Genomic DNA, 72,089 nt, shown 5'->3' on the forward strand with positions numbered 1-72,089 from the left:
TGAAGAAGGTGAATTCATTCTGTATCATCAAGGTGCTCAGCTGGCTGAGTGTCTCTCTCTTCTATGTGCAATTTGAGCAAAATGTAATGTTTGGGATAGAGATCTCGTCTAAAATGTTTCACTCCAGGCACGGCAACCGTAGCTCAGTGGCTAGGGCACCAGCCACGTATACGGGAGCTGGTGAGTTCGACTCCAGCCCAGGCCTGCCAAACAACAATAACAACTACAACCAAAAAATAGCCGGGTGTTGGGGTGGGCACCTATAGTGCCAACTACTTGGGAGACTGTGGCAAAAGAATCGCTCCAGCCCAAGATTTTGAGGTTGCTGTGATCTGTGATGCCATGGCACTCCTCCCAGGTGATAGCTTGAGACTCTGTCTCAAAAAAAAAAAAAAAAAGTTTCACTCTATCCGACCTTTTTTTTTGCAGTTTTTGGCCAGGGCTGGGTTTGAACCCACCACCTCTGGTATATGGGGCCGGCGCCCTACTCCTTTGAGCCACAGTGGGTGCCGCCTATCCTACCTTCTTAAATATGGTTCACCAAATGTAACGTAGCAGTATCTTGATAGCTCCAGTCAATTATTACGAACTCCCATTACTACCTCTTGTGTTGATTCTCCCACGGTACAGCAGTTCTCCATGCTACCTGCCAGGACAGTGCTCGCATTTGCCTTAAGGCTGTGTGTCGTCTCCCCTCCTCCAGACTGCCACAGGCTCTTCCTGTCCATACCAAGGTGTTTCACACCACGTGCACTTCTCTTCCTCTCACTTATCCTTTTAATCACCTGTGAGTGAGAAACAAGATGTCCAAGATTTGGGGAGCTCTGTGAGGAAAACGAAAGTTCAGTAAGCTCTAAATAAGAGTTGCTCCCATAAACAAGCACAGGAATTTTGCCACGTGAACCTCTTATTCTTGCTGCATAGTTATATTTTCTTTTCTCTGATTCTCAACTATTATTTGAATAAGTGAAGTAGCAAGATAGCCCGGTGCATGATAAGCAGTGATAAGTTTCTTTGCAAGAGTAGAGACAGAGACGCCCTGCCCTGAAGCACGGAGGAGTGGGCAGCGTCGGCGATCCCTCTGCTCAATCCCTGCCCAGTGGGCAGCAAGTCTCTTCAAAACAAACTATTGCCTGAACCGGGACAATTTTGGTGATGAAAGAACACACGTCATAATTACATCAAGATGGCATGCATGCACTCAGACTGTCCTAGGCAAATCAAGGCCTATGGTCTCCTCATTTCTAAGAAAAACTTTAGCAACATCAGCTGGTATGTATGGTGACAAATATAATAGCCTACCTACTACAAGGTTTGATGATCATCGTGGCAACAGCTACAGACTCGTGTTGGACAACTTCTCCGATAGCATTTATCTTTACAGTCTGTGGTCTCTCAGACAATGGCACAGGAGGAATGACATCCCAGAGAGGCTAAATGCAACATTTTATCATTCCTTTGATTCTTTAAAGGTTTACCCTTCTGCCTTCAAATGTTACTAAGGTTTTTTTTCTTTTTTCTTTTGATTGGCAAATAAAATGTGTTTCTGGATTTATTTTTCTTAAAGTATCTTCTAAAGAATAGTATATAAGGTGGTGGTTTGCTTGGGGTGAAGTATTGCAATCATTAAATCAGACCATGTATGTAAAGCACTTAGTCTAGTATCTGGAATACAGCTAAATACTCAAGGTTAGCTAAAGAAAACACATGTGCACTTAGCAGAGTATGCACACTCCCAGAAAAATAGATAATTCCACTTCAAAACTAAAGTACTATCTGGCAGTGTGTGTCAATATTTAAGATATCCTGTGGCCTAGATATCCAGCTTCTAAGAATTTGTCTTAAGGATAAGCATTTTTATCGCAATGCTGTTTATAATATTGAAAAATTGGAAAACTCAAATCCATCAACGTGGGATTAACTAAACGAATAGAAAAGCGTCTCCATAAGAGTATATAATACGCAGCTACTAAAAATAATGAAGCAGAATTTTATTTATGGATATAAATAACTCAATGATTTCAAGTGAAAATGCAATTTACACATTATCTATGGTGTGTGTGTTTTTCTTTTTTTTTTTTTTTTGCAAAATGAAAGAATGAAAGAAGAAAGAATAGGCATCAAAATATCTTAAAGATATATGTCCTAGTATTTTCAGTTCTTTTCTTTGAATTATGAGTAAATGAGTAATCTTTACTTTCTCCTTTTCTGAATGTTCTAAATTAAATATACACATGCACATATATATATATAACTTTCATAATCTGAATTAAGCAATACAGCTATTTAAAAATAACTTCCAGCTCAGATTCCAGCTCCTCTAAGAGGCCCTCCTTGGCTGCTAAGGTAGCGTTCAATGATACTGCTCTTCCATGCTCTCACAATTCCCTGTGCATGAATTTCCCTCATGTTTCTCTCTCTACATTATAGTTTTTCTTGTATACATCAATCTCATCAACAAAAAAAAATGTGTGAGTTTGACGGTAGGTCATCTGCCTTATTCATATTTTATTTTACCTTACATGACACCTGGCTTATAGTTTATGCTCAATAAAGCTTTGCTGAATGAATAGATGAGGAAAAGAATGGGCTTCAATGCTCTTGGGTTTTTCATTAAAAAGTTCCTCTCATGGGGCGGTGTCTATGGCTCAAAGGAGTAGGGCGCCGGCCTCATATGCCAGAGGTGGAGGGTTCAAACCCAGCCCTGGCCAGAAACTGCAAAAAAAAAAAAAAAAAAAGTTCCTCTCATGTAAACTAGTTGGGTCTTTAAATTCTAATGAGAAAGCAAGAATACAGAGGTAATTGTCAACTAGCCCTTCATCATCTGCTATATCACATGAGACCCACAGACTGGGAACTCCTGAACAGGTAACTCCAGTACATAGCAAGTGCTCAGTATTTGCTTGTCAAAAGAAAGAATAAAGAATTGAATGGACAACAATGAACAGAAGAGATTATAGTAAGTCCAGCTCCATCCTAAGCATTTAGTAATGACTGGTACCAAGGCCTGAGAATTGCCCTGAAATTAGAAAACAGAGATGTAAACAACAACGCCAGCAACAAAAAAGCAAAGAAACATAAAGAACACGCCCGTAGAGATCACATAGTCCACTTTCCCCATTTCATTGGTGAAAAGACTGTGGTTTAAATAGAAACATAATCTCCCAAAGACACAGAGCAAGTTAGCAGCAAAATCTAGGCTGGAAACCAGATCTCCCCCTGCCCAGCCCGAGGATGCTTCTTCCTGCAAAGCCGCCTCTTGCCTGAACCACAGCCTGAGGTTTCTGTTATTTAGCCCGCTCTCGTTTTCTGGTTGGATAAATAGAGGGTGATATTGGGGTATTCCCTATTCATCTCCGTTTGCCTTTTTTTCCTTCTTCCATCCTCTCTGTATGCTGTTTGAACCGGACCCCTTTGTCAAGAAGCTGCCCCTCGTCAGCGATCTGCACACGTCTAGAGACCTCACTGCCCTGGGTGTTGAATCTCACCTACCAGGGTTTTGTTCTGTTGAATAAAAGCAAATCCTGCATCAAGCAACAAATACTTTCCAATTCCTGAATAATTGAAAGGCTGGGGCCCGAGCCACAGCAGGCTAGGAATTGATTAGAAATGGAGTAGTAGGGAGGCTAGGAATTGATTAGAAGTGGAGAAGGGGGGAGCCAGCAGCTGACATCGCCCTTGTGGGTTTGGGGCTCTCCGCAGGGAAACCTCCTCCCTAAGGGCCTTCTCACGGGGCTCAAGCCTATTTCTGGGACAGCAGGGAGAACTTTGCAAGGATTTGCCTTTCCATAGGTCCGTAGAAAGCCTGTGTTTCTGCCACCAAATTAATTCCTATGGTGAAAACAACAAAAGTGCAGACCACACAATGTCCCCATACCCATAACCAACCAAGGGAATTGAAACAAATTCTTCATACTCTTTTTAGATGGACTATTGGTGACACTCAGAGTGAGGAAACTCAGGCCATCCCTCCATGGTGATGCCCTCCTTTTCCAGGTCAGATGAAGAATACAAAACACAGGACACGCGGACAACACTTCACAGCCTGCTGTGTACCCACCAATTTCCTTATTTCATATGACCACCCTGTGAGGCAGAAAGGACACAGTCTCCTGATTGGTGGCTGACCAAAGAGAGGAACAGGAACTGAACCCCGGCCATGCTTGTGGGACCCTCTGGGATCAGCGGCCTCCAGTCTTAAATATTTCCTACCCACGTTCAATATTGCAGGCTGCAGCGGCAGCCATCTCTGCAAATTTCAAATAGGATCCTCTCATTTCCCTGTTTAAACCTATTCTTTTTCAATTGTTTCCCATCACCCTTGAACAAGAGAACAAAATCCACACTTCAGGCTCTCTGTCTCTCTGTCATCAGCCTGGTCTGTGCTCCTTGCTCCCCCGCAACTGTCACACCCCCAGCCACAGCGACGTCCGCCTTCATTCTGCCCTTAGAAGTGCCAAGCTCTGTGGCTGTGGTCCAACGGGCCTGGCACATGCCAGTGAGCTGCCTAGTGAGTACCTCCTCATCACTCACCACTCTGGGAGATGGACCTTCCTCTAGGAAGTTCTTTCTCTGATTCCCAAGGAGACGGTACCCCTCTCTTCATCATGGTCTACCCTCCTTTCATCTGCCTCACAGATACTGGGACAATGACTATCCTGCCCAGCAGACTGTGAGGTCCATTTTAGCAGGGTCATGACTGTCAAGTTCACATCTGTGAACCAGCACTCCTTACGGTGGTGGCTCAGAGCAGGGCTTAATAAAATGAATGGCTGAATAAAAAGCAAAAAGAGAAACAGAATCAAAATCTGCCTACTAAAAGTTTTTACTAAGTGGCCTTCTGTTCTTGTTTTTGCTTTCTTTGTTTTTTCAAAAATATTTATTGAAAGAAAAACAGGAACTGCTCCAGACATGTAAAATACAATAGTGACAAAATCCTTGCACTTACGTTGTGGCTTAGATTCTAGTTAAAGGAAGCAGAAAATAATCAAATATTTGTTAAATGGTGTTTGGCAAGGCATTGTAAGGGTAACCGAGGGGGGAACTAGTTCAACATAGGTGCTGACCACAGGTGGCCAGAACTGAGTCGTATGCTGCCCAAGAGGTCCCTGCAGTCTATATTTCACTGAATTTCCGTTATTTTTTATCCAAGTCCCCTAATGGTGTACATTTAATTAGCTTTCTATTTTAATGCTATTTTATCTCATTCTGGGATGATATATGGGTCAGGCATCATTTTGTTCCCATCAAATTATTTCCTTTGCATAAATTCCTAAATGGAAAATTATTTAATCAAAATGTACAACATTTTTAAGATCTCACAATGTACTTCCATTTTGTTATCCCAAATAATTTTAGAAAATTTTTAAGGCCCATTCTAACACATATGGGTGTGCTACTTTCATTGTATCATCAGCAGGACTGAAAACGGGATCATGTGTTTGTGGTTGTTATTTTAGGAGATGTGGAAAAGGTACTTCAAGGTTATTTTCATTCATACTTCCTTGATTCTTTCATCTTTTATTTTTAAAATCAGATTGCCTTTAAAATCTGATTGCCTGAACACAAAACACTGCCTTTTTTTTTTTTTTTAATACTACAGAAAACATAACTGTATTTACTAAATTTGAGGTTTTTGTATTTTCAACCACAGAGCAGAGACTGCATCAAAGACCAAGGTAGGGAAGTAGATTTACAAAACTATCAGGTTTTTCCATTAGGACAACTGACTCAGAACAAAGACTACATTTAAAATATGAATAGAGGCTGATGGAATTTCTCAGGCAACCCTGTACCTTATCAAACACTGGAGTACCAAATACTTCAGGAAAATAAGTCATATTCACACACAATACTAAGGACTAAAGTTGGTATGATTCCCCAGGGCTCATAAAACATCAGCACTTTTTGACCAATTGAAGAATGGTTGTAAGTTAAAAGTTCTCCCTTTGACCATCCTGAAGACTTGATTATTCAGATTATTTCTATGTGGCTATATAAATTAGTAAGTAAAGACATTTTCAGTGAATTATTTCATTTTGAAAATGATACTAAATAGCTGTGTAGACCACTCATAGCTCTGTTTTTATTATGATTATCTTTAATATACAGCTTTAAAGTTGCATATAGACTCTATCCAAATCAGAGATGTCTTCTACTTTTCACTTTTAGAAAAAGTGCCTGGAAATTTCAACTGCTGATTTAAGTTGAAATGAATTAAATATGAAACACTCTGGATAATTTATGTTTTTCTTATTGTTGGGCATATTTTCCCTATGATATAAAATAGATATTGTGTCTTTTAGTTTCAACTAGATTTCATGTATTTACATTCTTTTTTTTTTAATGAGGCATAATTTCCATATACCAACAATCATTTCTGATGTGCAGTTCCATGAGTTAGACAAATGAGGCTACAAATAATGTAATAGCTACCAGAATCAACACGAACAATAATTCTATCACCTTCAAAAATGTCCCCACAGCTCTCTGCAATCAACTTCTCCCTCTATCTTCAGCCCTTGGCAACTACGGGTCTGTTTTACCTTTTCCAGAACATCATAGAAATGAAATCAGCCCATATGTAGCATCTGGGGTCTGGCTTCTTTCATTTACCAGAATGCACTTGAGTTTCACTCAGGATGTTGCATGTATCAGTCCTCCATTCTTTATGTGAATAAGTAGCATTCTTTTGTTTATCAATTTGTTTATCCATTTACTTAAAGTAAATTTGAGTCATTTTCCTTGCAGACCAACTGTGAATAAATATGTTATGAACATTCATGTACAGGTTTTTGTGTGATTATAAGTTTTCATTCTGAGGGAGTAAACATGTGAAACTACCAAACTGCTTACCAAAAGGGGTATCCATGTTGCAATACACAAGCATTCCAGTTGCTCCACATGTTCACTAGCATTTTCATTGTCTGATTTTTTTTATTAAATCATAACTGTATTGTCTGATATTTTTATTTTTGCATACCAATACGGTATAAATATCATTGTGATTTTAACTTGTACTTTTTGATAACTAATGAGGCTGAGAAATTTTTCATGGGCTTACTGCCCATGAAAAAAATGCCTGTTCAAATATTTATCAATTAGATTGGTTTTTTCTTACCATTGATTGAATTTTCAGAGGAATGAATATGTTCTAGATACATATCTATTATATTTCACCACTGTTTTCTCAGTCCATGGGCCTGTCTTTTCATTTTCTAATAGTGCTTTTTGAAAAGTAGAATCTTTTAATTGCAAAGAATTCCAATTTATATTCCTTTCTTAACAGTTTTTTTTTTCTCATCTCTTTTGACTTCTAATGCCACCACACGTAGCCCCTGTTCAGCAGAAATGGTTTGCTCTGTTTCATTAAGTACATCTAGTGGCCATTCCACCTCTGTAATATGAAGGGAGCAAATATGAGGATATGGAGGGAGTATTAGACAGAAAATTGGGATGTCTAGATTCTTGTCTTGCCATTGACCTTGAGCTAATTATTTAAATTCCCTAGACTTCTATTTCTTCAACTAGACCTTAGAAATAAAACCTGCTTTATGTATCTCAGAAAAGGTGTGCATAACATGAGACAAAAGATACAAAAACACTTGCAAAGTGGTAGAAGAATTATATGCACAGAACATCACAACACCACAGAAAAGCAAAAAAAAGTCCCCACAAAGTGAGCATGTGGTGCACTAGCGGGTGGACATCACTGCATATCTTTTGGAAACTTCAAATTTTCTTTTCATTCTCTTATATCCATATTTCTTTTTTTTTTTTAATTCCACATATTTAACACTAGATAGTCTCAAGATTTCATTTTAGAAACTTACGATTTTTAACTTTTCAAAAAGAAATTCTCTAACTAGCACCATCATTGAGTGAGATTTCTTCGCTTTGGACATTTAGCAGAAACAACTTTTCTCACAAAATAGTGGTGTTATTCAACAATAAGCACAATTTTTCTTTCTCTCTCTCTTAAGAGGAAAAGTTGAAGTATTACAGAAAATTAAACATTCTCTAGGATATTTATATATGTCCCTTAAAAAGGATATATCTGTGAAGAGGAATATTTGCGGTTAAGAAGTATATATTTAAAGTTCTAAATATTGAAACTATCTAGGAAAGGAATAATTAAAAAAAAAAACATTTCGTCTACATAAGCATTGAGAATTGGTAATTCTTCATTTTCACACATTTTTAAATATACTTTCAAGTGAAGTTTTTTTTTAATGTTAAAAAGTCTTCTGTGTAAGTTGCATAGCTAATTTTGGCAAAACCGACATTGGCCTATTTGAGTAAATAGGTAAATCTTACACCAACCTCATGCAATAACCAGTTAGTACAAACCTAGAATGATTGTTTTAACATGAAGATCAAATCTAATCATCCCTCTAGTCAACGGCTTTGTCCTCTTACTTGGAGTGAAAGCCACAGTCCTCACAAGGGCTCGTTCACATACCTGCCTGCTCCCCATGTCTCCCCTGCCTCCGTCACTCTCCTCTCTTGCCTGTCCCACTTGAGTAGACAGGCATCTTCCTCCTCCTTGTTCATTTCAGGTTTTGTGCTCTTCCTGCCTGGAATTCTCTTCCTGCAGATATCACATTCCTGGTCCAGGACTGGCTACATAATTTTTCATGCCCATTGTCAAGTGAAGATGCTTTTCATTAAAAAATTACTAAGGCTCTTAAGATGGTGACAACTGAGCATTAAACCGAGTGTGGGGCCCAGTGCAGCTGCATGGTGGAATGCCCAGAAAACCAGCTCTGCCCACTCCTTGCTTCTTCCACATCTCTGTTCCAATGTCACCATCACCTAATCCACAATACATTAACTTATTCACATATTTCTCTATTATCTACCTTCCCCAGTGGAAACATGAAGGCTTTAACTACATGCACTACCCAGGGTGCAGTGCATGCCCAGCACACAGTAGCCACTTGAATGAATGAACAGATGAATAAATGATATGTAGTGAAAATTTAAGGCCATATGAATACAAACAAAATTTTAAAAATAATAGCATCAAGAGGAGGGTGGGAGGGATAGTAGGGGGACCACAACTATGGAGCACATTGCAAGCACAAGTTGGTCCTATTATGTATAGAACACAAATGTCCTAATGTTATAATTGGGTAAATGAGATGAAAGCTATGCTGATTAGTATGATGTAAGCACTCCAATTTCTACAAATAATAAACACACTGAAATGGGCATAAATGTATTTATGATCTATGTACAAAAGACTTAATAAAAAATAAATAAATAGGGAGGTGGAGCAAGATGGTGGCCGAGTAACAGCTTCTCTGAAACTGGGCACAGTGAGTCAGGGGAGATAAGATTCCAGGCATCTCTGGCTGGTGGGGTCTGCCTATAATCATCCCTTTGACGATACAGGGAGTCAGCAAGGGACTTCTGGACCACAAGAGGAGGACAAAAACAGTGGAAAACTGGCAAGTGGTTGCGTGTGTTCAATCAAACTAATCCTGTCAGCAGCCATAAGTACAGGCAGCAGTGAGACTGCAAACCAGAAAGGTCTTACCTATGAACTGTTTCAGTGTTTTTAGACTTGGCACTCAGTTGAACTGCCTTGGGGAGAGCTTGAGCAGGAGGGCAGAGAACTTTGGGCACTGTCTAGGGCCCCAGACTGAGCAGCTGAGCCAGATGGAGCTAATAGTGTTTGGCTGTGGGCCACAGGGAGCCATTGTGAAAGAGCTGCCCCAGCAAGCTCCGCCCTCAAGGTCGCAGAGCAAGGATTGGGCAGGAGCTAGTAACCTAGTGACTGAGCAGCCTAAAAGGCATGGACTGAGCTGCCTTACAGCCTTAACCCTCAGGGGCAGAGTGAGACCAGTTTTGGCACACCGGAGCCTCGGGCTGTTGCCCTGGGTAGAGTGCTGTGGTGTCACAGCTCATAGCAACCTCAAACTCCTGGGCTTGGCACCACCTGGACCTCCATAAGAGCTGAGCCATGACCCCTGACCCATGACCCACAACCCACACCTGCCAGACCTCCAAATGCCCTGACCAGGAAATGCGGGAGCCGCGCAACCCTGCGTCCTCCCTCCCGTACCCTCTTGCCTCCACACCAGCTTGGTCATCTGGCCAGGGACTCTGGTAGCTGCGTGCCCTCCAGAGCCCTCCCTGCTGCTGCACAGAGCCCTTCTCCTGGCCAGAGACTGCTGGAGCCTTGGGCTCTCTGTGCCAAAGTCAGTGGGCACAAGGCACTCCCAGAACCATGTGCACCACCTCCTGCCCTGTTGCTGGATCCGGGTGTGTCACTCTCCGGAGCTACTTCCACAACCAGAACTCCCTGGCTGGGGCAGACCAGGAGGAACTACACAGGGTCACTCGCTACAAAGATCCAGCAACAATAGAGTGATCCCGCTGGGGTCTAATCTTTGAGAGACACCTCCCCAACTCTGAGGACAGCCAGAGGCAAAGGAGAAAAACAATCATGAGCTGAAATCAACAGAAAAACTCTGGCAATATGAATAATCAGAGTAGATCAACTCTCCCAAGGATAAATGGGGCAGACACAGCACAAGATCCCATGCACAAACAAATAGCTGAGATGTCAGAAATCGAATTCAGAATCTGGATAGCAAATATGATCAAATTACAATTCAAAGCAGTAACCCAAAAGATAGCTCAAGAATTCAACAAATTCAAAGACCAAATGATCAAAGATTTTGACACATTGAGACAAGAAGTTGCAACCCACAAAGATCTGAGAAACACAGTAGAATCCCTCAGTAACAGAATGGAGTAAGCAGAAGAAAGGATTTCTGACATTGAAGACAAAGCTTTCGAATGTTCCCAAACTCTCAAAGAGGAAGAAAAATGGAGGGCAAAAACAGATCACTCTCTGAGAGCTCTGGGATAATCCTAAGAAAACCAATATTCATCTTATAGGGATCCCCAAAAGTAATGAAGTTGCTTCACAAGGCAAAGAGTCTCTTCTCCATGAGATTATGATGGAGAACTTTCCAGACATGCCTAGAGATTCTGAAATTCAGATACCAGTTTCAGAACTCCAGCATGACAAAACCCAAATAAGACATCCCCCAGACACATAATAATCAATTTCACTAAAGTTAATATGAAGGAGAAAATTCTGAAAGCAGCCAGATGAAAGAAAACCATCACCTACAAGGGCAAAATATTACAATAACTGCAGGTCTCTCTGCTGAAAACTTTCAAGCTAGAAGAGGATGGTCATTGACTTTTAATCTCCAAAACAAAATAACTTTCAACCCAGGATCCTGTACCCAGCTAAACTGAGTTTCATTTATGATGGAGAAATTAAATACTTCAATGACATTCACATGTTAAAGAAATTTGCCATAACTAAACCAGCTCTCCAGGATATTCTCAGACCTATCCTCCATAAAGACCAGCATAATTCTCCACCACAAAAGTAAACCCACCCAGAAAATTTTGATCAAATTCCAACTTCCACAGTCGCAAAAGGATTAAAAATGTCCACCGGACTCTCGAAATGCTTATCAATATTCTCAATTAATGTGACTGGTTTAAATTGTCTTCTAAAGAGGCACAGTTTGGCTGACTGGATACAAAAACTCAAGCCAGATATCTGCTGCATACAAGAATCGCATCTTACTTTAAAAGACAAATATAGACTCAAGGTGAAGGGATAGTCATCTATACTCTAGGAAAATAGAAAGCAGAAAAAAGCAGGCATTGCAATCCTATTTGCAGACGCAATAGGCTTTAAACCAACTGAAATAAGGAAAGATAAGGATGGACACTTCATATTTGTTTTTTTTTTTTGTTTGTTTGTCTGTTTGTTTTATTTTATTATTTTTTTTTTATTGTTGGGGATTCATTGAGGGTACAATAAGCTAGGTTACACTGATTGCAATTGGTAGGTAAAGTCCCTCTTGCAATCATGTCTTGCCCCCATAAAGTGTGACACACACCAAGGCCGCACCCACCTCCCTCCATCCCTCTTTCTGCTTCCCTCCCCATAAACTTAATTGTCATTAATTGTCCTCATATCAAAATTGAGTACATAGGATTCATGCTTCTCCATTCTTGTGATGCTTTACTAAGAATAATGTCTTCCACGTCCAACCAGGTTAATACGAAGGATGTAAAGTCTCCATTTTTTTTAATGGCTGAATAGTATTCCATGGTATACATATACCACAGCTTGTTAATCCATGCCTGGGTTGGTGGGCATTTAGGCTGTTTCCACATTTTGGCAATTATAAATTGAGCTGCAATAAACAGTCTAATACAAGTGTCCTTATGATAAAAGGATTTTTTTCCTTCTGGGTAGATGCCCAGTAATAGGATTGCAGGATCAAATGGGAGGTCTAGGTTGAGTGCTTTGAGGTTTCTCCATACTTCCTTCCAGAAAGGTTGTACTAGTTCGCAGGCCACCAACAGTGTAAAAGTGTTCCCTTCTCTCCACATCCACGCAGGCATCTGCAGTTTTGACATTTTGTGATGTGGGCCATTCTCGCTGGGGTTAGATGATATCTCAGGGTGGTTTTGATTCGCATTTCTCTAATATATAGAGATGATGAACATTTTTTCATGTGTTTGTTAGCCATTCGTCTGTCATCTTTAGAGAAAGTTCTATTCATGTCTCTTGCCCATTGATATATGGGATTGTTGACTTTTTTCATGTGGATTAATTTGAGTTCTCTATAGATCCTAGTTATCAAGCTTTTGTCTGACTGAAAATATGCAAATATCCTTTCCCGTTGTGTAGGTTGTCTCTTTGCTTTGGCTATTGTCTCCTTAGCTGTACAGAAGCTTTTCATTTTAATTAAGTCCCATTTATTTATTTTTGTTGTTGTTGCAATTGCCATGGCAGTCTTCTTCATGAAGTCTTTCCCCAGGCCAATATCTGCCAGTGTTTTCCCTATGCTTTCTTTGAAGATTTTTATTGTTTCATGCCTTAAATTTAAGTCCTTTATACATTTTGAATCAATTTTTGTGAGTGGGGAAAGGTGTGGGTCCAGTTTCAGTCTTTTACATGTAGACATCCAGTTCTCCCAACACCATTTATTGAATAGGGAGTCTTTCCCCCAAGGTATGTTCTTGTTTGGTTTATCGATGTTTAGGTGGTTGTAAGATGTTAGTTTAATTTCTTAGTTTTCAGTATAATTCCAAGTGTCCATGTCTCTGTTTTTGTGCTAGTACCATGATGTCTTGAGCACTATGGCTTTGTAGTACAGACTAAAATCTGGTATGCTGATGCCCCCAGCTTTATTTTTATTACTAAGAACTGCCTTAGCTATATGGGTTTTTTTCTGGTTCCATACAAAATGCAGAATCATTTTTTCCAAATCTTGAAAGTACGATGTTGGTATTTTGATATGAATGGCATTGAATAGGTAGATTGCTTTGGGAAGTATAGACATTTTAACAATGTTGATTCTTCCCATCCATGAGCATAGTATGTTCTTCCATTTGTTAATATCCTCTGCTATTTCCTTTCTGAGGATTTCATAGTTTTCTTTATAGAGGTCCTTCACCTCCTTCATTAGGTATATTCCTAGGTATTTAATTTTCTTTGAAACTATGGTGAATGGGAGTTGTGTCCTTAATTAGCTTCTCATCTTGACTGTTATTGGTGTATACAAAGGCTACTGACTTGTGGACATTGATTTTATATCCTGAAACATTACTGTATTTTTTGATGACTTCTAGGAGTCTTGTGGTTGAGTCTTTGGGGTTCTCTAAGTATAAGATCATGTCGTCAGCAAAGAGGGAGAGTTTGACCTCCTCTGTTCCCATTTGGATTCCCTTTATTTCCTTGTCTTGCCTAATTGTATTGGCTAGAACTTCCAGCATTGTTGAATAGTAAAGGTGACAGAGGACAACCTTGTCTGGTTCCAGTTGTAAGAGGAAAAGCTTTCAGTTTTACTCCATTCAGTAAAATATTGGCTGTGGGTTTGTCATAGATAGCTTCAATCAGTTTTACAAATGTGCCACCTATGCCTATACTCTTCAGTGTTCTAATTAGAAAAGGATGCTGTATTTTATCAAATGCTTTTTCTGCATCCATTGAGAGGATCATGTGATCTTTATTTTTGCCTCTGTTAATATGGTGGATAACGTTTATGGACTTGCGTATGTTAAACCAGCCTTGCATTCCTGGGATGAAGCCTACTTGATCATGATGAATGACTTGTTTGATGATAAGCTGTAATCTATTGGCTAGGATTTTGTTGAGAATTTTTCCATCTATATTCATGAGTGAGATTGGTCTGAAATTCTCCTTTTTGTTTGGGTCTTTTCCTGGTTTTGGTATCAGGTTGATGTTTGCTTCATAGAATGTGTTGGGGAAGACTCCTTCTTCCTCAGTTTTTTGGAATAATTTCTGCAGTACAGGAATAAGCTCTTCCTTGAAGGTTTGATAGAATTCTGGAGTGAAGCCATCTGGACCAGGGCAATTTTGGGTTGGAAGATTTTTTATTGTTTCTTTGATCTCAGTGCTTGAAATTGGTCTGTTCGGGAGCTCTATTTATCCTGGCTGAGTCTAGGGACAGGGTGTGATTCCAAATATTGATCCATTTCCTTCACATTGTCAAATTTCTGGGCATAGAGTTTCTGGTAGTATTCAGAGATGATCTCTTGTATCTCTGTGGGATCAGTTGTTATTTCCCCTTTATCATTTCTGATTGAGGTTATTAGAGATTTTACTTTTCTATTCCTCGTTAGTCTGGCCAATGGTTTATCTATTTTATTTATTTTTTCAAAAAACCAACTCCTTGTTTCATTAATTTTCTGAATGATTCTTTTGTTTTCAATTTCATTGATCTCTGATTTGATTTTGGATATTTCTTTTCCTCTACTGAGTTTAGGTTTACATTGTTCTTCTTTTTCCACTTCCATAAAATCTCTTGTGAGATTGTTGATGCGCTCTCTTTCTGTTTTTCGAATGTAGGCATCTAAAGCGATGAATTTTCCTCTCAAAACTGCTTTTGCAGTATCCCACAGGTTTTGGTAGCTTGTGTCTTCATTGTTGTTATGCTCAAGGAAGTTAATGATTTCCTGTTTTATTTATTCCTGTACCCATCTGTTATTCAACAGAAGATTGTTTAATTTCCATGTCTTTGGGTGGGGTCGAGTGTTTTTGTTAGAGTTGAGTTCCACCTTTAGTGCCTTATGGTCTGAGAAGATACAAGGTAAAATTTCAATTCTTTTGATTCTGATGATATTTGTTTTGTGTCCCAGGATATGATCAATTTTCGAGAATGTTCCATGGGGTGATGAGAAGAATGTATATTCTTTATCTTTGGGGTGGAGTGTTCTATATGCGTCTATGAAGCACAGTTGTTCTAGGGTCTCATTTAAATCTCTTATATCTTTGTTTAATTTCTGTTTGGAGGATCTGTCCAGCTCTGTAAGAGGAGTGTTCAAGTCCCCTGTTATTATGGTATTATCAGATATCATATTGCTCAGACTAAGTAAGGTCTGTTTCAAGAATCTGGGAGCATTTAAATTGGGTGCATAAATATTTAGAATTGAAATGTCTTCTTGTTGTATTTTTCCCTTGACCAATATAAAGTGACCATCTTTGTCTTTTTTGACTTTAGTTGCTCTAAATCCACATGTATCTGAAAATAAGATTGCAACTCCTCTTTTCTTCTGAATTCCATTTGCCTGAAAAATTGTCTTCCAACCCTTGACTTGGAGCTTTAATTTGTCTTTTGAAGCCAGGTGTGTTTCTTGCAGACAGCAAATGGATGGCTTGTGTTTTTTAATCCAGTCAGCCAATCTATGTGTTTTCAGTTTGGAATTCAAGCCATTAACATTTATTGAGATAATTGATAAGTGTGGTAGTATTCTGTTCGTCTTATTTTGTGAGAGTCCATTGCTTAGTTTTATCTTTTGCATCAGTGTGGAGGTTAGGTTCTGTCTTTTCATTTCTGAGTTCTTACCTTGCTGCTGATCCATTGTGGTGGTCAGTGTGCAGAACAGGTTTAAGTATTTCCTGTAGAGCTGGTCTTGTTGTGGCGAATTTCCTCAATGTTTGTATATCCATAAATGATTTGATTTCTCCATCAATTTTTAAGCTTAGCTTAGCAGGGTTCAGAATTCTGAGCTGGAAATTGTTCTGTTTAAGTAGATTAAAGTTAGATGACCATTGTCTTCTTGCTTGGAAAGTTTCATTAGAGAAGTCTGCAGTCACTCTGATGGATTTGCCCCTGTAGGTCAACTGGCGCTTACTCCTGGCAGCTTGCAGAATCTTTTCTTTTGTCTTGACTTTGGACAGATTCATCACAATGTGGCTTGGAGAAGCTCGGTTAGAGTTGAGGCGACCTGGGGTCCAATATCCCTCTGAAAGCAGTGTGTCAGATTCTTTGGTGATGTTTGGGAAATTTTCTTTTATAATATTCTCTAGTATGGCTTCCATTCCTCTGGGGCATTCTTCTTCCCCTTCTTGAATTCCTATAACTCGTATGTTGGAACGCTTCATAAAGTCCCATAATTCTGACAGTGAACGTTCTGCTTTCTCTCTCTTCTTTTCTGCCTCTTTTACTATCTGAGTTATCTCAAGAACTTTGTCTTCTACATCTGAAATTCTTTATTCTGCATTGTCTAACCTGTTGCTGATACATTCCATTGCATCTTTAAGTTCCCTAATTGACTGTTTCAGTTCCTTCAGCTCTGCTATATCCTTTTTATATTCTTCATATCATTCATCTCTTATTTGATTCTGTTTTTGGATTTCCTTTTGGTTATTTTCCACTTTATTAGCAGTTTCCTTCATTGTTTCCATCATTTCTTTCATTGTTTTCAACATGTGTATTCTAAATTCCCTTTCTGTCATTCCTAACATTTCTTTATAGGTGGAATCCTCTGCAGTAGCTACCTCATGGTCCCTTGGCGGGGTTGTCCTGGACTGGTTCTTCATGTTGCCTGGAGTTTTCTGCTGATTCTTCCTCATGACTGATTTCTTTTATCTGTTTCCTTGCCCTAATTTTCCTTTCACTTCCTCTTGCTCTGTAAGTTCTCGTGCCTGTGGAAGTTGCGGGCGGGTTTAGGTGGATTGAACACACGCAACCACTTACCGTTTTTGCACTGTTTTAGTCCTCCTCTTGGGGTCCAGAAGTCTCTCGCTGACTCTCTGTATCCTCACAGGGGTGATGATAGGCAGATCCCACCAGCCAGAGATGCCTGGAGTCCTATCTCCCCAGACTCACGGTGCCCTGATGCAAGGAAGCTGTTACTTGGCCACCATCTTGCTCCACCCCTGTGATACTTTTAGTAGACTGAGAACAAGATGAATCCCAGTAAGAGTATAAACCAGAAGGAGCATGTGGCAGGGACCTTGTTCAGTGATCACAATGAGGGCGGCTAGGTATCCCAGAGATGGGCTGGCAGGGACACAGCAACACTCAGTCTCTGGTAATGAGGCCGTTCTCTTCTGGCACAGGGGAAATTTTCCTTATGGGATATTTTATGGCCTGCTCTTAAGCAGAAAAGGAGAAGTGAGAAATCCCCTCCTGCGTCTACGCCTTTCCAAGTGGCTTCCCACTTCATATTTGTTAAAGGTAATACTCAATATGATGAGATTTCAATTATAAATATTTACATACCATACCAGAATGCACCTCAATTTATAAGAGAAACTCTAACAGACATGAGCAACTTGATTTCCTCCAGTTCCATAGTAGTTGGAGATTTTAACACCCCTTTAGCAGTGCTGGATAGATCCTCCAAAAAGAAGCTAAGCAAAGAAATTTTAGTTTTAAACTTAGCCATTCAACATATGGACTGAACAGACATCTACAGAACATTTCATCCCAACAAAACTGAAAACACATTCTTCTCATCAGCCCACAGAACACACTCCAAAATCGATAACATCCTAGGCCACAAATCTAACCTCAGCAAATTTAAAAAAATAAAAATTATCCCTTGCATCTTCTCAGACCATCATGGAATAAAATTTGAACTCAATAACAACATGATCCATCATACCCACACAAAAACATAGAAGCTAAATAACCTTATGCTGAAGGATAGATGGGTTATAAATGAGATTGAGAAGGAAATAATCAAATTTTCGGAACAAAACAACAATCAAGACACGAATTACCAGAACCTCTGGGATACTGCAAAGGCAGACCTAAGAGGGAAATTTATAGCACTGCAAGCCTTCCTCAAGAAAATGGAAAGAGAGGAAGTTAATAACTTGATGGGACATCTCAAGCAACTGGAGAAGGAAGAACACTCCAACCCCAAACCCAGCAGGAGAAAAGAAATAACCAAAATCAGAGCAGAATTAAATGAAATTGAAAACAAAAGAATTATACAACAGATCAATAAATCCAAAAGTTGGTTTTTTGAAAAGATCAATAGAATAGATAAACCTTTGGCTAACCTAACCAGGAAAAAAAGAGTAAAAATTCTAATTTCATCAATCAGAAATGGTAACAATGAAATAACAACAGACCCCTCAGAAATTCAAAAAATCCTTAACAAATACTACAAGAAACTCTACTCTCAGAAATTTGAAAATCCGAAAGAAATTGACCAATACCTCAAAGTACGCCACCTACCAAGACTTAGCCAGAATAAAGTGGAAATGTTGAACAGGCCTAAATCAAGTTCTGAAATAGCATCAACTATACAAAATATCCCTAAAAAGAAAAGCCCAGGACCAGATGGCTTTACATCAGAATTCTACCAAAGAAGAACTAGTACGTATATTACTAAACCTCTTCCAAATATAGAAAAAGAAGGAATATTACCCAACACATTCTATGAAGCAAACACCACCTTGATCCCCAAACCAGGGAAAGACCCAACACGAAAAGAAAATTATAGATTTTTATAGAATTATAAAAAGAAATTATAGAAAATTATAGATTCAATATCACTAATGAATGTTGATGATATAATACTCAATAACATCCTAACAAACAGAATCCAACAACACATCAAAAAAATTATACACCACGACCAACTGGGATTTATCCCAGGGTTCAAGGCTGGTTCAATATACGTAAATTTATAAATGTAATTCACCACATAAACAAACTAAAAAATAAGAATATTATTCTTTCAATTGATGCAGAAAAAGCTTTTGATAATATCCAGCCTCCCTTCATTATCAGAACACTTATGAAAATTGGTATAGAAGATACATTTCTTAAACTAATAGAAGCCATCTACAGCAAACCCATAGCCAATATCATATTGAATGGAGTTAAATTAAAATGATTTCCACTTAGATAAGGAATCAGGCAAGGTTGCCCATTGTCTCCATTGCTCTTTAACATTGTAATGGAAGTTTTAGCCATTTCAATCAGGGAAGAAAAGGCAATCAAGGGTATCCACATAGGGTCAGAAGAGATCAAACTTTCACTCTTCACAGATGATATGATCGTATATCTGGAAAACACTAGGGATTCTACTACAAAACTTTTAGAAGTGATCAAGGAATACAGCAATGTCTCAGGCTACAAAATCAGCACCCATGAATCTGTAGCCTTTATATATACCAACAATAACCAAGTCGAAAAAACAGTCAAGGACTGTTCCTTTCACAGTAGTGCCAAAGAAGATGAAATATTTGGGAGTATACCTAACAAAGGACATGAAAAATCTCTACAAAGAGAACTATGAAACTTTAAGAAAAGAAATAGCTTAAGATGTTAAGAAATGGAAAAACATACCATGCTCATGGCTGGGAAGAATCAACATTGTTCAAATGTCTATACTACCCAAAGCAATATATAATTTTAATGCAATTCCTATTAAAGCTCCATTGTCATATTTTAAAGATCTTGAAAAAATAATACTTCGTTTTATATGGAAGCAGAAAAAAACCTCGAATAGCCAAAACATTACTCAGCAATAAAAACACAGCAGGAGGAATCACGCTACCAGACCTGAGACTGTACTATAAATCGATAGTGATCAAAACAGCATGGTATTGGCACAAAAACAGAGAAGTAGATGTCTGGAACAGAATAGAGAACCAAGAGATGAATCCAGCTACTTACCATTATTTGATCTTTGACAAGCCAATTAAAAACATTCAGTGGGGAAAAGATTCTCTATTTAAGAAATGGTGCTGGGTGAACTGGCTGGCAACCTACCTGTAGAAGATTAAAACTGGACCCACAGCTTTCACCATTAACTACAATAGACTGTCACTGGATAAAAGATTTAAACTTAAGACATGAAACTATAAAAATACTTGAAGAAAGTGCAGGGAAAACTCTTGAAGGAATCGGCCTGGGTGAATATTTTATGAGGAGGACTCCCCAGGCAATTGAAGCAGTATCAAAAATACACTACTGGGACCTGATCAAACTAAAAAGCTTCTGCACAGCCAAGAACATAGTAAGTAAAGCAAGCAGACAGCCCTCATAATGGGAGAAAATATTTGCAGGTTATACCTCTAAAAAGGTCTAATAATCAGAATCCACAGAGAACTCAAATGTATTAGCAAGAAAAGAACATGTGATCCCATCTCAGGTGGGCAAGGGACTTGAAGAGAAACTTCTCTAAAGAAGACAGATGCACAATCTACAAACACATGAAAAAAGCTCATCATCCTTAATCATCAGAGAAATGCAAATCAAAACTACTTTGAGATATCACCTAACCCCAGTAAGAATAGCCCACATAACAAAATCCCAAAACCAGAGATGTTGGCATGGATGTGGAGAAAAGGGCACACTTCTACACTGCTGGTGGGAATGCACACTAATACGTTCCTTATGGAAGGATGTTTGGAGAATACTTAGAGACCTAAAAATAGACCTGCCATTCGATCCTGTAATTCCTTTACTAGGTTTATACCCAGAAGACCAAAAATCATAATATAACAAAGACATCTGTACCAGAATGTTTACTGCAGCCCAATTCACAATCGCTAAGTTATGGAAGAAGCCCAAGTGCCCATGGACCCACGAATGGACTAGCAAATTGTGGTACATGTATACCATGGAATATTATGCAGCCTTAAAGAAAGATGGAGACTTTACCTCTTTCATGTTTACATGGATGGAGCTGCAACATATTCTTCTTAGCAAAGTATCTCAGGAATGGAAGAAAAAGTATCCAGTGTACTCAGCCCTACTATGAAGCTAAATTATAGCTTCACATGAAGGCTATAACCCAACTATAGCACAACACTATGAGGAAAGGGCCAAGGAAGGGGAAAGGAGGGGGGAGATTAGGGAAGGTAATGGGTGGGGCCACACCTACGGTGCATCTTAGAATGGGTATAGGCAAAACTTACTAAATGCAGAACAAATGTCTACATACAGTAACTAAGAAAATGCCATGAAGGCTACGTTGAACAGTTTGATGAGAATATTTCAGATTGTATATGAAACCGGCACATTGTACCCCTTGATCTCACTAATGTACACAGCTATGATTTAATAATAAAACAAATAATAAATAAATAAATAAATAAAAATAATAGTGTCAAGAAACACATCCAAATTTAAAACAAAAAATACAGAAACTGCATTTATATGTGTGTGGGGACCCACAGTTAAGAATACAAATTTAGAAATGAGGGGAATGCTTTTAGCTTCAGCTGTAACATTAGCTCTTTGCAGAGTTCTATAGACCTCTTTATAATTTTGCAGAGGTCCCTGTACTTATCTGAATCCCATGTTGCCTCAGTGAAGTGAAAGGACTCTTACTATTCTGTGAATTGACAGACAAAAATCACAAATGAGACAGCTGAAGCTATGTTCTATATGTTTGGGTCAAAAAAACGACAATGCAGGCAGTCTGGGGTGTGGGCCTAGCATGTATCCAGTCTTTCCTTCAATGTGCTGGTGTAGTTATGGCCACAGAAAATCATTGTCCCTAACCAAAATAATTATTCTGCTTGAAGAATAGCATGAATTCTGATAAGTGGCTTATTATACATCACAGTTTGTGAAACTTGAACATTTAAGCCCATAAATAGTTTTTACTATGTGCTTCTTTGGACCCATGGGCTGTTGTTACATGTTAGCTATTTAGAAAGAGAAAGAAATCTAAATACAGAGCATTCTTTGCCTCAGTTTCCTCACTGTTGGCTGGGATTCTGGGGTGTCTATTGCTGAATCCATGGTAAACACAATTCTAATTTAATACACCAATCTCCTTTTTTCGTATTACTAATGCTAAAAATCATTAAAAATGCTTTGATCATAAATTCTCTTGGCATACATGATGTAAAAAACACAAGACATTAAAATGCCTTCTGGCTCTGTATGTGTCTGTGTTGAAAAATATTTGTTTTCCAAACCTCAGCCTCTCTCTTTTTGGTCAATAATCATGCACAGCATTTGGTTTGTTTTTGTTTTTTTGGTTTTTTTTGTAGAGACAGAGTCTCACTGTACCGCCCTCCGATAGAGTGCCATGGCGTCACAGGCCTCACAGCAACCTCTAACTCTCGGGCTTACGTGATTCTCTTGCCTCAGCCTTCCTAGTAGCTGGGACTACAGGTGCCCGCCACAACGCCTGGCTATTTTTTTGTTGCAGTTTGGCCGGGGCCGGGTTTGAACCCGCCACCCTCGGCATATGGGGCCGGCGCCCTACTCACTGAGCCACAGGCGCCGCCCTGTTTTTGTTTTTTCGTGTCCATTTTTCTTAAGATAATGTCGTGGGTCTTTTTTTTTTATTCTTCTGATACATTTTTTTTCTCTACTCATTGTGTTATTTGTGCAAAGAAGCAAATGAATTTTTTCCCCAGAATTCACATAAATATTTCCCACTGAAAGAGTTTTGATGGGTTTTTATCACTATTTTGAAATTAACATCATTTTCTATTTGATGGAATGACAGCAAGATGGACCCTAATTACATGACAACAGAGAGAGGTGAAATGAACCCAAAGCGAAACCCAATACGGATGCTGGGAGCCAGGTTATAGACTTGATCAATTGAACAAGGAAAGGTGTAAGAGTTCTAAAAATCTCAGTAAAAGGTCAGAATAGAACTGAATACTGGACTCTATTAATGCCGTTTCCTGGACATCCCCCTGATCAGAAACTCTATCCCTAGATGCAAAGATTGTAAGTTGTTACTGAGCAGCTCCAACTATAATAGTTAGGAAAATATGGGTGTAGGAGGCTTGCTTGGTCATCAGAAAAGCAGGTTTGGCAGAGCTGAGTTTAGTGAATTATATATAAGTTATAATTGAATGTCTTATCCCTGAGTGAGGATGAGCTAAACAGAAAAAGTATCATGTTTAAGTAGTATCCCCACATATGTTATCAGCATACAAGAAGCACCACCACCCAGAAGAGCTCATGGGATAGACACACACAGGTTGAAGGATGACAAGAATGATTCCCTGAGCATTAAGGAAATCTCCTCCTTCCTTCTTTCCTAAAGATTTGAATAAAAGCATAAGAAATCTTCCTGCAATAGGCAGATCTGACCATCTCATGTAAAAAGATATCTTTAGTAAAAACTAGAAAATCTGTGTCTAATCTGAACCATTCTACTGAACAGCTTGAGTAAGTACCTCTCAGCGTCTCTGGACCGCCGTCTCTGTCAGCTGAGTTGGGTGACCAGTTGACATCACATGGAATAGAAGAATCACCCATCTGAGCCTTTCTTAAATTTCTGAAGAACATTGGGAAATATAAAATGTTTGCTGTTTTAAGTTACTAAATTTTAGAGTAACTTTTATACCTGAAAATGTAGTGCTAAAGTGATATTACCCTCAGGAAGATGACATTGACTTTGAAGGCAAGGATTTGGTGAAAGGTAAAAGAACCTCAAGTAGACTATTGGTAAAGTCTCAAAGGACAGTGGGGGGGGGGGGGAACATTTTGAAAGGCTGAAAAAATGACTGAGTGGGGGAAAGTTCAGTGAAACTGTTTCCTGTAGTAAAATAGAAAATGTGCGTAATGAACTGTTAAATCTGGCTAAAGACAGTTCCAGGAAGAATTTTAAAAGTCACAAGTGGTTTCTTTAACTATATGTGATAAAGTCCCAATCGAGAGAAATATGATTCAGCAAGAATATGTACAACTTTGGAGCAGAATTTAGAGGAAATGTAAAGAAACTAGGGACTTGTTGGGTTCGAAAACAAAAATATGTTCAATTCCCGGTTTATCTGGATGGTGACATGATCTCAGAATAAAAAAAAATGGACTCAGGGTTAAGATCTTAAAGATGTGAGATCTGTGCTGAAACTCAGAAAGATTTAAGGGTATGCCTAGTAGAGCTTCTAAGAATCTCACGGATATGCCTAGTAGACCCTCTTTGGTAAGGCAGAGGGCCTGTAAGACTCCTAAGGGTAAAACACTGCAAAAATCTTTCATCTATACAAAAAGGATTTAAGAATCTTGAAGACTTCGTCCCACAGCACCCTCTGTTACAAGAAGCCAGAGAGAAGCTTATAAGAAAGATAGACTGTGAGTGACTTTTATCTAATGGAATTAATGCCCCCTAAAAATAAAGATTCCTAGGAAGCTCATGAAGCTTTCTAAGAGAATTGTATGACAGCAGCACAGTAGCTAGGTGTAGAGAATGTGAAATGGAAAGAGACTTTTGTACTCACAACTTACATCAGGCAGGAAGCAGACTAAGGAAACTACTTAGCTGCCAACATTGGTGATTTCTTATGCAAAAGAAAAGATGATTCACAGGGTAGACCCAAGAGCCCAAAGAGCAAAAATAGATGCTAAGAAGAATCCTTCCCAGAGAGGAAGACTGGGCATAAGCAAATGTCAACATGTGCTCAACTGCATTTCAGAATTGGCTGCATTTCAAAACTGGTCTGGACCTGTGACTGCTGTTTGCCTTCCATTTTCCATTGTCTCTTATGATGTATTCTGGCTGTGTAAGGGGCAGATAACTTGTCCTTTTATTTCACGTATGTATCTTCAGATCAAGAGGATCCATACCCAAAGGATCATACCTGGGAACATCATTAGCTTAGATACTTAGATCAACGAGATCCTTGACTGTAGCTTAAACCTGATGCTAGAACAGGATGAGAATTTTCAGGTTCTTCACAGGTGGTAAATGTATTTCTAGGTGAGGGAAATATAGTTTTTGACCAAAATCTTACTGTGGTGGGTGGAAGATGATCACGATTCTTTTGACATGCCTTCCCTTGAAAGATGGAGACTAATATATTCCTCCCTTCTAATCTGAGATGGCCTTGTGGACTTCTCTGACCCATAAAATATAACAGAATCCCAACAAAAATACTGGAATTTTTGAGACTAAATAATGCAAAGCCTTGAACCTTTGACCTGGGCCTCCTGAAACACTCTGGGAGATGTGAACTACCCTTCAGGAGAGGACACATGGGACTCTCCAGTTGACAGTTTCAGCTGAGCCCATCCCTTCAGCTGCCACACAGCATGATGCTATCTTGGACCTGCTAGACCAGCCCATCCTCCACTCAAATATTAAAGGACCTCAGTCAATGTTGTGCAGACTAAAAGAATTGCCCTGCTAGGCCCTGCGTGAATTCCTACCCCAGAAAATTGTGAGAATATTAAAGTAATTTTTTTATTTAAGCTGCTAAGTTTTGAAGAAAATTGTTATTCAGAAGTAAAGACAGTCTCTTTCTCTTTCTGGGTCTCATTTTCTCATGAACACAATGTGAAACTGGAATCCACACCTCTGAGTGTCCTTTTAATTTTAACATTAGCAAAACCGTTTATGAAATTCCCACAATCTTTCTCATAAAATCATCTGCAGATAATGAGTCTTGCAAATTAAGTCCCTTCTGACTACAACATCTAAACCAAAATTAAAACACTGGGGAATTATAACCAATACATACTAACCGCTATTGTGGCTGAAGATAGGCTAGCAAGGATCATGTTTTTACAGAGAGAGTGAGCAATTTCTCCTCAATGACTCTCCACAGGGGTTGGCTAATGCACTCAAATTACCTTAAATCTAAAACACCTAAGTCTTTCAAACAAAAATTTCCTTTGAACAAGACATGTGAAAATTGACCTAGAAGATTAATTCCTATCTCCAAACAAATTGGTGACTATGTATACACATGGGTCAACAAACACACTTGTCTCTTCCTTCCATGTAGAAGTGCTCAACTCAGAGTCTATGGATAAAATTCAGGGGGTCCATGTACTTTCATAGGAAGAAGTTACTTATTTATTTTCCCTAACATTTTCTCTACTTCAGCATTAACTTCAATTAAAAATGCAGGCAGCAAACCAAAAACGTATTAGTTGTACCTGTGATTTTTGTCACCAGTGGAAATCAACAATATTTTCAGATCACATAACACTTATTACAGATATGCCCAATTATTACTTATATTCATCACAACTTTGAATTTAAGGCTATTAATCCCGCTGATAGAGTTGTTACATAATGCACTAATAAAAAACATGTATAAATAGACACAGATATGTATACACACATACGTATTATGATACGGATCTTACTACATTACAAATCTACTTTGGATATTTTGATAACTATAGTTTTAATATACCTGGGTTGCTTTTTAATCCTACATTTTTTAATTTATATATTTTAAAGCATTATTCTAAGAAGGGATTTATAGGCTTCTCTAGACTACCAAGGGGACCCATGGCACTGAAAAGATTAAGAATCTGATTTTTAGCACACTGTAGCTCTTAGCTCACTTGATCATCCAACCATCCAGTGCACGTTGGGCAGGTGTGATGAGTCCAACGTGGTCTCAGAGGTCGGCGAGCAGATGTGCTCTTTCTGTCTTCTGCTTTGCTTACTGTTCCCATCTCCGGTAGTTGCTCTGAGTATCAGCCCATGTCGTAAACCCCCACCTCACTTCTGGCCCCTCATTCTTCACAGATGATTCTGCCTCACATTTCATCACAGAGAAAACATAACTTCTCATGTTGTTCCTGCCTAATGCCTCTATTGCTACGCGTATTCTACTATCTCCCAAAAGAATACACATTTTAAGAAAAGGAAAAACTGTACTGAAATTGTGATATTCAAGTCGCATTTGACTTCTGCAATTACAAGATTCAATATGATGACAAATGTTATTGGTATATATTTCCAAACCCATCTCTTCTCCAAGTTTCAAAGTCTAATAAATTTCCAGCTGCCTACCAATCTTGAATATGCTTCACAGCCAGGAGGATCCCACCCACGGCCCGTAGGCCACATGTGGATTATGTGAAGACTTTTTTGCTTATCTATGGTAACAGATAGCATGAAAATTATGCACAGACCTTTTTTTGTTGCTCATTAGCTTTCTTTAATGATAGTGTATTTAATGTGTATCCCAAGATAACTCTTCTTCCAATGTGGCACAAAGAAGCCAAAAGGTTGGACACTCTTTAAATTAAAAAGGATCATTCCTCAAAACTTCCTGCCATTGCACATTCTGGCTTACACTGACCCCTAGGCACACCTGCTGATAGCAATTCTGCACGCTAGAATCTTTGGTGCCATGTCAGCACTTAACTCCCTTTCTTTTACCCCCAAATGTTTCTGAAATCCACCTCTCTTCCTTGACTCAGATCCTGTTCAACTCTTGCCATGACCATTTTGGTGGTCTTTTAAAGAATCTACCAATTTTTAGTATCCATTTTATTTTCTCCAATCCTACTAGAATTATCTTTCTAGAACTCACATTAAACCATCTCACATTCCACCTTACAAATTGTGCTGCCTAAACTGATCTTATATTGATCAGAGTATCTGATCCAGTGTGTCCATGGTGGGGACTTGAAAATTTGCATTTCTAATCAGTTCCAGGGCGACACTGATTCTTCTGATCAGGAAACCACACTTGAGGATCCCTGGCCTAGAACATTAGTCTTTCAATCTTTTCAATTTCCAGTTCTTCCCGTAAAAATTGTTTCAGTACAAACCCCCACATACATATACCTATTTGTTTCCAAATTATATACCTAATTCAGTGCATTAACATGTGGATATGTCATAAAACACACTATAAATAATCATTCAAGAATATTCTTTCTGCATTCAAATGGTTCATGTTGTACACCCACCTCAGAGGATTCTGGGAGGGACAGAGATTAAAAATAAGCACTCGGCTGAGATATTAAGTCCCTTATTCTTTGTCTTTCTAGACAATCCTCCTCAGCCTGTTTGCTTTTTAATCCTGGCTCCAGGCTATAGAAAGTTGTAACCTTATGGAAGTTCCTTAACCTCTCTAAGCCTCTGGGTCTTCCTCTGTCAAATGAAGATAAAATTAGTAACTACCTCATGGAATTGTTTGTAGGATTAAATAAATTAATATGCATAAAAGGCTTAACAAAGTCCTAGCATGTAATAAGTGCTTGATTAATATTGGCTATTACAATTGCTGCTGGTTAGACACCTTATGCTCTAACCATGCCACTCAGTTCACACTTTCCTTAGTCAATGCCCATAATTCAATATCTCTGCTTGTGTTGTAGCCTCTGCGGAGTATCCTTTCTTTGTCTCCTCTTACTAATATCCTTCTTCTCTTTCACAACCACATTGAAAATGTTACACCCTTTGGGACAACTTACCTGAACCTCCTGGCATAATTAATTACTCTTTCCTCTGTGTTCTCATAGTCCTTTCATAAGTCTCTAAATGCTGCCCTCCCCCGTGTATTATGTACGGTGGCTCACATGCCTTTTCCTCCATTTTTGTGAGCTCCTTGGTGTGGGATATGGAGTTCATTGTTCCATAACATATCCATCTCACATCACCCAAGAAAATTTTCAGCACACAGAGACTGATTTTTAAAAAAGGGTAGGACATGAATGGACTGGAGACACAGGGAAAAGACAGGGCTGAAAATAAAAAGGGAGATAAGGAGGAAAAAGAAGGGGAAGAATGCACCCAACCAGAATGCACCTCAATTTATAAGAGAAACTCTAACAGACATGAGTAACTTGATTTCCTCCAGCTCCATAATCGTTGAAGATTTCAACACTCCTTTGGCAGTGTTGGATCGATCCTCCAGCAAGAAGCTGAGCAAAGAAATCTTAGATTTAAACCTAACCATCCAATATTTAGATTTAGCAGACATCTACAGAACATTTCATCCCAACAAAACTAAATACACATATTTCTCATCAGCCCACGGAACTTACTCCAAAATTGACCCCATTTTAGTTCACAAGTCTAACCTCAGTAAATTGAAAGGAATAGAAATTATTCCTTGCATCTTCTCGGACCATCATGGAATAAAACTTGAACTGAGTAACAACAGGAATCTGCATACTTATACAAAAACATGGAAGTTAAATAACCTTATGCGGAATGATAGCTGGGTCAGAGATGAGATTAAGAAAGAAATCACCAATTTTTTGGAACAAAATGACAATGAAGACACAAACTATCAGAACCTCTGGGACACCGTAAAGGCAGTTCTAAGAGGGAAATTTATAGCACTTCAAGCCTTCCTCCAGAGAACGGAAAGAGAGGAAGTTAACAACATAATGGGACATCTCATGCAACTGGAAAAGGAAGAACATTCCAACCCCAAACCCAGTAGGAGAAAAGAAATAACCAAAATTAGAGCACAATTAAATGAAATTGAAAACAAGAATAATACAACAGATCAATAAATCAAAAAGCTGGTTTTTTGAAAAGGTCAATAAAATAGATAAACCTCTGGCCAACCTAATCAGAAAAAAAAGAGTAAAATCTCTAATATCATCAATCAGAAACAACAAAGACAAAATAACAACAGACTCGTCAGAAATCCAAAAAATCCTTAATGAATATTACAAGAAACTTTATTCTCAGAAATACGAAAATCTGAAGGAAATTGACCAATACTTGGAAGCAGGTCACCTTCCAAGACTTAGCCAGAATTAAGTGGAAATGTTGAACAGGCCCATATCAAGTTCGGAAATAGCATCAACCATACAAAACCTCCCTAAAAAGAAAAGCCCGGGACCAGATGGTTTCACGTCAGAATTCTACCAAACCTTTAAAGAGGAATTAGTACCTATATTACTCAACCTGTTCCAAATGGTAGAAAAAGAAGGAAGACTACCCAACACGTTCTATGAAGCAAACTTCACCCTAATCCCCAAACCAGGAAAAGACCCAACAAGAAAAGGAAATTATAGACCAATATCACTAATGAATATAGATGCAAAAATATTCAACAAGATCCTAACAAACAGAATCCAGCAACTCATCAAACAAATTATACACCATGACCAAGTTGATTTTATCCCAGGGTCTCAAGGCTGGTTCAATATCCGTAAATCTATAAATGTAATTCAGCACATAAACAAATTAAAAAACAAAGACCATATGATTCTCTCAATCGATGCAGAAAAAGCTTTTGATAGCATCCCTTCATGATCAGAACCCTCAAGAAAATTGGTCTAGAAGGGACTTTTCTTAAACTGATAGAGGCCATCTACAGCAAACCCACAGCCAATATCATATTGAATGGAGTTAAATTGGAATCATTTCCACTCAGATCAGGAACCAGACAGGGCTGCCCATTGTCTCCATTGCTTTTTAACATTGTAATGGAAGTTTTAGCCACCGCAATTAGGGAAGCAAAGGCGATCAAGGGTATCCACATAGGGTCAGAAGAGATCAAACTCTCGCTCTTCGCAGATGATATGATTGTGTATCTGGAAAACACTAGGTACTCTACTACAAAACTCCTAGAAGTGATCAAGGAATACAGCAGCGTCTCAGGTTACAAAATCAACATCCATAAATCAGTAGCCGTTATATATACCAACAATAGTCAAGTTGAAAAAGCAGTTAAGGACTCTATCCCATTCACAGTAGTGCCAAAGAAGATGAAATATTTGGGAATTTACCTAACAAAAGACGTGAAAGATCTCTATAAAGAGAACTATGAAACTCTATGAAAAGAAATAGCTGAAAATGTTAACAAATGGAAAAACATACCATGCTCATGGCTGGGAAGAATCAACATTATTAAAATGTCCATACTACCCAAAGCAATATATAATTTCAATGCACTCCCTATTAAAGCTCTGCTGTCATACTTTAAAGATCTGGAAAAAACAATACTTCGTTTTATATGGAATCAGAAAAAACCTCGAATAGCCAAGACATTACTCAGAAATAAAAACAAAACAGGAGGAATCACACTACCAGACCTCAGACTATACTACAAATCAACAGTGATCAAAACAGCATGGTACTGGCACAAAAACAGAGAAGTAGATATCTGGAACAGAACAGAGAACCAAGAGATGAATCCAGCTACTTACCATTATTTGATCTTTGACAAGCCAATTAAAAACATTCAGTGGGGAAAAGATTCCCTATTTAACAAATGGTGCTGGGTGAACTGGCTGGCAACCTGCAGAAGACTGGGATTGGACCCACACCTTTCACCATTAACTAAGATAGACTCTCATTGGATTAAAGATTTAAACTTAAGACATGAAACTATAAAAATACTAGAGGAGAGTGCAGGGAAAACCCTTGAAGAAATCCGTCTGGGCAAGTATTTTATGAGGAGGACCCCCGGGGCAATTGAAGCAGCTTCAAAAATACACTACTGGGACTTAATCAAACTAAAAAGCTTCTGCACAGCCAAGAACACAGTAAGTAAAGCAAGCAAACAGCCCTCAGAATGGGAGAAGATATTTGCAGGTTATATCTCTGACAAAGGTTTAATAACCAGAATCCACAGAGAACTCAAACGCATCAGCAACAAAAAAACAAGGGATCCCATCACAGGCTGGGCAAGGGATTTGAAGAGAAACTTCTCTGAAGAAGACAGGCGCGTGGCCTTCAGACATATGAAAAAATGCTCATCATCTTTAATCATCAGAGAAATGCAAATCAAAACTACTTTGAGATATCATCTAACTCCAGTGAGACTAGCCTATATCACAAAATCTCAAGACCAGAGATGTTGGCGTGGATGTGGAGAAAAGGGAACACTTCTGCACTTCTGGTGGGAATGCAAATTAATACATTCCTTTTGGAAAGAGATATGGAGAACACTCAGAGATCTAAAAATAGATCTGCCATTCAATCCTGTAATTCCTCTGCTGGGCATATACCCAGAAGACCAAAAATCACAACATAACAAAGATATTTGTACCAGAATGTTTATTGCAGCCCAATTCATAATTGCTAAGTCATGGAAAAAGCCCAAGTGCCCATCGATCCACGAATGGATTAATAAATTGTGGTATATGTACACCATGGAATATTATGCAGCCTTAAAGAAAGATGGAGACTTTACCTCTTTCATGTTTACATGGATGGAGCTGGAACATATTCTTCTTAGTAAAGTATCTCAAGAATGGAAGAAAAAGTACCCAATGTACTCAGCCCTACTATGAAACTAATTTGGGGCTTTCACATGAAAGCTATAACCCAGTTACAAACTAACAATAGGGGGAAGTGGGAAAGGGAGGGGGGGTAGAGGGAGGGGGATTGGTGGGATTACACCTGTGGTGCATTTTACAGGGGTATTTGGGAAACTTGTTAAATGTAGAATGTAAATGTCTTGGCACAGTAACTGAGATAATGCCAGGAAGGCTATATTAAACATTGTGATGAAAATGTGTCAAATGGTCTATGAATTGAGTGTATGATGCCCCATGATCATATCAATGTACACAGCTATGATTTAATAACAAAAAAAAAAAAAAAGAAGGGGAAGAAAAGGAAATGTTAGTCCTTATCTCCTCTTAAAGCCATGCTGGTATTTGGAAGAGGGTGACAGGTCTAACCCAGCACCACAGTCCACCTTGTGACCTTGTGCTCAGCTCTAGTTTCTGGCACATAGATCTTCAGACTATGTCTTTTGTGTGCTAATAAGATGGCTGGTGGCTGGGGGCCTTATATAACTTCAAGATGGGGACTGGACCCAAAAAGACCAAGTCTAGCCTTGATTAGAAGCTTGGAACTTTCACCTTCATCCCCCACTTTGAGGGAGGGGAAAGGGACTGGAAATTGAGTTCAATCATCAATGGCCAATATTTAGCCAATCATGTCTACGTAATGAAACCCCTATACAACCCCTACTTGATGGGGTTTAGATTTCTCCCAGGTTGAGGCACACATTCAAGCACTGGGAGTGTGGCTCACCTCAACTCCACTGATAGGAGCTTCAGCACTCAGGACTCTTCCAGCCCTCACCCTATGGGCCTCTTCATTTGGCTGTTCATTAGTATCCCCATGACTAAAGGGCTTCCCTGAGTTTTGTGAGATGTCATGGCAAATTATCAAACCTGAGAAGTATACACAGGGAATCCCCCATTTACAGCCAGTTGTTCAGAGCATAGGTAGCAACCTGAGACTTGCAACTGGCTTTCAAAGTGAGAGTGATCTCATGGGACTGAGCCTTTCACCTGTGGTTTCCACCTGAATTCTGTGCAGTGTTAAAATTGAATTGTATTGTAGGACACACAGTCGGTATCTAGAAAGGTGGAGGATTTGTTGATATAGAAAAAAAAAAACCTACATAAATTTGGTCTCAAAAGTGTCAAGAGTGAAAACAATTCAGAGGCCAATTAGGTTCATGTGCAAGTCTGCAGCCATCTGATAAAAATATGCTGGGTTGATCCAACGGGCCCCACACTTTGAACTACGCTCTGGCAGCCCCACCTCCTGTTCACCTAAATAGAATGCCCATAAAATGGTGACAGCAGCAGCTAGAACTGACACCTCCGTTCTTCTGCCTGGTTTCTATAATTTCATGGCCTATTCTCAGTATGAAAACTCTTCCCAACAACATTAATAAGATTGCCTGAGCTCACAAGACCCCGAAGCTTCTAATTATGTTTCCCTTGAGTGGACACGTTAGTCCTGTGTTACAGTATGTTTCCATGCACATCCATATCCACTTGAACTAGCAGTGAAATGTGTCCAAGTCCACACTCCCTGCCTCACCAATAAGATTACGGGTTACCCTCAGGGCTCATGCGCAGTGTGTGCAGAGTTGCTACTTGGTTCCCTGAGTGGACTTGCTCTTTGTAAATCCTTATTGCCTGCTGACAGCATGAAAGGAAAAATGCAACCAAATTACACTGACATGTTAATAACCCAACTCAAGCTCTCTGCCACCTGTGAACAAGGTTTGCACTGTCACCTTACCTCTGCCCAGACTTATCAGTCAATGAGGCTCCGTTTACATGTGCTCCTGCTCACTAGGCTGTATTACTGTGAAAGGAAAGCTAGCTTCATGTCAGACAAAGCATATTCCCTAACCATGGCACACAGCATAAGGGAGCCAAATATACCCTTGTCAGCCCTAATGAAAGAAGAATATCATCCATTAAAAGGCTAAAGTCCAATCACCCTTCAGTGATTTTTATTCTCATCAGCAAAAATGCTCATTAATTCTAATATCTTTGCTTTTAGGCATGAACTACGAGATCTGAACAAAAATTTCATTTGTAATGAATACATTTTGTCAGAAGTAGAATTTTGATGATTCCACTGGTGTTAATAACAATAATAAGCCATATAAGGAGAACAAGAGAATTCTGTGTTCTCTCAGGTGGCAGGGAGTCTGTGAGACCCTGTATGGGTGACATGGTCTTGTGATGCTCCAGAGCATCTATATAAATAGTGTGACTACAAAACCAGGAGGCTGGCCTTGTAATCAAAAGAACCAGAATGCACACTTCCTTCACCCACCTCATCTGGTGGTGAGGGGCTTCTTTTGATAACCTCAAGTGCCTGGTTGATGAGCCAGCATCTGGCTCTGATTTTGTTTCAGTAGATCAAAGAGAAAAGAAATTAGAGTTTACAGGGATGCCTTTTCTGGAATGGGTGTTTACTGAAAGGATACTTGGGCAAGTAGGTAGAAGGCCACCTAGTTACCTTGGAACCCAAAACTTCCAAGGCTAGGCCTTCCTAAAGGAAGAGGTAATAACTCTCCATGATTTAGGAACTGACTCCAATAAACAAGATCTTCTTGTTTGACTGAGCATGTATATTTATTTCCCCTTAGAGAAAATCTCGGAGCACTGTATACAACGCATACTTAACCAATGTTCGTTTAATGAGTAAGTGGACAGGTTTAGCTCTGCCGTTAGGCAACACTATCCAATTGCTTCCCTGGTCCTTAAGGAATAAGCCTGCCTGTAAACCTGGATGGTTCTGTCTACTTCTCCTCAACCCGATCCTTTATCCTGCAACCACACTGTAGGCAGGGCAAGACCTCACGGAACTATCACTTCAATTCCTGGTCTCTCCACCTCCGAGACTATTTAGATTGAAAGAATACACTGCTACTTTTCCAAGCTACTGTATTTGGATCTCTGCTACTAATGGCCAAATGCAGCTCCTAATTGATACTGGCATATATTACTGTTCCCATCTTACAAATAAGAAAGCCAGTTCAGAATGCGTAAGACACTTACACCAAATCACACATCTAGAAAGCACAAAGTCTGGCTTATAAACCCTGGTCTCTGATAGCAAAATCCTGTTCTTCCTAATGTGCCCGTGACTGTAGTAGCCATGAATCAATAGAGCAATTAGAATTGTTATGTCTATTGTAATACTGAGTTAGAAACAGGATTTGGTTTCAATAGATCAAAGAGAAAAGAAATTAGAAAGAGAGCCTGTGGGGAAATGTGTATGTGGAGAGTTGCCAGAAGAGAGGCCAGCCAGAAAAGGATTTAACACAATTGCTTATCAAATGGGCAAAGGACAGGACATGCAATTCACTAGTGAGGACACATAATTAGAAGACAAATGGGGAAAACATTTTATTTCTCTGGATATCAAGGAAAGGAAAATTAAAACAACGGTTTTATGCCCTCTGAAATAACAAAGAAAAAATAGCATCACCCAAGGTTACCAGTGGTGCCAAGAAACTCTGCACATAAATGTGTCCAGGTGGAAATATAACTTGGAAAACCCATTTGAAAGAAATTTATCTGTAATTGTCAAGAGTCTTGTAGATGTTTATACCCTTCATCTCAAAGAAATTATCTGAAAGAAAGAAATATCTTTATGTATGCAAAGATGCAAACTGTGGAAATATTCAGAACAAATTTTAAAGTTAATGTAAGTCCCTGTGAATACTGGGGAACATTAACAGGGTAGAATACCCTGTGGCTGGATCACTGCAATAGACTTGTTTCTTGTCTTCAGCTCTGTCTTTCCCAGAGTAGGCTTAGGACTCACCAGAGGGGTCTTCTGAGTACAGCGTCTCCATTGCTCCCAGCTGCATGAGGCAGTTCCAACTTCTGAGAGTGGCCCCAAGGCTTCTGCAAGCCCTCCCCCACTTGCCTCTCCAACCTCATTTCTTACTGTGGCCCCACCTGGAGGCCTCTGCTCCTACTGCACTAAACAAATTCTAAACACTAAACCAATTCTAAACACCTCCATTTCCTGAATAAATTTCCATAACTCAATGTCTTTGCTTGTCTGTAGCTTCTGCCCAGAATAGCCTTCCTTCATCTCTGCTTAGTAAAGTTCTTCCCATCCTTACAACTCGGCTAAAAGGTTTCTCAGCTTTGCTCATTTTTCTTTGGAATTGGTAGGGCCTTATCTATACAAGGGTTATTAATAGTTTGCTTTCAAAATCAAGCTTTCTTTTTTGCCTTTTTGTCAAGTTCACTTGCTATGCTATACCTTCATTCCCAGGTGAAACAACCAGGCTTTATTTGGGGCCTCCTCTGCGTAGACACTTACCATAGCGCCTGTCATTTCTTATTACATGTATGTAGACAGGAATATGTGTATGCAGCTTCCTCGCTTAAACTCCTTGTACTCATGGGTATGCCATCACAGCCAACCATAACAGCATCTTATTCACCAGCATTACTGAATGCTTATTATATGTGGAGCACTGTTACACATTTTGCATTTTATCTCCATGGCTTAATAAAATTTTGCAATCCTAATAAGATATTCTGTTATTATTATTCTCAGTTTAACAGATGAAGAAACTGAGGTTCCAAGAAGTTAAGTAACTTGCTCAAGGCACAGAGGAAGCAAATGGCATAGCCAAGAATTCAAGCCTAGTATGTTGAATTCTAGCTGTCTAGCCACCGTACTGTCACATTCCCTTTTCTAACACAGTAGCTGACATACAATAGGTGCTCAATAATTACTAGAAAAACAAAACTATGTGGCAGTAAGAAAAAGCATTTATAACAGACGGAGATGAAGTTGAGTAAAGCAGAACGTAAATATATATCTACACGTTGATTACAATCACTTGCAACGATGTATGCATATTTGACAAACCCTGGATGGGAACCTGGCACCAGCAAAGTTCGATTTCTTAGAGAAACAGAACTCTGGCAATTTTAAAATTGATTTGCCTCTTGCACGGTATTTTTTAATTGCTTATCAAGACGCTGCTCATAAGAGGCCAGCTGAGCACTGCTTCACCATCAGAGCACCTCAGAAATTCTAGGCCAGGGGTCCTCAAACTGCGGCCCGAGGGCCACATGAGGCGGTGTGATTGTATTTGTTCCCGTTTTGTTTTTTTACTTCAAAGTAAGATATGTGCAGTGTGAATAGGAATTTGTTCATAGTTTTTTTTTTTTTTAAACTATAGTCCGGCCCTTCAAAGGTCTGAGGGACAGTGAATTGGCCCCCTGTTTAAAAAGTTTGAGGACGCCTGGTCTAGGCACTGACTAACTAAGAGCAGCAGTTCTCAACATGGGAGTCTCCTGCATATCAGATATTTACATCACAATTCATTAAAGTAGCAAAATTACAGTTCTGAAGTAGCAATGAAAATAATTTTATGGTTGGGGGTCACCACAACATGAGGAACTGTATTAAAGGGTCAAAGCATTAGGAAGGTTGAGAACCTCTGAACTAGAGGAATCCAGAAGCCAGAGGTCCTATCTGGTCAACTACCTGAGTATTCCTGTTGGAAACTCTATGCACATCAGCACATCAGACAAATGGGTCAGTAAAAAGGAGACAAAATGCCAGTTGTGGGTTTTTTTGTTTGTTTGTTGTTTGTTTTTGTTTTTTTGCAGTTTCTGGCCAGGGCTGGGCTTGAACCCACCACCTCCAGCATATGGGGCCGGCACCCTACTCCTTTGAGCCACAGGTGCTGCCCCCAGTTGTGTTTTAAGCTGGATTATCAAATAGAAAGAGGGTTTGTCCAAAACTTTAATTCTGTGCAGAAAAAAACAAACAAAACCAGAATTCCTCAGTACTATTTCACAGAAATAAGTTCCAGGATGAATCTCTAAGAGAGCTCTCCACCTGATGAAAAGAGGGTGTTGAAAGAGGATGAGAGAGATGCAAGAGAAAGAGAAGGGAAATGAAAGGAGAGGGGAAGAAAAAGATTCATGAGGTAAGAAAAACTACAGAAAAGGATACATTAAAATGCAAATAAATCCACCCAGTGGTTTTTGTTAAGAATCTTTCCCTGAAATTTCTGTATCCCAGAAATTATTGTGTCATTTCACCTGAAGAACAGAAAGAATGATGGTGTTCTTCACAGAAACAGAAACAAGAGGAGGAGATTCTTTGGGAAGGAATGTAAGCCTGGAATGGGGGCTCAGTACACACTTGTGGGTAGACTTCTAAATGAGTCTTATTTGTTGAGCTTCAGTTTTCAGGAGGACATTTTCCGTGGCCTGCCAAGATTAGGGACACCTCCTCTCAAGGGACAAGACTACATTTCAGTTCATGCCTTATTTCAATGAGATAGAAATTGCAAGTCTGCAAGAAACAGGCAGGCTACCCAATTTCCTTAGTGTTTTATCCCAAATTAAACGCAGGGCCAAGCAATAACAGGTTGAACACGTGCAGCTCTAGCCCTCTGTCTAAGGGTGACAACTAATGTGAGGGTTCCTCAGTTATCCAAGTAGTCCTGGGTAAAGCATGTTGGGTTCCCATGCACGGTTTGCTTGCAACAGAGCTGAGCCAGTCTGCAAATCCATGATGCTACCTTCTAAGAAGGGAGCGCCTGACCAGCCTGCTTGTATTGTTTCGCTCTGGGCAGAAAGAGTGAGTGCACTGTATCACCAATGATTACGTGCGACCTCAAGGGTCAGAATTCTTCTTATGTTAAATGAAAATATAAAATCTAAGCAAGCATTATTTCTAGATAAAGAAAAATTTAAGCAGGAAATTTGAAGTCATTTTATGATCTGCCTTGTGGCAGAAGTTCAACTTAATAGATCTTCCTTTATCTCTAGGGAAGGGAACACTGAGCTTTCCGTGTTATTGTTTAGAAACAATAGATAATATTCATACACTTAAATCCCATTTGCTTCCATGCAAAGGAAAAAATTGTTTTATGGGGGTATCAATGTCTTAGCCCATGAACAACGTTTTCTCAAGGTGAAAGGAAAGGCTGGGATGGCTGGAGCCTTAGAGGACAGACCTGAGTAAATCGAAGATAGTTTGGGATGACCCTGGCATTGAGGCCCTGTTAAAGGATGACCCCTCTGCACGTGTCAGGGAGCAGCACAAACTTTTCTTCCATCAGAGGATGACTACCTCTTGACATCTACCAGGACAAACATTGAATACCTTCCCTACTTTCATAAGTCAACGAGAAAAATAACATTTCCAAAATAGGCGATTCATTTCTCATCAAAACAAAACATTTTATGTAGCAACACACAAGCTTCCTCACTAAAGCACCAAATTCAAAAGCAGCTATAAGTAAAAAGAATTTTCTCTTATCATAAATAAAAGATTGTATATGTGAACTTATTTGCAGTAAAATCTTACAATAAAAATATAATTTATGCCCTAGTTTCTCCTGTGTATTTTATGTAATATCCTAGTAAAATATTTCCATTTTACAACATGTACCTATTAAAACCATTCCTTATAAAACTGTCGGCATAAAATAAAGAACAAAAACTTGGGAGAAAAAGCAGAGGAAAAGAAAATATATCAAAAAGAGGTGATGAAAGGCAACTGAAAGATGCTCATGGAAATCCTCCCAGTGAGATATAAATAATGGTAATAAAGAAGCAATGGATGGTGCTGATAATTAACAAAGACATATTAAGGTGAAGAATGCTGAAATCCTTCTTAGAATGTCATTCTTATCTCCATGCTAAAAAGGAATGTTATCACAATAAAAGTTAGAGACAGGACCCTGGTAGAGAGGCAGAATGACTTTACAAAGTAAGTCAATTAAAAAGAAAGTGTCCTGAAAAAAAAAAAAAAATGTCCTGGAAATGGCAAATATTGTCAGTGAAAATGCTGGCTAACACCTGATTGACGCTTACAGCCATCCCTCCCACCTGTAGATGGAGTTGCAGGCTTTTAGCCAAGGATCCCTTAAAACCAGCTAATTATATTGATCATTGCTCAGGATGACTGTATCTATTTATTTTTAAATGATTTCAAATTCACAGACAAACAACTGCAAGAAGAATAGTAGGAACTCCAGATACAATTCTTCAGAATCTATAATTGTTAACATTTGCCACATTCTTCCCTTCTCTCACAGGGGTCCTCAAACTTTTTAAACAGGGGGCCAGTTCACTGTCCCTCAGACCGTTGGAGGGCCGGGCTATAGTTTAAAAAAAAACTATGAACAAATTCCTATGCACACTGCACATATCTTATTTTGAAGTAAAAAAACAAAACGGGAACAAATGCAATCACATTGCCTCATGTGGCCCACGGGCCACAGTTTGAGGACCCCTGTATTATGTATTATATATGTGCATATATAAATGTATTTTATTTATATACATATATATAAATATATGGAAGAAGCTGCAAATTTATGATGACTATTTACCCCTAAAACTTCAGTGTAATTTTTGGCCACTCCCTTACATAACTACAGGATGTCCCCAAAGGTCACCATACATACAAACTTAGGGAAAATAGGAAATTGTAGCTAAATAGACCTTTACTTACAAAATATTCATTACAAAATTTTATAAAATACTTCTCGATGTGTTGCTATACAAATACAAAAATATAAAAAATATGAAATATATTATACAATGTATGAATTCATGGATTTTCCTATATACAGCCACCTTTGGGATACCCTGAAAAATAAAATTGTAAAGATCAGGAAAATAATATTTAATATTATATAATCTTGTTCAAATTTTACCAATTGTCCCAACAGTGGCTTCTACAGAAAAAATAAAGAGAAATGAAGAAATGACAAAAACAAATTCTCATCCAGGATCCAATCCAGGACTGCACAGTGCAGTCAGCTGCCACACCTCTTTGACTCCTTTAACCCGAAACATCACAGCTTGGCGCCTGTGGCTCAAGTGGCTAAGGCGCCAACCACATATACCTGAGCTGGCAGGTTCAAATCCAGGCTGGGCCCACCGAACAACAATGACAACTGCAACCAAAAAATAGTCGGCCATTGTGGCAGGCACCTGTAATCCCAGCTACTTGGGAGGCGGAGGCAGGAGAATTGCTCAAGCCCAGGAGTTGGAGGTTGCTGTGAGCTGTGATGCCACAGCACTCTACCCAGGGGGGACAGCTTGAGGCTTTGTCTCAAAATAAATAAATAAACAAGCTGAAACATCACTTTGGTCTAATCTTCACACTTTGAGAAGAGTACAAGTCAGTTATTTTGTAGAGTTAACTTGGTTTTATCTGATGTTTCCTTATGGCTGCATTTAGATTTCACATTTTTGGCAGAAATACCACAGAGATGGTTGCCTGTCTCAATGGATCTCATCAAGAGACACATAATGATTTGCCCCTTAAACAGTGATAACTTTGCTCACTTGGTTAAGATGAGGTGTTATCTACCATAAAATTACTCTTTTTCCTTTGTAATAATTCCTTGTAATTAGTAAATGGAGAGACACTGTGAGATTAAGTAAATATCCTGTTCCTCATCAAATCTTTCACCCAAATAGTTTTCACTATCTGTTTGCCTAAATCAGTTATTCCCAGGACGTCTGTCCAGTAAGAAGTGAGAACATGCTCCGTGGAAGGGGTCTATCAGTGTCTCTGAGAAATGAGATAGTTTAATTTTTAACTTGAAAAATAAAGCTGTACCTATTTTTACTACAATCCATAGAAAGCAAAATTGTCCTAGTTAATGGGAATATTTAGAACATAGAACCCATTTTCTGTGCATCAATAATTCGCAATAGAAGGGTGATGTTTTTATTGCTATCGAAAAGGTCATAGATTCAGAAGAGTTGAAAAACACTCCACCAGATGCTTTCCTTTCAAAAAAAAATACCGTATTTTGCCATGTATAATGTGCCATGTATAAAGGCTCCTGACTGTGGGTCCCTGCCCTTACGGAGCTGGCCCCATTCTGAGGCCCCTGGGACCCTATACTGAGCAGGAGCCTTCCCTGCTGACACCCCCGTGAAGCGCTCTGCATCTATACACGTTTGGAGAATAAACGGTGACCCCATCCAACCTTCCGCACTCAGTAACATCAGAACCAATAACACCAGCCTTCCCCAAACCTGCAATCCTACAAATCCTGAACCACACCCAAATACACTGAATCAACTCTCCAGGAGAAAGACCTGGGTATCCTTCCCGTTAATATGCATCCTAGATGGTTCGTTCTACTTGCAAGTTTGGGAAATTATACCAACTTTAACACTTTGGGGCTCTGGACAAGTCCTAGATTCAGAATTACCCTCTAGGGGCTCAGATACCCCCAAGCTTTTGTGCTTCACCGCCAGGTACCCTCGCAGACAGAAACTTCGTGGGGACTGAGGCCCAAGATCACTACAGCAGGCCACTAGTAGAAGGTGGTCTCAGAACCAGCTCGGGGACCCTACTCCTCGGCAGGGTCCTGGGCGCCTCAGAAGGAGGCCAGCTGCCTGAGAGATGAGGCAGCCCGGAAAGGGATCCCTGCCCTGAGCCCTCACAGCAGCTTTCTGGGAATAAGCAGCTGTGGCCACGCTCTCACTGAGGGACCTGGGTGGGAAAAGGAAATGAGAGAATGTGCGGATGAGGGTGGGCCAGGAGGGGACAGATGGGGGAGGCCCGGCCCTCGGGTCCTCTGGACCCCTCTCACCTGCCGCCTGGGCTCACTCCCCGCATCGCGGCTTCTCCGCAGGGACCAGCTAAGCGCTTGGCAATCTGGGGAGGGACCCTGCTCAGCACTTCTACCCTCCTCTCACGGAGGTCCGGACTCTATCCTTTGCACTGCCGTAGCTGGCGTGGCCGCATCCGGCAATGGAGGCCAGGGCAGCCCCTGCACCTGTCACGCTGCCCGGCTGGGCAGCCAGGGCTCAGGTGGAATCACTTTGGATGGTTCTCACTGAGGGGCCATGATCTTGGTATTCTATGGTTCTATTTTGCATAAATAAAGATATCGTTATTGATTTCCAGAGTTATACTTTTAACACGAGTGTAAATAAAAGAATTAGAAACATTTGTCTAGATACTGAATTGGTACGCTGCATATCCTTATTTTTCTTCCAAAAATTTGGGCAAAAAGTGTGTGTTATACATAGCAAAATACGTTAACCTCTGGTTTAAAAAACCAAAATGGCTGGTTTTTTTCCCTAAATGTTCTGTTTTCATGGAAAGACACTTAGAATTATGTAACAATCGAGTTTTATTTTTTCTTTTATTAACACACACTAGAAACATACAGCCTAAATTGTGTCCAATTCACAGTGGTTAAGTCCCTAACATTTACATTATTGTCCTACTCTTGGACCATGCTATGTTTGCAGCTGGTTTTTCTGTCTTCCTTTAGCTTCTTATTTATGTCTCATATCTTTTTAGGTATTTTTATAGCCAGAATGAAACGTTATGGGGGGGTGAGCACATAAGCCAATTAACAAAATAGTCTATTCTCTCTTTGTTTCATCAGTTGCTGGATCTCAAATCATCAAAATCTAATTTCTCATCAGCCAGGTCTGTCTTATGTTGACCCACCTGGCTTAACATTTTGGAGAAGGACAAGGTAAAAGAAATCACAAGAAATTCATGTCGGTGTCATTGGTGGAGTCAGAGACTGCTGTGCTTTCCAGAACTTTAAAAATGAATGAGATTGGTGGATCCTGTGGCTCAAAGGAGTAGGGCACTCGTCCCATATGCCAGAGGTGGTGGGTTCAAATCCAGCCCCGGCTAAAACTGCAAAAAAAAAAAATAATAATAATAATAATGGATGAGATTGGCGGTTGTGTGTCACACGGGAAGAGTCTTTTTCAGTACAGGTAACATGACACTGGACCAGGCGTCAGAAGGCCCATCCCTGTGTAAGTCCACTGTGCCAGTGACTGGGTATATGACCTTGAGTGAGTCATTTCAGCTCTCTATGCTTCCGCATCCTTGTGGAAAGTGGGAGTAAAAGCACCTAAACGACCGAACTAAATTGGTGGAAAGTTAAATATTATAGTATTTCAAGAACGGCAAGATCCAAGGACTCCTGATCATCTTACCTCCTGGTAATAGAGTCAATCGAACAAGAAACAAGGGAACAAATGCACACGTAATTTAATTTCTGATAATGGCAGGTACAACAAAAAGCGAATAGAACAAAAGATTCAGAAATGAAGGAGGAGAGGATTGTTTTAGGTTGGATAGCCAATGGAGGTCTCTGGGAGGAGCAGATATTTAACACAAGGCCTGAATGATGAGAAGGGAAAGCTATGCAGTGAAACAGGAGCAGGTGAAGCTGGGATGCAGGAACCAACACCGCGTGTCCAGCATCAGCAAGAGGCAGCGTGGTTGAGGGCACCGGTCAGGCCGGGGCAGCTTTTGCAAGCCCATTCCTTGCAGCCTCCGCCTTGACGGCATGGCCTCTGCACATCCATGATCCTCCGGGCACCTTCTGGTTCTGCTGTTTACCCATCTTGGTGCAGATACTTAACCTCTCTGGGTTGCAATTTTCTCATATATGAGACAGGAATAACAACAGCAGCTACTTCACAAAATTGTTGGAAGAATTAAGTGGGATAATGTTTAGCACTGTGCCCGGCATGGTTAAGCTCTCAAGAAGCATTAGTTACTATTTTCTGGTTCACTCTTGACTTCATCCAGGGAACACCCACGGCCCTCACAGAATAAACTGCACAACTCAGGGATGGAGGATATTTTACCAAATTTTTCTATTAGGATGAGCAATAAGTTCCGCAAAGGTAGAGAACCTGTCTGCTGTAGCCCCACAGTACCGAGCACTATATAGTGTTGTAGTGTGGGAGTGTAGTGTAGTGTGTAGGGAGCTGTATACAGTAAGTGCTCAAGAATGCATACAACCTGAGTAATTATTTGTGAATGGTGGTTCCTGACTGTAGTACCAAACCAACCATAAAATTCAGGCAGTCAATCACACTCCCTATCCTAGCCCCATATAAAATTCACAATGGGCACAATTTGTTTTCCAACTCAAGCTATGTGAAATGTTTTTAGATCATCTTAACATATTCAGATGCATGCTCACCTTAAGTAATGTGTTGTCTCAGAAGCGAGTTTCAGGATCTGCCATAGTAGCTGATTTTTATCAACAATTAGGAAAAGAGGCATTTGTTTGATTACTCGCCCAATTTCTGAACAAACGACTCCTCAGCCAACCATTGCAAATACCTCCCCACCACCAGCAGCGTTTCCAAGTTCAGACTTCTCATTCTGCTCATGCTAGGAATGTAATCAAGGCCCTCTGTGGAGATAAGTTAATTATCTCCTCAGGCTACGAACAAACACATGGGTTTGGTTTCTGACCATGTTGCCTAATGAGAGGACACCCCAGAGGAGCCGGAGAGCTTGTCAGCTACCACCCCAAGGCCCTTTATGGCATCTGGGAGCTGTGGTCCAAAGTGATTCCAGCCTCAGTGCCCCCGGTTCTGTGATGCACCTGCTTCTGGCCACGCAGCACAGCACACAGAACCTGGCTCGCTCTGTCCTTCGTCCAGCACACCCATGTCTTGCACTGCGGGGGCTCAGCTCCTGTGGCTCACCTGGCACCTCCTGCAACCCGGCACATCTCTCATTACAGGGTGCCCCTCCATAAAGCTGATCCAGCTTCGCTGAGCCTCCCACGCTAGATAAGGGAGAAAATCAGCTTTTCCATCCTCCGTCACCAGGCTGCCAGGGACAGCAGGACCCAAAGACTCACACAGAAATCACCTGCCTATCTCCATGTTTTAAACTTCTGCTTTAATCCAGCTCAGAGTGGGATTAGCTGCCTCAGAGCCCACTAATTGCCAGATGGCCGCTGATAGCCGACTGCAGATGTGTGTATGTCACAGCCTGTCACAGAGCCTTAGAAAGTCAGAACTGAAAGGGATCTCAGAGAGCCAGGCCAATTTTTCATATCCTCATTTTGACAGTGGGGAAACTGAGGCCCAGAGGGTCAATATGGCTTGCTCTTGGATACACAGTGAGTTAGCAGTAGGTTCCTGGGGTCTTTCTGTGGGTTGTGTTTGAACTGAGGAGAGAAAAAAGACCATGGAGAAACCTCTGCACAGCCCCCAGCTGGTTATGCACTGATGCCCCTGGGAGAGGCAGACACAAGAGGAAAGAAAGCTAATTTATTGACCCCATGTGTGATCTTGAGTAAATCACTTCTACTTCTCCAGGAGGGTCTCAGTACCTTATATGCAGATTGAGGAGGGTGGACTAGACCATCTCTAAACAGAAGTTCTTACCCTTTAACGTTTACTGTAATCTTTTGAAGGACTTGCTGAAACACAGATTGCTGGGCCCCAGCCTCAGTTTTTGATTCATTAGATATGGATTAAGACCTGAGAATCTGCATTTCAAACAAGCTTGTGGTGCTGATGCTGCGTGCTGTGGACCACACTTAGGGTGTATTGCTGTGAGATGCAGCCACCAACTCTAAAGTTACATAGCATAAATGGGTCCGTGAACAAAACCCACACGCAGATGCACACAAACACACACTTCATAAAAAAAAGAGTGAAGAAGAACTCCAAACTGGTAAATCAAATCCAATGGCTCCATGCCTGCATGTTTTCTTAAACTTAAAAACAACTCAAACATTGAAATACTGCAAGCCAAATACGAACTCAAGCTTTTGTCCCATGGCTCAAATACTTTCCTTAAGGAAGACTGACGAGCTATCTTACACTCAGGGAGCCTACAGACCTGGATGAGAGGAGTTCATTAACGCAGCGCCACTCAGAATGAGACCCTGTGGCATCCAGGGGAAACATCTCAAGTGCCTTTGGCACCTGGTACATCCAGTCATTTGCTGTCTCCTAAAGGAACTGCAACCAGCTAGGATACCCCTGAGATAAAGGCAAGTCAGGGACACTCACCATTGCTCCTACAGCATGTTCTGAGGTGAACGTCCCTGAAGTCCCCATTCAGACTATGCCAACCTTCTAGTACATCTGCAGACTATTTCCAGGAAATTTCTCAAATATGTGAGAAAATATAAAGATATTGATAAGCCTAGAAAAATACCTGGAGTGCTCCTAGGAAAATGTTTGACCCTTAACATACTGTACTTGCTAGAATTTGAGGGTGTCCCTCAAATCTCATGTGTTAGAAATTTTATCCCCAAATTCATATGTTGATTGGAGGTGGTATCTTTGAGAGGCAATTAGGATTTGCTAAGGTCATCAGGATAGGACCCCCACAATGGGACTGGCCTCTTCCTAAGAAGAGGAAGGGAGACCTGAGGAAGAGGAAGTATGACCATGTCGTCATGTAACGAGAAGGCCTTCACTAGATGGGGTCCCTCCACCTTGGACTGCCCGACCTCCAGAACTATAAGGAATAAATTTAGTTTTCTAAATAAATTAGTCAGTCTGTGGTATTACATTATAGCAACAGAAAATGGACTGAGACAGTATTCATGAGCCAATTATCCAAGATCAAAGCTGCCTTGGAAGAGTCTCATGGATCTTGTAGGAAAAATAAAATTGAGCAGGAAAGAAACCCAGGGTAAGGAAGGTGGAAAGATTCCACAGGGCTCTGCCTCTCAGTTAGATGGGTGGTAGCTAAAGTCCAAACATGGCTAACAATGAAGTCATTTTTATCTAGTTTATCCATTTTAATGTGGAAAGCTAAAATGAAAAAAAAAAAAAAAAAAACTCTTTTCCCAAGTCCCTTTCCCAAGTCCCAAGTCCCTTGTGAAGTGCCCAGGGGTTTGGTCTGGGCCTAGAGTCAAGGTCTCTTGACGAGAAGGTCATTAAATCTTGTCTGTCTCTCTAATCCTTTTCTTCCTATTTTTCCAGGTAAGCACTAAAAATATTTACACTAAAAGATAGTTCTATATAATTGTGACAGGTATAGTCACAAACCAGAACACAAGTGTCATAGATAAGCCTCTAGTAGACTCTACATAATGTAAAAAGAAGTCAGTTTAACAATAAGAAACTTAGCATGAAGTAATTGTTTATCAACATACACCCCAGAACAGGGCTAGAGGTCAGGTCAGGGGGAAAAGAGAGTGTTATTACAAGAAGTATTAACAGGTATCTCTTTAAATCTTAGATAGCAGAGAATTAATAGATATTTGACACTGATTAAAAAATGATATACAAAGTATTTTGATTAATATCACTATTAATGGAATTTTAAAGAGTTTATATTCCATAGAAATTTCCAGAAAGAACTGTGCATGGTGGCTCATGCCTATAATCCTAGCATCTGTGAGGCTGAGGCTGTTGGATTGACTGAGCTTAGGAGTTTAAGACCAGCCTGAGCAAGAGTGAGACCATCTCTAAAAATAGCTGAGCATTGTGACAGGCACCTATAGTCCCAGCTACTCAGTAGGCTAAGGCTAGAGGATTGCTTGAGCCCAAGAGTTTGAGCTTGCTGTAAGCTATGATGCTATGGCACTCTACAAGGGTGACAGAGTGAGACTCCAAAAAAGAAAAACAAAAAGGAAGGAAGGGAGGGAGGGAAGGAAGGAAGGAAGGAAGGAAGGAATTTCCAGAAAGGAAATCAGAAAATACAGACCACATAGAAAGAAAACAGCAAAACAACCACCACAAAGGAGGCATAAATAAGAGAAAACAGAAAAATAAGACAGAATTAAGGCAAACCATATTCTCCTAAAAAGACAAACCAAAATGAAAACAAAAGCATTACACAGCACATTGTGAATAATTATGAGTATATTCAGTACCTCTGAATTGTACATGTAAACATTAAATTGCCAAAATTTATGTTGTAGGATTTTATCAAAATAAGAAATAAATATATTTCACAAACCGAATGAAACACAAACACCTGCTAACATGCAGATTAACATCCCCACATTATTAAGGTAAGAAGTCAGATACGAAAGGTCACACACTATATCACACTATTTATGTGGAACACTCAGAAGATATAAATCCAGATCGGCAGAGACAAAATCCAGATGGGCAGCTGCCAGGGGCCATGCGGAAAGGGGGCTGGGAGGGCTGCAGGGGGCACTCTGCTCACACAGCCCCCAGATAGAAACGGGACTGCACAATACTGTGAATGTGCTAACTGCCACTAAATCCTTCACTTTAAGATAGTAAACTTTATTTTCTATGAATGTCATCTCAAGATCATTTTTAAAAGGACAAAAATTCACCACACCCCCAAAAAACACACCCCCACCCCCAAACCACCGCCCTTCTGGTGATGGCACAAAGAGGCTTTATATGCTCTCCCTCTTTCCCACCCCCATCTGCCTTCTTATCTTTCTCCTCCACGTTTCCCCCTCTGAGTCTTTCCATCACCGTGGATGAAGCCAGGATCCTAACTCAACATCGAGACCTCTTGGTCGCACAGTTTCTTTCTCTCAACTTCTTCCTCTTCACTGACCTTCTCTCTACTCCAGCCGCCCCTGGCCATTGCCATGGATGGGATCTGGTCACCACAGAAGGCCTTCCACCTGCAAGAGGCACAAAGTCAAATGCTGCCCACCACAGCTCTTGACATTTCAGCTGGGAAAGAGAGTGCAGAACCCAAAGGCTTTAGTTTCTCGAGATTTTTAATAGGAGAGAATGCAAATTTGTAAAAAAAAAAAAATTAAAGCCAGTGGAAAGGATTACAATCAGAGAAAGAGAGTAACAAACACAAAAGAAAAGGGAAATCAATAGTGGTGAGTTTTGAAGATGACAGGAAAAGATGGGGTCAGCAGAAAGGGTGGAGACCCCGACCTTCAGAGTTAATTAAGCCTGCAGGTTATGCTACACATCTGACTTACAGAATGAGACCAAAGCAGCACTGAGAAAAATTCTGAGGCTGAATTTTATTCCTTCAACAAGGAATTAAATAAATAAACTAAGCATCTACCTCAAGAAGTCAAAAACAGAGCCCAAAATTATGAGGAATTAAAAAAAAAAGAAAAGAAAGATTTTATAAATGAGTGGTTCCTAGAATGAAATCTCCAGAAATGAATTGGAGTTGACATTTTTAAGAAATGAATTGGAGTTGACATTTTTAAGAAACAGAAGAGTATATAGTTGACATAATTAAGAAAAAAGGAAAGATGAGTGGCAGAGGGGAGACAAGATGGCGGACTGAAGCCAGCTTCCAACAAAGGCTCCCGTCCAGAAGGAGAGTTAAGGGACAGGAATTTAGTAAGTATCCTGGTGGACTTGAGCCTCACCAAGAGAGAAGGCTGAAGAACGCACATCAACACCGCTGAGGCAAGTTGTGATCACAAGGACGCAAACAAAAGGTACAAAATCCACCACCAAGCGGACGGGAGTCCCCCTCCCCCATGAGACGGGCTCAAGACCCCCACAATTGAACAAGCGGGCAGAAAGTAAAGGCCCTCCCACTACACTCCACGGGAGAGACCTTCTAAAAACTGGACCTACCTCCCCTACTGGGGTGCCGTGGCGTTCTCCTGCCAGACATAGGGCTGAATAAAACTTTGGGAATCCTTTGCCGGCAACCCTGAATCCCCGGCGCTCCCCTCCCGCCCACTGAGGTCTGGAGGCCTGTCCTCCAGGACTTCGGATCCTTGGGTGATTTCTCAAGGGGAGTGGACAGTCCCCGAGTTGCGACTGGTCAGCATTGACTCTGAGGCGCGCGAGTGAGGAGAGGGCACCGGGCTGAGGGGGAGTCACGCCTCGCGGCACTTCCCTGCGTGCAGTGCACCAACCCTCCCCGGGCATACGGGGCCCAAGACTGAATAAGACTCTGGCCTCCCCACTGAGAGCTGAGAACCCCTACTCTCACTCGGGGTCTGAGGGCCTATCCCCCAGGAGTTCGGCTCCTTGGGTGATTTCTCGAGGGGAGTGCACAGTGCCTGAGCTGCGTCAGGTCAGCGCTGACTCTGGGACACGTGAGCGAGGAGAGGGCACTCTGCTGAGGGGAAATCAAGCCTTGGCGGCACTTCCCTGCGGTGCAGTGCAGGAGCCCTCCCCGGGCACAAGACTGAATAAGACTCTGCCCTCCCCGCTGAGAGCTGAGAGCCCCTACTCTCACTCGGGGTCTGAGGGCCTATCCCCCAGGAGTTCGGCTCCTTGGGTGATTTCTCGAGGGGAGTGCACAGTGCCTGAGCTGCGTCAGGTCAGCGCTGACTCGGGGATACGTGAGCGAGGAGAGGGCACTCCGCTGAGGGGAAATCAAGCCTTGGCGGCACTTCCCTGCGGTGCAGTGCAGGAGCCCTCCCCGGACCGTAGTATTGCGTGAAACTGAATGAAACTCTAGCTTCCCCCCGCCCCACTCCCAATCCGGGTCTGGGGGCCCATCCCCCAAGAGTTCTGATTCTTGGGGGATCTCTTAAGGGGTGTGGACCCAGCACAAACTGCGGCCGCTCAGTGCTGACTCTGGGGCGCGGGACAGAGGAGAAAAGGGTCGCCTGAGTGCCCACACCAGAGCAGCAGTTCCCTGGAGGTAGATCAACAGCCGTTTTTTCTTTAACGGCAGAACGCTCACTTCTGGATATTCTGAGGCCACACCCCCTGTCTCCCTGGGCAACCAGAGGAGGCCACCGGTGACACGGCTCACAAACCCAGAAGCCTCCAGGGCGGGGCCGACCCAGAGAGGTGTTCAGACGCAATTCTCCAGCAGCAAAGACGTTTGAACTCAAAACAGCCCGTCTCCTGTAGGCAACGACAGGAACAGAGACGGAACCTCACAAAGTTGTCTGTTCTGTTCTGTTCTGTTAGCAGCATCCATCAGGGACGGGGCTAAGCCTGAGTGAACACCTCCTTCCCATCACCTGCATCAAACACTCAAAGATGTCAGGCCCCATCTCCTCCTGCTAGATAGCGGCAGTCTGCGGGGGCCTGGCAGACTTCCTTGCGATTCAGGCAGGTGCAAACCCCTGGAGTGTCTGTTCACTGCAGGCAACTGGGTTAGCCATCTGCAGAGATACCAGTGACTGGGTCCGACGGAGGGGCAAAGTGGGGAAGGAGACGTCAACCTTCCCAGACTGCTCTGTTTGCGGGGTGGCTCCTCCTGACTCCACGCTGCACTGGGGTGAGCTGTCTCAGAGGAGTCACCAGGCCCCTGTGATCCAGTTCCCAGAGACCTCTTGAACCCTTCCACCTGAGACAAGTGCCGATCGAGATAGTTGATTCGGACCTTTTGAACTGGGCTAATAGACTGAGGACTTTTCAGGTGGTGCCCTGGGTGTGCGATTGTAGGAAGGTTTGATTCTCCTTTTCCAACTGGGGCCAGAGGTGGGCAGGCGGGGTGACTTAATTGCTGATTTTTCCACACAGCTGAGACTTCAAGCCAGAGTAGAAGTTGCAATAGGATCGAACAGAAACCAGCTGAAAACAAGACAGAACCACTTTGCTCCACCACACCAGACAGGGCCCCAGTTTCTCAGGCCACAACACTGTACGGGCCCTCGATAAAACCCCAGGGGAAAAACCAAAGGGAGTAAACCATGGGGCGGAATCAGCGGAAAAACTCTGGTAACATGAATAACCAGAATAGATCAACCCCCCCAAGAAAAGATACGGCAGATGTGATTGAAGATCCCATTCATAAACAACTGGCTGAGATGTCAGAAGTCGAATTCAGAATTTGGTTTGCAGACAAGATTAATAAAATGGAATTAGGAATTCGAGGAGAAATTCAAAAACTGTCTCAAGAATTTAACGAATTTAAAGACAAAACCACCAAAGACTTAGACACACTGAAACAAGAACTTACAGCCCTCAAAGATATGAAAAATACAGTAGAATCCCTCAGTAACAGAATGGAGCAAGCAGAAGAAAGGATTTCTGACTTTGAAGATAAAGTCTTCGAACACTCCCAATCTCTCAAAGAGGAAGAGAAATGGAGAGCAAAAATGGATCACTCACTCAGAGAGCTCTCAGATAATTCGAAAAAAAATAACATAAGAGTTATAGGAATTTCGGAGACTGATGAAGTGGCAGCCAAGGGCACAGAGGCCCTTCTACATGAAATTATGAAAGAAAATTTTCCAGACATGCCTAGAGAATCTGAAATTCAGATAGCAGACAGCTTCAGAACCCCAGCACGATTCAACCCCAATAAGCCATCTCCCAGACATATCATGATTAGCTTCACTAAAGTTAACATGAAAGAGAAGATTCTCAAAGCAGCTCGGCGAAAGAAAACTATAACGTACAAAGGTAAGAATATTAGAATAACTGCAGATCTCTCTGCTGAAACTTTTCAAGCAAGAAGAGGCTGGTCATCAACTTTTAATCTCCTAAAGCAAAAAAACTTTCAACCCAGGATCTTGTATCCAGCTAAACTGAGTTTCATCTATGATGGAGAAATTAAATACTTCAATGACATTCATATGTTGAAAAAATTTGCCATAAGTAAACCAGCTCTTCAGGATGTTCTCAGACCTATCCTCCACAATGACCAACCCAATCCTATACCACAAAAGTAAACTCACTCAGAAACTTCGGATCAAACTCCAACTTCCACACTGGCGAAAGGATTAAAAATGTCCACTGGACCTTTGAAAAACTCGATACCCAAAATTCCACCAGACTTATCCTTACTCTCCATCAATGTGAATGGCTTAAACTGTCCTCTAAAGAGGCATAGGTTAGCTGACTGGATACAAAAACTTAAGCCAGATATTTGTTGCATACAAGAGTCACATCTCAACTTAAAAGACAAACACAGACTCAGGGTGAAAGGATGGTCATCCATATTTCAGGCAAATGGTAATCAGAAAAAAGCAGGTGTTGCAATTTTATTTGCAGATACAGTAGGCTTTAAACCATCAAAAGTAAGGAAGGACAACAATGGTCACTTCATATTTGTTAAGGGTAATACTCAATATGACGAGATCTCAATTATTAATATCTATGCACCCAACCAGAATGCACCTCAATTTATAAGAGAAACTCTAACAGACATGAGTAACTTGATTTCCTCCAGCTCCATAATCGTTGGAGATTTCAACACTCCCTTGGCAGTGTTGGATCGATCCTCCAGAAAGAAGCTGAGCAAAGAAATCTTAGATTTAAACCTAACCATCCAATATTTAGATTTAGCAGACATCTACAGAACATTTCATCCCAACAAAACTGAATACACATACTTCTCATCAGCCCACGGAACTTACTCCAAAATTGATCACATTTTAGGTCACGAGTCTAACCTCAGTAAATTGAAAGGAATAGAAATTATTCCATGCATCTTCTCGGACCATCATGGAATAAAACTTGAATTGAGTAACAACAGGAATCTGCATACCCATACAAAAACATGGAAGTTAAATAACCTTATGCTGAATGATAGCTGGGTCAGAGATGAGATTAAGAAAGAAATCGCCAATTTTTTGGAACAAAATGACAATGAAGACACAAGCTATCAGAACCTCTGGGACACTGCAAAGGCAGTTCTAAGAGGGAAATTTATAGCACTGCAAGCCTTCCTCAAGAGAACGGAAAGAGAGGAAGTTAACAACTTAATGGGACATCTCATGCAACTGGAAAAGGAAGAACATTCCAACCCCAAACCCAGTAGAAGAAAAGAAATAACCAAAATTAGAGCAGAATTAAATGAAATTGAAAACAAAAGAATAATACAACAGATCAATAAATCAAAAAGCTGGTTTTTTGAAAAGGTCAATAAAATAGATAAACCTCTGGCCAACCTAATCAGGAAAAAAAGAGTAAAATCTCTAATATCATCAATCAGAAACAACAAAGACAAAATAACCACAGACTCATCAGAAATCCAAAAAATCCTTAATGAATATTACAAGAAACTTTATTCTCAGAAATATGAAAATCTGAAGGAAATAGACCGATACTTGGAAGCACGCCACCTTCCAAGACTTAACCAGAATCAAGTGGAAATGTTGAACAGACCCATATCAAGTTCAGAAATAGCATCAACTATACAAAACCTCCCTAAAAAGAAAAGCCCGGGACCAGATGGTTTCACGTCAGAATTCTACCAAACCTTTAAAGAGGAACTAGTACCTATATTACTCAACCTGTTCCAAAATGTAGAAAAAGAAGGAAGACTACCAACACGTTCTATGAAGCAAATATCACCCTGATCCCCAAACCAGGAAAAGACCCAACAAGAAAAGAAAATTATAGACCAATATCACTAATGAATATAGATGCAAAAATATTCAACAAGATCCTAACAAACAGAATCCAGCAACACATCAAACAAATTATACATCATGACCAAGTTGGTTTTATCCCAGGGTCTCAAGGCTGGTTCAATATACGTAAATCTATAAATGTAATTCAGCACATAAACAAATTAAAAAACAAAGACCATATGATTCTCTCAATTGATGCAGAAAAAGCTTTTGATAATATCCAGCATCCCTTCATGATCAGAACACTCAAGAAAATTGGTCTAGAAGGGACTTTTCTTAAACTGATAGAGGCTATCTACAGCAAACCCACAGCCAATATCATATTGAATGGAGTTAAATTGGAATCATTTCCACTCAGATCAGGAACCAGACAAGGCTGCCCATTGTCTCCATTGCTTTTCAACATTGTAATGGAAGTTTTAGCCACCGCAATTAGGGAAGAAAAGGCGATCAAGGGTATCCATATAGGGTCAGAAGAGATCAAACTCTCGCTCTTCGCAGATGATATGATTGTGTATCTGGAAAACACTAGGGACTCTACTACAAAACTCCTAGAAGTGATCAAGGAATACAGCAGCGTCTCAGGTTACAAAATCAACATTCATAAATCGGTAGCCTTTATATACACCAACAACAGTCAAATTGAAAAAACAGTTAAGGACTCTATCCCATTCACAGTAGTGCCAAAGAAGATGAAATATTTGGGAATTTACCTAACAAAAGACGTGAAAGATCTCTATAAAGAGAACTATGAAACTCTAAGAAAAGAAATAGCTGAAAATGTTAACAAATGGAAAAACATACCATGCTCATGGCTAGGAAGAATCAACATTATCAAAATGTCCATACTACCCAAAGCAATATATAATTTCAACGCACTCCCTATTAAAGCTCCACTGTCATATTTTAAAGATCTTGAAAAAACATTACTTCGTTTTATATGGAATCAGAAAAAACCTCGAATAGCCAAGACATTACTCAGAAATAAAAACAAAACAGGAGGAATCACACTACCAGACCTCAGACTTTACTACAAATCGATAGTGATCAAAACAGCATGGTATTGGCACAAAAACAGAGAAGTAGATATCTGGAATAGAATAGAGAACCAAGAGATGAATCCAGCTACTTACCGCTATTTGATTTTTGACAAGCCAATTAAAAACATTCAGTGGGGAAAAGATTCCCTATTTAACAAATGGTGCTGGGTGAACTGGCTGGCAACCTGCAGAAGACTGAAATTGGACCCACACCTTTCACCATTAACTAAGATAGACTCTCATTGGATTAAAGATTTAAACTTAAGACATGAAACTATAAAAATACTAGAGGAGAATGCAGGGAAAACCCTTGAAGAAATTGGTCTGGGTGAGTATTTCATGAGGAGAACCCCCCGGGCAATTGAAACAGCTTCAAAAATACACTACTGGGACTTGATCAAACTAAAAAGCTTCTGCACAGCTAAGAACACAGTAAGCAGAGCAAGCAGACAGCCCTCAGAATGGGAGAAGATATTTGCAGGGTATAACTCTGACAAAGGTTTAATAACCAGAATCCACAGAGAACTCAAACGCATCAGCAAGAAAAAAACAAGGGATCCCATCGCAGGCTGGGCAAGGGATTTGAAGAGAAACTTCTCTGAAGAAGACAGGCGCACGGCCTTCAGACATATGAAAAAATGCTCATCATCTTTAATCATCAGAGAAATGCAAATCAAAACTACTTTGAGATATCATCTAACTCCAATGAGACTAGCCTATATCACAAAATCTCAAGACCAGAGATGTTGGCGTGGATGCGGAGAAAGGGAACACTTTTGCACTGCTGGTGGGAATGCAAATTAATACATTCCTTTTGGAAAGATATATGGAGAACCCTCAGAGATCTAAAAATAGATCTGCTGTTCAATCCTGTAATTCCTCTGCTGGGCATATACCCAGAAGACCAAAAATCAGAACATAACAAAGATATTTGTACCAGAATGTTTATTGCAGCCCAATTCATAATAGCTAAGTCATGGAAAAAGCCCAAGTGCCCATCGATCCACGAATGGATTAATAAATTGTGGTATATGTATACCATGGAATACTATGCAGCCTTAAAGAAAGATGGAGACTTTACTTCTTTCATGTTTACATGGATGGAGCTGGAACATATTCTTCTTAGTAAAGTATCCCAAGAATGGAAGAAAAAATACCCAATGTACACAGCCCTACTATGTAACTAATTTGGGGCTCTCACATGAAAGCTATAACCCAGCTACAACTTAACAATAGGGGGAAGTGGGAAAGGGGGTGGGTGGGTAGAGGGAGGGGAATCGGTGGGATCACACCTGTGGTGCATATTACAGGGGTATTTGCGAAACTTGGTAAATGTAGAATGTAAATGTTTTGGCACAGTAACTGAGATAACGCCGGAAAGGCTATGTTAACCACTGTGATAAAAATGTGTCAAATGGTTTATGAAGTGAGTGTATAATGCCCCATAATCATATCATTGTATACAGTTATGATTTAATAAAAAAATTAAAAAAAAAAAAGAAAAAAGAAATAAAAATGTGATTTAATCACATTTAAATTCTTTATATTTAAAGTAAAGATGAAGTTTACCCTTCAAACACTAAATGAGTATTATTTCAATCCTGCTAATAACTTCAAAAATTGGCATGAAAAGAAAGTTTCTAGAAAATTGATAAATCAGAAAAATTGATTCAAGAACTAAACAACACAAGTAGTTCATTAACCATAGACAACCTGAAAGAATTACAACAGAATTTATGCAATGTACATATATGTGTGTGTTATATACATGTACGTTAGTCAGGATTCTCCAATGACACAGAACCAATAATATAGATATAGATATATATAGAAGGATTACTATTAATATTATAAGGGATTGGCTCATGTGATTACACAGGATGAGAAGTTTCAAAATCTCTGCCTCTAAAAGTCAGGAGTGTAATTCCAGTCCAAGCTGGAAGGCTTGAAAACCTGCCATGAGTCCAAGGCTCGGCAAACCTGGGAGCTGATGACGTAAATCTTAGTACAAATTCAAAGGCCCGGTGACTAGGAGTGCCAAGGTCTGAGGGCAGGAGAAGGTGGGGGGCCCGGCTGAGACAGGTCCCCTTCCTCTGCCATTCTGTGCTCCGCAAGACCCCGGGGCTGAGGTGGGGCCACCCACAGTGGTGAGAGTGATCTGCTTTCCCAATTCCAATGCCAGTCTCTCCTGAAAACACTCTCATAAGCACAGCCAGAAATAGCATTTTACCAGCTACCTGGGCATCCTTAGCCCAGGCAAGTTGATACATAAACTCAACAGTCACAATATAAGTTACAATGTTTTATAGGTGTATGAATGTACATATGTGTGTATAATATATAGTTTATTTTTTAAGCAAGCTACATCCATGTAAAACTTTCATGTTCTCAAGGAAAAGAGAATCCCAATGCTACCCTGATCCACAATCCTTTAGTTATAATTCTGAAATCTCAAACTCTATGCAAGCACAACTTTTTTTTTCCATAAAACATTTGAAGGCAAAATCAGACTGGAACTCATTTAACAGCAAAATCTGACCTAAATTCATATGAAGATATTTATCTTAAGTCCATTTATTATTTACATATTAGATTTTGAAATATTAACATGCTTTAGTATGCAATTCCGTCCCAGACCCCTCTGGGCAAGATATGTAATATAAAGGTACATATATGCACCTTATCACATTTCTAAAAACCCAATCGTTCTGACTTCAGAAACACATCTGATCCCAATAGTTCCAGAACAGGCCTTGTGGGCCTGCAGAATCTGTTACAGAGCATAAAAAAAAGGCGAAAAGTTTGCCAACTCATTTAAGAAATTACCATAACCTTTGATCTAAAATTTGGCAAAAAGTTTCTTCACACACACACACAAAAATGCTGTAGTGTGATATCCTTTGCCTATAGAAGCAAAAGTTTAGATAAATGCTGTTTTTCATTTTTCCAACCTGGTGACAAAAAAATATGGTTGATGTTACGGGCTGGTTTGTGGCCCCCATCCCACAACCTCCAGCACCTCTGCATGTGACTGTGTTCGGAAGCTGAGCTTTAAAGAGGTGATCCAGTTAAAATGAGGTCAGAGGATGAGCCCTAATGCTATATGACTGGTAACCCTGTGACAAAAGGAAATCTGGACACAGAGAGGCCCAGAGCAAAGGCCATGGGAGGACACGGTGAGCAGCTAGCCAGCCAGCCACAGGCCAAGCAGAGAGGCCCCAGAAGAAGCCAGTCCTGCCAACATTCTGATCTCAGACGCCCAGCTCCAAAGCTGTGCCGAGGCATATTTCTGTTGTTTAAGCCACTGGGTCTCTGCCACTTTGTTGAGCAGAGCAAACAAATGCAGTCATTTTTGCTTAAGTATTAGTACCCTACCCACCAAAACACCTCCTTTCCTTCCCTCTGGGCACCAGTCTCACTAAAAACTCCAAAAATCTCAAGGACACTTACTATGCACAAATAGTCAGTACTGGTTACTAGTTTTATAAAAAGAAAAAAGCTAGAAAATCTCATCAGTCCACCAGAGGGCCGAGTGTACTGCTGCTATTATTCTTGGAACACATGCACACACACACACACACAGGGTCTCTGTTGGAAGCATGTAAACCAGCAGCCTCAGGGGTCATCCTGGTCCGTGAATCAAAGCTTATCATTGGCCCAGACACCAGCACCAGTGGGTTGGTGCTCCTAGGCCTGTCATCAACAGGTGCATGAGGCACACACCACCCAGGTTAGTACTACAGAAGTTCTCAGGATCCACAACTGGACGTCTGAGTTCCCAGCTCAGCCGTTTTCTTACACAGCCCTTCCTTCACACGCCAGGCCATTTCCTCTACAACATCTGGACTTGCCAAAGCAGCTGCATCCAGGAGGTTTCAGTGTCAGTCACACACTGCCACGTGACACCTTGCCCCGTGATCTCAGTCTCTGGGCTCTCAGAAGAAAATATCCTTCCCTCACTCTGTCCAAAGCCTGCCTCTTCCTGTGTGACATTCATCTTAATATTCTCAGGGTGGGGGGAGAATATGGCCTTGTGACACCCAAATAAAACCATAGCAAACTGGTCATGCCAAGTAAAAAGAATAATGCTCCCTAAGGAAGCAGGGTTGTTTCAGGAATACAAAGGAAGTTCGACGTTAGGGCAAAACCTAAAACTTCATATTGCTTAACTCAGAGGAGACAGATTCATAAAGTCAAAAAGGAAAAGAATAAAAGAATCTTTAACCTCAAGAAATAAGAAGGTGCAATTATTACCATTTGAGGATGAAATGAGTGTCTAGAAGAGAGAATCAACTGGTAAATGTTTAGAAGTAAGAGATCTTTTAAAACGATTATTTGCAAATGAATGACTTATTTCTATGCCAGCATTAGTCAGGTTGAAAAATACAGTGAAAAAATAAATGCTTTTTACATGTTCACAAATTTATACTATACATTGTACATAAAAATACAAGACACATATATAAATAAATAGCTTTAAGTGGCTTTAGCTGCTCCTTTGCCCATAATTTAGAGACCTCTGGTCTACACACAGGTACGTCTTTCCACCCACAATCGTGCAGGTCACAATACTGATCAGAGTAACAGGATTTAGTGGCTCATGCCGCCATACCTGGCTGGGGTGACCATCTTCTGAAAGTAACGAGTAACCTGCAGTGAAAGAACGTCAAACTCACTGTGGCTCAGTGTGGAAAGAAATACCGCTGATGCGGGGAATAGAACTGCATCTTTCCTCCAGAGGCTGAGCTCTTTCCTGGGATCAAACTGGAACGTGTGCAGAACCAGGCCGCTGAGCTGGGTCCCGTGTTCCCCTGGTGGACTGCTTTCAGGGGCTTCTCTTTGGCACAGGGCCACAGCCTAGGCTGAGGCACGCTGTAATGGAATAACTTTATACCAGCTGCAGTGCGTTTAATGTTGCAGAGGACATTTTACCATGTCACACTGTCCCCTTGCACCTGCCTCCATGAAGAGCTTTTGTCTCTAGACTCAAAACCATAACTCGTTTGGCTCTTCTGAGGAGCGATTCTGCTGTTTGTTGGGTCGGGGTGCAGCCATGCATGCAATTGACGCTCTGTCTTTCTTCACCAGCTGCTAGAAAATTTAGGACCAGTTGTGCCGTGCATTTCTGTCAAACACCGTAGAACTTACGGCATAGAAGGTGAGCACAGGACTTGTTTCTGGCCCCATCTTGCTTCCTACTTTGCGTTTCCTTTCGCTCTGATCTTTACTTACTAAGCACCATTATATCATGTGCTGAATTCATGGTTTGTCTTTCCCTCCCACTCTGGGAGGGGCTGGTTCTTCCTTTTTTCCCAGTTGACATTTTTCAGCGATCTTTCATCACTTTTTCATAGATAAGCATAGTCTCTATTTCTGGACTTCTGCTTTATGGTCTAAGAAGGCAACATCTCCTTTTCATTATATACATTTGAAAATGAAGTTCCTAGGACTTTTAATTTTGACAAATAATGCTGACACTGGGGGACATTTTGACCTATGATTTATCAAGAGAAGTCTATCTGTGCTGAGGTTCAGTAAGAATGTGAGGCTCATCCTTACTAAATAAACCTTCGGTGGCTTTACCCACATGCTAACCGAATACCATTAAGTATAAGACAGTGTTTGTATACAGTTGCTCCTAATGGTGCAGTTTCAATAGACTGGAAAGAAAAGGCAGAGAGACATTGATTCAGGGCAAAAGTCTACCTCCTTCCTCTTGTGCTCAGAGAACTAAGCCAAGAGAGGCTCTGGGAGCTTCCAGTGCCCTTGTGTTTTGTCTTATCTGTTATCCTGGCCTAAGGCTTAGGTCTTCCTTACCTTTCAGATGAAAGAAACCCCTGGCCCTTGAGACAAGGACAAAGGCCCCACAGAAGTTCAGAGGGATGATTTAAAATGGCCCAGGACTCATAGGAAATTTGTAGTGTCATGACATGAGATCAAGAATCCCCAAGAACCATTTCTTTCGGGCAAGAGAACAGAGAACAATTGGCTGTGGGAAGCTGGGACAACATGGGATTCCAGGCTCACAGAGAAGGGGTGCCATTTCCTAAAGCAGAAAATGATTGGAAACACAGCAGATTTGAAAGATGAGGAGTTCAATTTGGGATTTTTTTTTAATTTGAGGTGGAACCACCAAGTGAAGATGTATTAGTAGGCAGTCAGATATGGAATTCAGGAAAGACACACAGCCTATACACACAAACGTTAACTACTACCAACCTCAAATCCAGTGGTATTTTTTATTTTTCTCTATCATGTTGCCTAGTTTTTCATTTTTAAGAACATGCAGAGGACATATTTCAGGCAACATACGAAAGGACTTGAAAGTAGTAGTTCTGAACCCTCATGGTGCAGGTGACCAAGAATCCCTGAGTGGTATGTATATGTTTTCTATTACTGTACAACAAATTATTATAAATTCATTGACTTAAAAAAGCACATTTATTATCTCACAGTTTTTATGGGTCATCTTAGCTGGGTCCTCTTCGCAGGGTTTCATAACGTTGTAACTGAAGTGTCCATTGGGCTGTGTTCTCATCTGGAAGTTTGACTGGAGAAGAAATTGCTTCCAAGCTCATTCAGGTTGTTGGTTGTTCCCTTGTGTTTGTGAATGTTTACATAGATGGGAGAGACATGAAAACACAGTTGAAAAGCCATCTCCAAGCAGCAAGCATGGCAGCGTGAGGCACCAGTGTATCCACCATGTACCCTGCCATAGGAAGCCAGATGAAACATATGAAAGATCAGGAATTTTGGCAGTGTGATGTGGAGAACGATATTGCCAATTGCATGATACTTCTCTAGTGTTTCTTTATTGTTTCTTTTTTGTTGTTATTATTAGTATTTCTTGTTAAATAAATTAATCAGTATAACTCTGTTTTGAGGCTCCCTGTCACCTCTTTTAGAAGTTTTGAGGGCAAGGGGGAAATCAAATAAGCTAGCCTGACAGTAATCCTCATAATGTATTATAAGGGTTTTATTGAAATATTATATTAACCTTGGATCTGAAAATTGAACAGTGAATGGCCAAAGAATATTTTGGTTGACTGATTTCCTCACTGTCCTTCCAGAAAGAATGGCATTGATGAAATTCTAGAAAGAGGAGAGATCTGAAACCTTTTGGAGTTCAATAATCAAAGAAGAAATACCAAATACATCCTATGCTAAAATTCAGATCACAGGCATCCAATTCATCAACAGCCTTCACAAAAAATGCCCAACCACTAAACACAGCAAGTGTTGGCCTCAGTTGTTTCTCCTGTGGTCTAACTAGCCTTCCAGCCCAGCATCCCTCCTGTAAGAGCTGGCAGAGACTTTTCAGAGCTGCCTATGCCATAGGGTTTTACAGATTCATCTCAGTCTTGTCTCCACCAGAAGTATGTCCATGACACAGCCATCTGCTCAGCAGCACACATCCCAGGCACCAGGGACACTGACTGAGATATGAAACTGGGTACGGGGTCATTTCCTCTTAACATCTCAGAATTCATCTCCCTTCTACCATAATAAAGACAAACATGCCCTGTTTATCAGGGACCTGGTGAGCATGGCTGCACATATTTGTCCCCAGGAATTCTGAGACTTCAAATATGTTTGTTGGCCGCTGAATCCAGTGAGCTTGAGCAAAGGCTCCTGCAAAGCCAGATTCCACGAGGTAGTTAATGGTGAGAAGCTCTTGTCTCAGCACAAGCTAGCACGGGACATACATATTTCTGTCTGTCCAAAGAAATAAGCATATAGGCAAATACGGCTCTCCCAAAATGGCAGATTCCCTGTCATAAAGGGACCAAAGCTACAAGAAAAAACATTCAAGCTGGCCATGGTAGGACAGGTGATACATGGAGAATACATGGATAAACACTTCCTTTCAGGCTTTGAGATGAACCCTTTGGATGTTCTTGCCCCTTTGCCTGTTTGTTTTCTGAATTCAGAGGTGTTTGGGGAAGAATAGTAGTATTTTGCAAAAAAGTATGAGATTTTTTCAAAGCCCCAGGTCAAAATGCTAGCTTCTCCATTTATTCACTGCCTACCTTAAAAAGAAAGAAAGAAACAAAGAAAGAAAGAAGGAAGGAAGGAAGGAAGGAAGGAAGGAAGGAAGGAAGGAAGGAAGGAAGGAAGGAAGGAAGGAAGGAAGGAAAGAAAGAAAGAAGGAAAGAAAGAAAGAACTCTACTCTTAAATCTGTTTTCTCATCTGCTTAGAAGGAGAATTTTAACAGGTACTTAATCTCACAGTGTTGTTACAAAGAAGCGTGTCAGGAATCAACACAGCAGCAGAAGCTTCCAGCTTCATTTGCTTTGCAGAATCACAGAGCTGTGACAAGCCTTGGTCCCTTATACCCATTTAAACACTCTCCATGCCTGGAAACTAAAGTCTCTGGTGGTAAAAGGACCTGGCCACATTCTCTCTGCCAGAAAGACTCAAAACATGTGGTACTGCCTCCTGTCCACACTTGCTGGGCTGAGCAGACAGAATTAAAAACGAAAAATGCTGCAACTCACCCGTAGCTAAAGAGCCTCACAGGTGGAGGAGAAGGTGGGGGTGTAGAGTGGCCACAGGACTGGCTGGGGCATGAGCTTCCCTCAGACAGCTTCACAGGAGCCCCCACACCCAGCCAGCAATAGCTCCAATCTGACCTACAGCCACCCCGAGATCAGTGTGACTGCCCGTTGTCCTCTGCTGATGGGCCTCGTGATGGCCTCACATCCCAGGCTGCCCGACTCCAGCCACATGTTCTAAAGGAGAGAGCTGGCAAAGGAGGCTCCGCAGCTCCCACACAGATGGGCAGGTCTCTGCTGTGTGCTGGCTGGTACAGCCCCACCTCTCTGTGCATCAAGAAGCTTCATGGACATATTTGTTTACTCCATTTGCCAATATGCCGTTTGCATAATATTGAATCTGGAAAGGACACTGCATCCGCTGACAGGAGTTCTCCCAGCTGGATAAAAAGAAAGAAAGAATGAAAGAAACCATCTTTACATTCTGGGGTAAAAATAAAGACACCAACGCTGTGTGCCAGGCCTTCTGATGGATGGGATGCGGCGTGGGGAAGGCCACGTCTGAGGTCAGGCCATGCTCTCACATCCAGAGTATTGTTGGATGGCTTTCTCGTAAACACTGTTGGCAGCTCCAAGGATGGCTCTTTTGGTAAAAAGGATGTGCTGGAACGAAATGTGGGCCTCCAGCCAAGACACATTTCTTCCTACAAAACAGAAAACATGCACGTGTCAGGATGCAAGGAGTTAAGCCTTGCCAGCAGCAGAGGCGTCGCCCTCGTCAGCATCCCTGGAGGATGGGGAGACAAGAACAAGCCGGGCTCTGGCCTGCGATGCCCATCAGGGAGTGCAGAGTGTAGCCCGGCCCCTCTGCCTCCTGCCAGGCTCATCCGTCCACTGCCTTTGGCCAGCTCGCTTATGCTCCCAGAACAGTTAAACACCTAACTCGAACACAAGGTACAATGCGGCCCCTCCAAATTTGTATTATAAAAGCAAAGGCACAAAAGCAGAAAGCCACATAAGCGGAAGGAAGCCCAACAGGGGTGTTCTCCTAGGCCTCACACAGCCACCCTCCCGAATACTCTTCTTGCATTTAGATGCAGACCAAAAGCTGACTGTTCTTGCCACAGACCCCTCATTCGCAGTCTCTGGTGACCTTGCACTGATGTACCCCTTGTCCACAAATGACTCCGCACACAGCCCAATCCCCTGGGCCTTTCCTGTGCAGAGTGTGGTCCTGGGATCTGCAGCATCGGCATCACTGCAGAGTTGGTCAGAAGTGCAGAACTCAGGCTCCATCCCAGACCTGGTGACTTGGGAGCTGTGAGTTGACAAGACGTCTGGGTGCTCCTGTGCTTTCTAATGAGCTAATAAAGTGGGGCGTCCCAGAGCACCTCATAATTGGACATGCATACGTCTTGTAGCTGGGGAGAATGGACTATCAGAATGCAAGAAGGAATAAAGACCCTCCTTCGGCAGCACCCCCGGTCACAGCCCAGAGCTATGAAAAAAAGTACTTTAGAGCAAAGACTTCACTGCTCCTAGGACCCCGGGTACCCCAGTGACCCAACCACTACAGCCAGGAAGCATCTGCTCACACTTCCTCCCAACCCACCCTAAACCCTTCTCAGAAAAGGGAAAACAAGGAAAAGAAAATCCAAGATGATGTATGACTACGCTTCAGGGCTCAAAGGAGAGTAAAATACTCAAATCTGGAATTCTTCATTGTGAATTTCTCAACCTTCAGTCAGAGTCCGGCTTTACCTGCTGTAAGGACAAGGATTCAGATCCTGCGTAGCTGGGGTGAAGGTTGAAATTAAAGGCAGCTGGGTGTGTCCCCTGCAACTGCCCAGGCCACGTTGCAGGAGCACGGGCCGGGAACAGACCCCAGCCAGTGCCATGGCCCGTCACTTGGGCCTTTCAACACTGCTGCTCTTGTCTGTTCACTGGAATCTGAAGAATCTGTGAGCTCATTCCTGGGCAGATCACCAAGCTGTGCAGATGACTCAACGACAAACTCTCATCAAAAGCAAAGTAGTTCTGCGCAGCAGCAAGGCTCAGCAACCTGAAGCCTCCTTTAGCAGTGAGTGTGATGGCAACAGAAAAACCCATCTGCCAGTGATCAACTGCGTGCCCACAGGGCTACTCTGGGGAAGCAGCTACCACTCCCCCCTGGGTCAGTCCCCAGGACCTGGGCCATAAATATCGTAACTGCCTCGCTCTGTAGCTCTGTATAACAGGTGTGGCACCTGGAAACACCTGTTCTGCCACCTTAGCTGGAACTCATGTGCTTATACTTTGCAAGAACTATAGGAACAGGATTGTTTTCATTATAGACATACTACATAAGTACTTTAGAAAGTTTGTTTAGCATCATACACATAGATTGTAGAACTGCAATTTTTTGAGGAACTTCCATATAGTTTTCCATAATGAATATAATAATTTATATTCCCATCAATAGTGCACCCTTTTCTAAACATCCTTGCCAACACTTATTTTTAATAATGGCCATCCTAACAGGCCTGAGGCCATAGTTCATTGTGGTTTTGAGTTACACTGCTCTGATGATTATCTATGTTGCTCATTTGTCTATCTTCTTGGGAGAAATGTCTCCTCATAGACTTTTCCTATTTTTAAGTAATTTTATTTATTTATTTATTGCTATGGAGTTGTATGTGTTCTTCTATGTCATTTGGATATTAACCCCTTATCAGATACATGGTTTGCAAATATTTTTTCTATTCCAGATGTCATCTTCACATTTTGTTGATTGCTTCCTTTGTTGCACAGAAGCTTTTTTGTCTGGTGCATTCCCACTTGTTTTTATTTTTGTTGTCTGTGCTTTGGGTCTCAAATCCAAAAATTTACTGCCTGCATCACTGTCAAGGAGTTTTTCTCCTGTTTTATTCTAGGATTTTTGTGGTTTTAGGTCTCACATTTAAGTCTTTAATCTGTTTTGAGTTGATTTTTGTGGCTGGTATAGGGGTCTAATTTCTCTTTTGGGATATCCAGTTTTCCCAACACCATGTATTGAAGAACCTTTCCCATTTTGTGTTCTTGGCACCCCTTGCTCAAAATGAGCTAAACTTATATACTTGGGTTAATTTTTGAGTTCTCTATTCTGTTCCATTGGTCTACGTGTCATATATTTAAGCCAGCACTACACTATTTTGATTAGTACAGTTTTGTAATATAATTTGAAATCAGGAACTATGCGGCTTCTAACTTTGTCTTTGGTATTTATCCAAAGGAATTTAAATCAGCATCAGAATCTCAAGAGATAACTACACTCCCAGGCTTATCACACCACTATTCACAACAGCCAAGATAAGGAAACAACCTAAGGGAAGGCCAGGAAAAGTACCCCTGCTAAGTGCCCAGGAGGGAGGGAGCCAGGCTTTGACAAACTGTAACAACACTGTGAGAGTACATACCTGTTAAAAGTCCCCTTCAAAGCAGATAAGAAAACAGATTTAAGAGGAGTAGAGTTTTTCTTTTCTTTTCTTCTTCTTTTTCTTTTTTTTTTTGTAAGCAATGAATAAATGGAGAAGCCAGCATTTTGACCCCGGGGCTTTGAAAAAATCTCATACTTCATACTCTGCTTCCCCAAACACCTGAATTAATGGTCAAAGAAAATACGGTATGTGTATACAATAAAATATTATTCAGCCTCAAAAAAGAAGAAATTCCTGCCATTTGCCAACAACATGGATGGAACTAGAGGACATCATGCCAAGTGACATAAGCCAGACACAGTGAGACGAATGCTGTATGATCTCACTCACAGAGAGAATGTAAAATAGTCACACTTGTAGACGCAGAAAGTGGAATGGTTGCCAAGGGCTGGGGGAGAGTTGATGTGGGAGATGGTAAATGGTTAAAGGGTACAGTTCCAGTTATAAAAGATAAATTAGTTCTGGAGATCTACTATTCCATATAGCGCCTATAGCTCAGTCTACTGCATTTTCAAAATTTGCTAAGACAATAGGTGTTACATTAAGTGTTTTTACCTCAAAAAAAAAAAATAATGATAATAATAAAGGGGCAAGGAAACCCTTGGAGGTGATGGATGTGTTTATGGCCTTGAGTGTGGTGATAGTTTTATGGGTGTAGACTAATTTCCAAACTCATCAAATTGTGTGCATTAAATACGTACAGCTTTTTACATACCTTGGTAAAGTGTCTTTAAAATCAAACCTCAATGAAGTATTTTTAAAATCGTATGTCAATAAAGTGTTTTTTAAATAAAAGTAACAAGAAGAAGAGGATTTGTGTAGGTTCACTGTTCAAGTTTTGTTTTGTTTTTATGGGCTACGACAATCAGAGGGTTACAACTCTTTTAAATTTTTTTCAGGCAAAAACTATTCCAGCTGATTTCACTGTATAAGGCTGTGTGGCCGTGATTACCATTTTCCCCATGTGTTAAGATAGATCCAAAATGACTTTCTGAGGAGAATCTTGGCCTTACCCACAGGTACATCCTGGCTTATCTCCAAAAGGAGACATAAGAGCTTTCTATTCAGGCAGGAGTTCTTGTAAGGTGACACAATTTTGACAAGAGTATGTTAATCTTACTCCCACCTTGGGTGACTATTAAAACATAAGGCTCTACACCTACCTGCTTGCCTGCAACAAAGAATATTTGCACTCCTGGTAGTTGTCAGGGAATATAACCTTGAACTTGGTGTCACTCAAACCTTTCAATTCCTCTTGGTTGAGAAGAATTGTGTTTAAGGAGTATTTCCCAATGGGGAATTATATGAGTTAAGATAATGCTAGCTGTTCTGGCAGATAAATCCTGAATTCTTGGTTGTTTGACACACCAGAAGCTGATTTCTCATGTACATCACAGTCCCATTAAGGTTTTCTAACAGAGTGTCCTTCTCCAGGCTGCCAAGAACCCAAGCTTCTTCCTCCCTGTGGCTCCAACATCCTTGGGTCTCCACAGCCTTCTCCTTCCAGATAGCAGATGAGGAAAGGGGTTACGGAGAGAACACACTTGCTTCCTGACCACTTCTGCTCATGGTCAGTCTTGAGGCTGCACCCAGCTGCAGGGAAGGCCAGGAAAAGTCCTCATGCTAAGTACCCAGGAAGGAAGGAGACAGGCTTTGACAAACTCACAATAGTCCCTGCCCTGAAACTGCATTGCTCTAAATCATTTAAACTGATCCAAGATTAAGCCAGTTCACCTGAGTGCTGAGTTTCCAGCAAGCACTTTGTTTTTCTCTGGCTACAGGAAGAAAACACTGTGTGTGTGCAGACGGGTGGGGAGGGAGGACTGTACATCAATAGTCCATAAAGGGCTGCTGAGGGTAGCATTGAGACTAGGCAATGTTTTATTGTTGTTGTTTTTCTTCTCCAGAAGGAGTCCAGGAGAAAAATCTCTCTGAGGCCTTGAGTCTAAAATCGTGATGTTCCTCCTCAGCCCCTGCTTTGTTTCTGTTTGGTTTCTCTGTGATTAGTGTAACTTATTCTGCTTCCCCCCTTCGTATAAGCTGTTGGGAAGCTCACACTCAATACAACACAGCCCATCTCTATCAAATGGCTGAGACTATAAGGGACACATTTTTTGAACTGGCCTCTTTTCCAATTTCTTTTATCTCTCCTATTCTTAACTCCTGTCTCATATTTTTTCAGTTTTTTTATGTCAAATTGCCCATAAACCAGCAGTCTTTATAAACTGCATCTGGTCCGTTTGAAGAACAAAATGGAAGACAAGCAAACAAATAACAACACACTGATGAACAAAAGACAACAGAAGCAATGTTGTGAGAGTTACTAGAGAAAGTTGAAGACTTCCTATTTTCCTTCCCTTCTAGCTAGAGCTTGCTTAGGTCTACAAATGTGGCTTCTGCATCGCGGTGGCTCTTAATGAGCAATGCTCTTCTCTGTGCCCTGGGCATCTGTGCCACACAGGGTCAAGGCAGCCCTCAGGAACACACATCCCAGCTCTCAGGATACCCACGACCTCCAGGAAGAGCCTTCTTCAATTTCTCAAGGAGACTATAATCTTCAGGTGGCTCCACTTTACCTGGGGGTCCTGGTGTCATTGCTGTGTCTCTCACTGCATTTCTTCCTTTGTCCCTGCATCAGAGTCACACTCTTGCTATCCAGCAATCCTTCCAACAGCGCCACCCTCAAGGTTCTTCTGAGTCTCATACAGGCCCAGGACAGCATAACCCACTGGTGAAGCAAAACTTTAAGAAGCATCGTCAGCACTGTAGCCACTCGTCACTAGGACATGCTTACCAAGCGTTGGAAATGAACCTCCTCTGAATTGACCTGTGTTGTAAGTGTAAAATATATGCTGACTTTTGAAGTCTTAGGAGAAGAGAAAGAAAATGAAATATGATAATTTTCAGTATTGATTACATGTCAAAATGATAACATTTTAGATATGTTAAGGAGGAAAATGATTTATTAAAATTAATTCCTCTTTTTTTTTAATGTAACGACTAGAAAATTTTAGATTACATACAGGGCTCCCCATTTGTGTCTCCCATTCTCCCACATTATTTGTGTTGTGCAGAATTGTTTCAGACCCAGACTTCTTGGATTTGAATCTTGCCTCTGCTATGTGATAGCTGTGTGACCATGACCAAGTTATTCTACTTCTCAAGGCCTTAGTTTATTCATTCCTTATTTCTTCTTAGTGAGGATTACGATTGTTGTGAGGTTGAGTGATTCATACTTACAAAACAATTAGAATAATGACTAGTGCATTTTAAGTGCCAGCTAAGAGTTATATAAAATACAAATTAGGAAGTGTTCTTCTTTCAGGAACCCTTCCCTACCCACACCCAGAGCATCCGGGCCCTCTGATGCCCCCTGATGCCCATGTGAACGCTGAGCACATTCAGGAGAAAGAAGCTGTGTGCATAGAGAAGACAGGAACTGATGTTGTGAAGACAAGAATAGACCCATCCTATATTGATTACCCATAGACGTGATCACCCACAGCAGTTCCAATCAGAAACATAAAATTAACTAGTAAGGAGAAGAAGCTGAGCATGACTGGGGCACCAAGTGCCAAAACAGTGCAGATTACAAGTATGGGAATTTACCAACATTGGCAGAGGAAGAAAGTGTCAGCAAACAGGCACCTGAATGCTATGGCCCCTCACCCTCACCATGTTCATGGCTGGCCTGACCACTGGCCTGATTCTAGTCCTTTCTAGCTATCTCTAGGCCTGAATTACCAACTGTTCCCTCAAATGCTCAAGTTTTGTATATTTATCATGTGTTTGGTGGAAAGGAATGACTTCGTCACTGGAGGACACTGTTTTACAAACAGT

This window comes from Nycticebus coucang, chromosome 4, assembly GCF_027406575.1.
Source record: "Nycticebus coucang isolate mNycCou1 chromosome 4, mNycCou1.pri, whole genome shotgun sequence".
In the NCBI taxonomy this organism is placed as follows: Eukaryota; Metazoa; Chordata; class Mammalia; order Primates; family Lorisidae; genus Nycticebus; species Nycticebus coucang.